At 38.6% G+C, this 66,316-nt stretch overlaps 1 protein-coding gene across 1 annotated transcript; it reads left to right on the forward strand.

Moving 5' to 3' along the window:
* The first annotated feature begins 11,159 nt into the window (after positions 1-11,159).
* DAZL (deleted in azoospermia like) lies at positions 11,160-36,153 on the forward strand. Its single transcript, XM_030328420.1, has 13 exons — positions 11,160-11,407; positions 18,852-18,974; positions 19,533-19,740; positions 25,663-25,809; positions 26,084-26,175; positions 26,755-26,806; positions 27,218-27,281; positions 27,372-27,511; positions 28,882-28,953; positions 29,681-29,731; positions 30,780-30,893; positions 32,040-32,138; positions 36,100-36,153. The coding sequence occupies exons 1-13, from the start codon at positions 11,160-11,162 to the stop codon at positions 36,151-36,153; spliced, it is 1,464 nt and encodes a 487-aa protein (XP_030184280.1).
* Positions 36,154-66,316: the final 30,163 nt, after the last annotated feature.

Genomic DNA, 66,316 nt, shown 5'->3' on the forward strand with positions numbered 1-66,316 from the left:
GCATTCATGTACCAGCTTTTATGTGATAATATGTTTTCAGTTCTCCTGGATCAAATTAAGATTTTAAGACAAAAAATATGTTTTAAGACAAAATACAGAACACAGACCTGCGTAAATTCTGCCCTTGTTACAAAGTGCAGATTAAACATTCTCATCTGTGCATCAGCAGGAAGTAACTTTCTGGGTAATAGGGACATGCTGGGAGATTTCCAGCTGGCCTTTTTGGGTCCCATCTTCATCCAAGCAGGAACTTTCTCTTCAAGCCCCCACACTACCCTACCCTCTACAAAGCGTCCACACCCCACTCTATAATCCAGGGGGTTCCTGAGCATCTGGGCTGTTACCTACTTGTGGTGAGTCAGAGAGGGGCCCTGAAAAAAATCTCAGAGCACAGATGGCCACCACTCCTGCTGGATGATTGGCAAGCACTATACTGATGACTGTCTATCAGTAGTTCTCTTTGGACCACAACAGGCAAAGATGAACCTGTGCTTGGCTTCTGGAGGACCTCAGGTTGTGCTGATTCTGGTGGGGACTTATGGTGTCTCGCTTGTATGCTGCATCCCTTTCAAACAATTCCTCCCAGTCCTTCCCAGTATATTTCTCCCCATCCCATGAGTTCTTTCTATCGAGTCTGCTTTTCACAACCTCTACAATTGTCTACTTTTCACCAGTATATTTTGAATTCAAGACTCAAATATGCCACCTTTATTTTCTTGTCTTTAGTGCCTCTGTCCATGCACAGAAGGTGACTGGTCATATCTGGCTGCCTGGGGTGGGGGGAGAGGCGAAAGGCTGAAGAGAAGGAATTTGATTTGAAAATACAACTTTGAAAAAAAAATTTTTTTAAGTACAACTTTGGAGTGGAAAGAGGGAAGTAAGGAGAGCACCAATAGATTATTCTCAATATTATCCCTCAATAGCAGTATTCTCAGGAATGCCATACCATTTCTTAATGATAAATTATCCCATGATGCTACAGGTTTGATTTTTTTCTTAGATATTTAAAAAGAAAAAAAAATCCACTAGTATCAATTCCTCCCCACCCCCAACACTGAATCCTACTGATGCTTGCTACAACTTTAGCCCTCTGTGGGACCCAGTTTTGGAAATGAGGCACCCCAAAGCATGTAACCACAAAGCATCTATTTTGAGCTTAATATCATTAAAAGCACTCAATTAGTCCTAGTTGAGGAGTCAGGATAGCTAGGCTATGTTCAAGAAACAAATGACTCCAAACTTAATTGGATCATAACAAGGGCTTATTTCTTACATAGAAATAGATAATAGAAATAGACCCGTATGGGTCTGCTATGGGTATTCTGCATCATCTTCACTCCAGGATCCCCATGGACAGAGCAGCCACTATTTGGAACATTGCCAGCTGGAGGAAAGAGAGCAGTATAAACCTCACACTGCCTCTTTGCCTTGCCTAGAAGTGACACACATTACTTCCCCCTACATCTCACTGACAGAAGTAAATCACATGGTCATGCCCAAGTTCATACTGGGACCACACCTCCTGGTCAAAGCCATCTCATTCTACCCCACCATCTTTCTTTCACTTTGAATTTCAGAAAGTAGGGATTGAGGTGTCAGACTCTTCCCTCTGAGAAGGCCCTTGGTCCTTATGCAAATTGGATTCCCTCCTCTTTAGCAATGGGTACAGCATTCTATTGACTGACTATTGTACTCCCTACTCAGAGGCAATGTCAAGGTCAGGAGAGCCATTTCAGCAATGGGCTACATAGCTAGGTCCGATCCCAGGCCAGGTCCTGGAGGACTCTAGAAGTCTGAGCCACCATCTTCCCCCTATTCATGATTTCATCCATATAGTGATGTTGACTAGTTATAAGATAAAATAAGTGCCATATCTTGGATATAAAACCATATGATCAGTTAACTCATTTCAGCAGGAGAAGTAATAAGTTGACAACATTCAAGAAGTTCTCTCAAACATACACGCTTGTGTTTATGTATTTATCCTAAATTTAAAACCCTTCCTTTCTTTGATCACTGTGTCAATTAAGATTATATTCATCTGCAAATAACAGAAAAGGCCCAAAATGACTTAAATAACTAGTATTTAAGGGAGTATGTTCTTTTTCACATAACATGACATTCTTAAGTTAAGCAAAGCTGGTACTGAAGCCCAGTGATGCTATCAAAGACCCAGGCTCTTTCTTTTTTTTTCTACTACTCCATCTTTAATGTAATGACTTTCACATCCATGTCTGTCAGTTCATTGTTCTCCAATGGTTGCTGCCCCTCCAAGCCTCATGACCATGTCCCAAAAGGAAAAGAACAAGGGACAATGGGCAAGGGGCTTTCTCTTCAGGAGGCTTGGCCTTTTTATTCAGGAAGTGACACACTAGGGGCTTCCCTTTAAGGACTTCTGCCTGTATCTCATTGACCTGAAGTATGTTTTTTGGTGCCCTAGCTATACCAGAGGCTGGAAAAGAAGGGAGATAAGGGAAAAGGTTGGAGATTGAGGTTGGGTCAGCCAGCCTACAACATCTGCCACAATCCCTCCTTTGTGAAGTTTTGCCCACTATCTCAGTCTGGTTTGTATGACCCCCACAATGCCACCTATTTCTGTGCCCAAAGTAAGCATTTATATTCACTATATTATTATATTTTGGGGAGTGGTTGGTATCCTAAGCTTCCTTGTTTGATGCCTCTGCAATCCTTCCTTGGTGAATACCCTAATACCAGTCAGTTTTCATCCAAGTGTGTGTAAGCCATATTACTCTTGGATGATCAAAATTATGCAAATAACTACATGTTTGCTTTCTGTTAGATCTCAGAGACACCAGTTGGTATTAATCTGACCTGTCTGATTTTTCACCATCCTTGTATTTTTAATTCTATTCTTGGTTCAAGTCCCATTTTCTTCATATGGGGATAAACTTCTAAAATACTAACTGAACCTGATCACACTTAAATATTCTCAATTTTGCTCTTCACTATTTTGACTTTCTAATATGAACCATATAGCCCATGTGAAGGGCTTGATATTAACGAGGCAGAGAAAATGTCTATTGTACTCATTCTTCAGAGAAGTGGGTGTCTTTAATTAGGTAAACAAGGAAGACTATAAGTATTTCTTCCCTAAATAAAAAATGTTTCAAAGTAATTTGCTGTGTCTTACTTAGTATGGTCTACAAGTAGTCCAGTCAAAAGTAGTGTAATAATTAGTTGCAAAAACAGTAGCACACTTTCAAAAGGGGGTGAACAAATAAACACCTATGAATTCAAATAGTCTCTGTGCTGAAGCCCATAGTAAACAAAGGTTGGGAGGAAAAGGCAAAGACAAATGTAATTACTGTTAAAGTACCAATGGCCAATATTCTTTGAATTTAGTAAGATGCAGGAAATCATAGAGAAAGAAGGAATTCATACTCAGTCTCAAACAAAAATATACATACATATTTAAATGTGAATGTTACAACTATTCAATGTAACAAGAGTTATCTGCAATATGTCCCCACCTGATTCTTACAGCACCATCGTTTCCTTTCCCAACCTTGAGTGGCTTCCAACAGATACATCGAAGGTTGTGTTGAAAACAGTAAAGAGAGAGCATTTTAGGATGTCTATCTCTCTATCATCTGCTGGCCTTCAAAGGAGGATATGGCTTAGCAGCTTCTGTCCTTAGAGCCTCTATCTATTACTCAAGGGAGAAAAGAAATGCCAGAAATAGACAGGAGACAAAAGTGGCCATGTAATTTTGAGTTGAGAAGCTCCAGAAGATTCTGAACATTGGTAGCTAAGCATGATTTCCAGAGAGGTTGCAAACACCAACTGAGGTTTTATTCCTGTCATCTTCTCTGCCATTTCTTCCTCCTCACCAAAAATACACAGTAAAAAGAAGGAAAATAGATTTTTGAATTTAGATTCTTAGAAAAACCACCTAAGGTAGGAAATATTCTACATAGAGAATTTGAAGATAAAACAGATATGGAATCAATATGCAACCCCACATACACTTTATGAGGAGGGCACTTAGGCAGTGAGCAAAACTCTGCCCATGCCAAAGGACACAGTCTTCTAAAATTTCCAAGCTATGCCCAAGCTTTATTTGTAGGTCTAATTCATAAGAACATTAAAAAATGACATTCAGGAGCAAAACAACGGTTCAACTAGCCAATTGTTTTCTCCCTGATGATACGCAGTCTTTTTCTAGGGGAGTCTACTTACGCTACATGACCTCAATCTCAGAGACTAGGAATATATTTGTAACTAATATCTCCATCTTTTCTTTAGTAAATATTTTTATAAACTTAACATCCATAATGCATTCATATCATAATGAATACATATTCACATTCCATAGAATATACATATAAAATTCATATTATATAATATATAACTGTCAGTAAAATAATCACATCACATGAACATTATTCATAACATATTCATATATATTATTTGAACCAATACCAATAGATAATATGTTCCATAGCTATCAATACATATATCCATCTTGTTATGAACACCTAGGTTAATATGTTCTGTATCTGCCACCAGATAAGTAAGATTTAAATTTAAAAATCAGATCAAAGACAATCATTGGTGAGTGTTTAAGATAAAAAGTATGGGGGATATTGGGCAACTGCATTATATTAACACAGTTTTGTAATGCACATACAATCAAGGGATTTATGCATCCATCGTTGCCCACCATGATAAGTTCTCATACTTATACAAAGTGAAAGTAGGAATTATAAAACATAGATCCTTAAAATTAAGGTTGGATTTGTAGACACAGGTACAATCAGAGCTTCAAGGAACCTTCTGAAGCCTCTAGTACACCTCCTTATTTTATAGAAAAGGAAATCAAAATCAGAGAGGCACTGACTTCCTCAAAGCCATACAATAAGCTAGTAGAAAAGCTAGAACTAAAAAGTAAGGATTTTTGGTTTGGGGGTTTTGTTTTGTTTTGTTTTTTGCTATTTGTTTTCACTTTTAGTCAAATGCTCTTTCTACATTACCATAAATTTAGAAACTCAAGAACGTATTCCTGTAACTTGTTTCAAGATGGAATAATGAAAACTTTTCAAGTCAGAGACTTCTGGCTGTCCCCCAATAACCATGTTCCCCTCCTTCCATTGCGAAGGAATCCTCATTTTAGGTGGGCACGTGCTTGCCCACTATGCAACCTCATTTCACAGCATTCCTTACAGCTGGATGTGGCCATATTACCAAGTGAGACAAGCATCCTGTAGCAGCTTCTGGAAGCTTCCTTAAAATTCACTCGTTGCTCTTCTCTTCCTCCTTTGTTTCTGGTGAGAATGCAGACAAGATGGATGGAATTGGAGCCTCCATCTTGGACCACAAGGTACCATCAAACTAAATGTCACACATAGTAGACTTACCAGTCCCAAGCAGCCCTGAGTCAGGGGTACTTCCTTGGGCCATACCTGCCCTGGACTGCCCACCTCCAGACTTTATATGAGAAAAAAATCATCTTCAATCTTATTTATGCCACTATTGTTTTGAGGTAGTACTCCAGACAAATCTAACCCTGATACACAGTTGAAATATACAAACAATTCCTCCATATTTTCATGTTTTCTTTCTGGGTAATCTGGCTTTTCCCCATTTCTATCACAGCCCCAGGAAAGGGAGGCAAAGTCCCTGGAAGGAGGAGGAAGTTGGTAAGACAAAGGAAAAAAAAAAGGCAGCCCTTTTTGCAAAAGGGAACACAAGCTATGAGAGCGGTGTGCCCTGATATCCCCACTCCAGGTCAAAGCCCCAGAGGGCCAGGATGTGTCAGAGGAAGGGAGGCAAAGCCCAAAACCAAGGGGTCCTGAAAGGAGTGGCCTCACAGGTGGGCTGGCGGGCATAGGGTGGCAGAGCCAGGCTGGGCAGGGGGAAAGAATGGGTCAGCCCTGAGCCCTCCCTGAGCCAGCCTGCCCCTTCTCCCCTTGCTGTGCTTTGTAGTGTGGACTGCAGTGGGGCTCGCAGAGCCATGTTGGGGTGGTGCTGCCCAGACCGGCCACTGCGTGAATCTTGGGCCCAGAATCACAGGCCAGGAAGGGCTCACATGGGGCTAGGTAACTGGGGAGTCATACCTGCCTGAGGACCCAGACAGAGCAGCCTCCACCGGCCTCCAGAGTAAAGAGTCCTGGCTGGCCACGCTGCAGGCACCGCTCTGGAGGGGCCGGCATGGATTGGAGGGCCTTCCCCTCCAATAGGAGGCCTTATAAAATCTCCATCTATCAGCTGCCATTTTTTATTCCAACTGGAAGAAGCTTTAGTCTGATCCTGACATACAAATCGAATGAATTCACCCCAAAGGGGTCCATTAACACCAGAAGATATTTAAGTGTTACTGACAGGCCAGATTGGAGTTTGTCTCCCCCTTATTCACAGCCTCCTCTACCCACCACAGCCTTTGACCCCACGCAGGCCTGTTGAAATGAGTTAAACTTAAGGAAGCTACCTTTTCTGTGCACATCTGAATATTGCATAGGTTAATATTAGACCCTGATAACCCTAATATCAACAGCACTGGATTTTTAAAGATGAGAAATCTGTGTGTAGGCTGCCAATCCTAGATAGGAAGGTGTGGTACTTATACAACATCATGTCCTAAAGCACTCTGCTAAAACAATCATGTTTATTTGCTGGGTACAAGAGTACAATTTTTTGTGGCCTCAACGTGAATTCTTAAGTGGCGATTGTTTCTGCTTGGCATCAAAACAAAAAATGTATTTCCCTTATTGTTATTTTGGATACATCTGCGGTCCAGTTGCAACATCTGGAATGTGTTGAATCTAGCTCTTTTTACAAACAAAAAGAATTCTAATATTAATTTTGTTTTTTAAAGAAATGGGTATTTACTTAAACTGGAGCTGTTTGATATAAAATGTTCAGAGTGTTAGGAAAAAAACAGATTTGTCTAATTTGTGGCCTGAAACAAAAGCTTTTGTGATACTGGATTCTGGGGGAATTTTGTTTTTACTTGTCAGACTTTGTACAAATGCCCATTAAACATCTGAATGATCTGCTAACAAAGTAGCATTCCTTTTAAACAATGAGCAGAGATGCAAGAAAACCCAAATGATTTTAGACTAAAAACATAGCCAAGCAGTCTTTTGTTCATTTTAAAGTCATGTTTTAAATTAAATAGGAAAAAAAGAAAAATAAATAAATGAAATAGGAATGTTTTTAAGTTCTTTAAAGGAAAATTTATAATTTAGTATCGTGAATTAAAAATTGTGCTAAACCTTCCTATGAGATTAATATTATCCTAAGTTAAAAAGAGATTAAAATCTGAATTTTATATTATACAATGAAGGCCAAAGTTATGCTGTTAGACAAAAGAAGGAAATTAAGAAACATGTACTAAGTGGCCAAATATATTTTTTCCCTTATTGCCTCATCTGAAATGAACTTATTTCTTTTTAGATTCTGAAAGTAATTCATGTCCTACATGGAAAATTTGAAATGATGAAGATAGAGTCACAGTGTTACCTCTTACAGGTAACACAACTACTGTTTTTATATTGAAGTACATCTCTTTATTCTTCTACCAATTTGCTATATTTTAAAAGATCTTAAATTTATCAAACTAGAAATCTGGAACTGCATTTTACTAATCTGAGGGATAATACATTTCTCTTTTAATCTACTTCTGGAACAGTTAAAAATATTAACTAAAAAGAATAGCAACCAATCAACCAATCATTCCACAGGTATTAAGGGAGCTCATCATACCTTATAGTTAATGGTAGTTTAAGAACTATGGAAAACAAAGTACACAGTTGATTTCTGCCTTAAGGAATTTATAGGTTATGTGCAAGAGAAGACTAACATGTGTGAAACCATTAAAAAACAAAACAGGCCAGTAAATATTATGACAGTTTTTATTTTAGTGATTATTAATTGAGATCATTTAAATGAGCCTGTGGCTTGAAACAGAAACCCACTAAAAGGAGACTTTACTGGAAAAATACAAGGTATACCTTAGAATTTAAAGCACTGGAATCAGGAATTACTGGTCCTTGATTCAGTTTAGCTCACTGTTCATTTCCAATCAGTTGTAGCCAAAAGAAAGAGGTCAATGTGCCATCTTGCGTTGCCCAAAGGGCAGACATGGTTGACACTTACATTACAGCCATCCCCTCTTCTTTGATAATAGAACCCACTTGCACTTTCAGGCAGTAATGTGCCCAAGCCCAGAGGATGAATCATACCTAGTCCAGGTTAGTTATTATAAATGCATTTCCCTTTTGCCAGATATGCATTAATCCAGACTCCCTTTGAGCTGGAAGTGGATACATCACAAATGATATCTCTGTCCAGTGAGATCTAAAAAGAAGTCTATTAGGAAATATTTTCCTCTCAAATAAAAGAGAGATGTTAGAAGAGAATCCCTTTCTTCCTTCCATATTCTTGATAAGTCATTCTTTATGGAACAAAGCAAAGAATTCCAGAGGTGCCAATTCAGAGCTCTGATATCACTGAGCCTCAAAACCAATTGCTGGAACTGCTTACATCTAGAATTCATTTTAATACATATACATATGTACATATATATAATATATATATAATTTTTAAATATCAGTATTATTTAGTCACTTTTAATCAGGCATTCAGTTACCTATATCCAAAAAGCATCCAAGATGTTAGGTATCTCTTCTGGGGCTGTGGCAGAAGTAGTTTAAAAAAAAGTAGTAGTTTAAAGAAAGTAGTTTCTTTTCGAAAGGGGTATGATGACAGGAAGGAAATTACTGGTATATCTGCTATAGTTTTTTTTTATGGGCCAGGCATGGTGTTAAGCACTACATACCTATCCTTTCACCTACTTTATCCTTCCACTGATCCTCTAAGGTAACAGTATTATCTCCTTTCATGGACAAAAAAATGGAGCTTCAGAGAGGGTAAGTAGCTTGTCCAGTGTCATTAAGTGCTAGAGACAATGAAAAACTAATGCAAATCCAAGGACTTGCTATACTCTTTTAAGTTTCACAGGTGTGGCCATCTAAAATTGCACATGACATGGGGCGCCTGGGTGGCGCAGTCGGTTAAGCGTCCGACTTCAGCCAGGTCACGATCTCGCGGTCTGTGAGTTCGAGCCCCGCGTCAGGCTCTGGGCTGATGGCTCAGAGCCTGGAGCCTGTTTCCGATTCTGTGTCTCCCTCTCTCTCTGCCCCTCCCCCGTTCATGCTCTGTCTCTCTCTGTCCCAAAAATAAATAAACGTTGAAAAAAAATTTAAAAAAAAAAAAATAAATAAAAAAATAAAATTGCACATGACATACTATGGACACTGAAATAGCTATGAGAGAAGAAGATAAAAGTGGAGTGGACAGAAAATTTCACAGAAGGAGAAATCTGACTAGACCTTCAAGAATAGGTCGAATTCAGAGAGGAAAATCAAGGGCATTCCAAATGGAAGGAATACAGAGAAGGCAGAATGAGAAGGAAATGTTGATGAGACAATCTGATCAGAGATATGTGGGATGAGGTCATATATTAAAGGGTCCTAAGAGCCAGGCTGAAAAGGTTAAATTTAATATGATAAAGCTGGAACTTACAGACACTGGAAAGATTGTGAACAGAACAAAAAAAGCAAAATATTGACAGTAGTCAATGGAGACTGAGTTGGCATGGATTCTAGTCATACAGGGATTGGAATCATCCAGGCACAAAACAAAGAGAATACGATCCGATTTTTTTTTTCTTAACCAGATTATGTCCTATGGTCTGACTGACCAGATGTGGGAAATGACAAAAGAGTGTTTCCTTCCACTATTTTTTTTTTTTTAAGTATAGGTCTATTTTCTTCATTTCATGTGCCTTTTCTTCCTTTCCTCTCTGATTTTCTTTCAAGTTATGTTCTATTCTTCTGTCTTCTCGCTTCCTTTCCCTTGTCCGGGTTGGCTGAAATGCTTGCTGCATCTAAACAAAACAAAGCTCTTGCCAAAAGGAAGTCAGAGTGATCCTGGAATTATAGCTTTTTTTTTTTTTTTTTTTTTTTTTTTTTTTTTTCAGTCAATTCCACATAGGACACAGGAAAAATTCTTGGTGGGGAAAAGGAAACAGCTTCTCCTTTTTAGGGTGATCACAGATTTTATTATTGTTTTTTTTTAACTTATTTTCAAGTTAGTTAACTACGGTGTGGTCTTGGCTTTAGAAGTAGAACCCAGTGATTCATCTCTTACATATGACACCCAGTGCTCATTCTGAAAAGGGCCTTCCTTAATGCCCATCACCTATTAGATCCACCCCCTCCCTCCCAGAAAGCCTGTTTTTCTCTGTATTTAAGAGTCTTTTATGGTTTGCCTCCCTTTCTGTTTTTATCTTATTTCTCCTTCCTTTCCCCTATGTTCATCTGTTGAGTTTCTCAAATTCCACATATGAGTGAAATCATATGATATCTTTCTCTGACTTATTTCACTTAGCATTATATAGGGTGATCAAAAATTAATTTGTTAATTATTTTCAGAGCCTTACCTGCTAAGTTCTACATGCTAACCCTGTGAATGTTGTATTTATTCAACTAATGTCTTATTTCTTTTTTTATTTCTTTTTTTAATGTTTATTTATTTTTGAGAGAGACAGAGACAGAATGTGAATGGGTTAGGGGCAGAGAGAGAGGGAGACACAGAAGCAGAAGCAGGCTCCAGGCTCTGAGCTGTCAGCACAGAGCCCGATGCAGGGCCCGAACTCACGAGCTGTGAGATCATGACCTGAGCCAAAGTTAACGCTCAACCAACTGAGCCACCCAGGCGCCCCTTATTTCTTTTCTCTACAGACATTCTCACTGTAAACTAAGGGGACCAGGGGCAAGAATAGAGCTTCAAAAGTTGTTGGACCTCAGTACGTTGCTGCTCTCAGCAGATTTCTTTCAAATTGTCACATTGCCTAACAAAAACGCAATATACAGAAAAGCTCAGTAGAAATCACACCCCTAACAGTTCTTCCTCTTTGGCAATTCCTTGAGATCCTAAAGAAATGTTCTTTGAAAATACGGGAATGACTGATTTAAGTAGAATCTCTATCTGGTTTGTTTAGGAGGATGTCCAGGAAAGAGGGGATGTGCAAAGGCACTGAAAGGGTCAATAGTTGGGTGTTTACAGCAGAGATTTCCTTTTCTCTCTTGTTTGTGGCTTACATCTCTTTAGTTTGGGGAAAGACATTCTTGGAAATGGATGTAACTCTGGTTCGTTACACTGGACTGGAACTTCAAGGAGGCACCAACACTGTTGCACCCTTTGCCCAAGAGGCCAACAAGGAAAATAAAGAGGCAAGCCTCCCACAAAACAACAAGAGAAACATAAATATCCCAAAAGAAAATTGGCCCAAGGCTAGAAATAGGCCATCCACGGAAGAGAAACCTGAACAGTCAACAAATAGAAAGAGGCTCAACTCCATGAGCAATCTGGGAAATGCAAAGTAAAATGAAAACAGATGTCATTTCTTGCCCATCAGGGTGGCAATTAAAGTGTGATAATATCAATATTGGCAGGTGAATAGGCAAATGGGACTCTTACTCACAGCTGTAAATTGGTATATATTGGTACAGCACTTCAAAGGGCAGTTTCATGCTATCTATTAAAATTCGAAATGTGCATATCCCATAACCCAGCAGTCATACTTCTTGGTATTCACTGCAGAAAAATACTCATGTGGCTCCAATTAGACAGGTTTTTTGCATATTATTCATAACAATGAAAAAGTGAAAATAACCTAAATGTCCACTGACCAGGGAATGGCTATATAACTATGATATATCCACATTATGCAAAATTATGCCAGAGTTAAAAGGAATTAGGTGCCTCTATACAGATATTAGAAGTCTGTTATTAAAGGAAAAAAATCAAGTTATAAGATGCATACAACATGACACTATTTGTGTTAAAAACACACAAACTATTATATATTGTAAATATACTTACATATTGAGTATAAATATATAACCTAACTGTATATTTTCTACAAGTCTACTGAAAGAACTACATATTTTCTACTAGTACAAGTACCTTCAGTAAGTACAAACATCAAATATTCTACATAAGCATACAAAAGGGAATGCCTATTAAAATGTTTGAGAGGATTCATATCAAACTACTAGCAGTGGTTACCTCTGGGAAGGGATCTGGGATGCAGAGTTGGTGGTTCAAAGGGAACTTAAACCTTACCTTTAGTGCATTTATTTATTTATTTATTTATAAGAAAGAGAAACAGATTTGTGTATTCTCAAAAATGGGTGAGCAAAAGAAAAAAATCTAAACACAGAAAGAATAAAACTATGGAAATGGAGGTGAGAGTGACTAGAGGAGAGTAAAGGAAGATGGGTAAGTTTTACCAGCTTTCTTTCCCTGCTCCTCCAAGTGTCAAACAGCTTCTGCTTCTCTGATTTATGAAAGCCTGCTCAGTGATGCCTCTGGACTCAGAAAATCAGTTTCAAAGTGATGGGGAGGAATTTATGTGTGAGTTGGAAGCCAGTGGTACAGGCCAGGGCTGGAGATGAGGTTGTCAGACACTTTAGATTTAATTTCAACACTTGAGAAAAGGACTAAGAGATTCTCTTACAGGAAAAATTCAGAGGAAAATTTCTTTTCTGTGAAGTGGATAGCCAAGGGCCAACTGTGTTGGAGCAATTCATTGGTATAGGTTGGTGTGGGTGTTGATTCGGAGGTTTTGCTTCATTTTGATGGAACATCTGAAGTTCTGATCCTGATCCTACTTATTAATGTAGATATATCAGAAATAACAAAAAAAAATATTTTTAATGGGAAAAGACCCACAGCCTCCTTCTTTATTTGGCCACTCTCATGGAAACCAGGGTTGTAATATACAACTTTGTCTCACTATATTAGCTTTCTTCTACCATGTGGTTTGCTAATATAGCATAATGGTTAAGAAATCACATTCAGAAGCCTAACTGGGTTGAAACCATCACTCTGATATTTACCACCTCTGTGATCCTGGGAAAATTATTGGACTTCTTTGTCCCTTTGCTTCATTCTCTATAAAATTAGAATAATAACAAGTACCTATTATTGTCATAAACATTAGATGAATTAATAAAAATAAAATGGCTAGAATGGTACCTGGTGCATAGAAAACACTACATCAGTTTCAGAAATTATTATTATCGTCACTTTTAACAAGTTAATCACTTTCACAGTCATATATTGAAGCAGGTCTTATGAAGCCATTGTGAAGATTAGGGCAGCTTGATTCAGACAAACCCCAAAATTCAGGCAACCTGCCTCAGAAATTAAGTGTGGAATGAATAAACTATTATGCAGGCACTAGGGTTAAAGGCGAACAAGCAGGGCTTAAGCAACATTGTTCAGTGGACAGATAGCTCTGCAAGTATGCACAAGTGAACTGGAGATGTATGCTGCTACGCTAGGCCATGTGAACGCAGACCCAATAGAAGCTGAGGCACCCCCATTTAAATGGAATTGGCTCAAACTCAGCCTACATGCAGTGGGAACAGCACACATCTCTTCCTATCTGAGAATTCTGAGAGTATGATTTATGCTTTTCCAGGTCACTTCTGGCACCTAGCTTCTGTTCTGCTAAATTACTTCATCTGTGGATTGCCCGACTGCCCAGCAGGCATTTCCTGGTTATACCATGTTGCTATAGAAGGGGAAAACAGACCAGTTCCTTGATATCCCTCACAAAACACCACTGGCACAAAGCTTTTGTGTATGTAGTAGAACCTTACTCAAGATTACAAACAATAGCAGGGCATTATGTTACTGAGTCACAGAGCAAAGAGGCATAAATCTTTTAGCTGTTAACCCTTTTCTTAAAAGCGCTGGGGCGCCTGGGTGGCTCAGTCAGTTAAGCATCTGACTTTGGCTCAGGTCAGGATCTCGCCATCTGTGAGCTCCAGCCCCACATTAGGCTCTGTGCTAAGAGCTCAGAGCCTGGAGCCTGCTTCAGATTCTGTGTCTCGGTCTTTTTCTCTCTACTTCTCTCTCTCTCTCAAAAATAAATAAACATTAAAAAAAAATGTTTTTTTAAAGTGCTTTGGCTGACTTCATTCATCACCTATTTCAGGCAATATTCTTTGTTACAAGTAATAGCCACAGAAGTTTTGGCTGATTTAAGCATGAAAGGAATCTCAAAAAGGACTGAAGAACCAGGTTGGAAGTTTGTGCCTTAAGAAATGACACACAAAATCCCGTGGCAGAACTGGTCTAGTAAAGAAGCCTCAGCTGCCACTGCCGGGCAGTGAATTACAGAGCAGTTTGCACAACTGACAAGACTAGACAGTGCAGTTCTAACTGATGCCACAGCTGCTGCTGTTGCCACCCTTCTCCAAATGTATTCTCGGTACTCACTGCTTTGTGGCATCATCAGTCCCCTATTCAAAACGGAGGACATGTGTATTTCATTGATGTTGTCACATGCCCAGGTCTAGCTGCAAGAGAGGCTGGGAAAGCAGTCTCTCCTCCAAAATGTGAAGGATTCTCAAGTCCACAGATGCGAGTTGTTTACTGCAGATGTTCTCTATGTCAGTGCTTCCTGAACTTTCATGTGCTTGTGAGTCATCTGGAGATCTTATTGAAATGCAGGTTCTGATTGAGTAAATCTAAGGTGAGGCCTGAGATTCCACAGCACCCAAGTGATACAAAGCCACTGGTCTGAGGACCACACTTTGAGTGGCAAAGTTCTATAGCAAAGATTTTCAAATTTAGTTGCATATTGGAGTAACTTGAGAAACACTTTTTAAAAAAAATATTGATGTCTGGGTCTCATCCTCAGCTGATTTAATTGGTGTGGGGTAAAGCCTGGCACTATAAACTTTTAAAAGCCTTCAGATGATTAGAATGACTCAGATTGCATCTTTCACTTTAGGCATCAACTTTTTGCTGCTTTTGAAGCTTATCTCTTTTCTCCAAATTCCCAGATTTCCACTTTTAGCCTTGCTTGGTTTCCTTTTCAAATTCAATTACATTCACTCATTATGCAGAACAATTTGACACTCTACCTCTTAGTTCCTTGGACCTAATTTTGCATATCCAAAGCTTAAAAGAGTTCTCCTAATCCAAAAGTATGTAACCTGTTGCCCTGGGAAAGTATGATTTGAAGTGATCCATGGACAAACACTGTTTTAAATTTTAATGTGCATAACTAAAAAAAAGTAACTAACACAATAAATGTGATTTCATAAATACTGCTTAGGACAATGAGTCTTTCTTTTTTAATTAGGTAAATAATAATATAGAGATTCAGAGCAGACACAACAAAAAATCATAAAAATGGTTTGTAAATGAATGAAGTTTGAGATTGCTTATACTAATTATAAGCTTTCTAATCAAAATCCCAGGCTTTAGGAACACAAAAGAACTGGCAGAAGAGTTAAAAAAAATATCAGACATTTTTCTTCTCCCTTCCCTCTCAGTCTTTGGAGGATAAGGAAGCAATATATAAATTGTGCTACCATTCTTAACACATTGAAATGGCTACTGATTTCAATAATGGCCACTGAGGGGCGCCTAGGTGGCTCAGTGAGTTAAGCATCTGATTGTTGGTGTCTGCTCAGGTCCTGATCTCACAGTTCCTGAGATAGATCCCTCTGTAGGGCTCTGAGCTGACTGTGTGGAGGCTGCCTGGGATTCTCTCTCCCTCTCTCTCTCTGCCCCTCTCCCACTCATTCTTTCTTTCTTTCTCTCTCTCTAAAAAAATAAAATAACAGCTACTGATTTTAAATGGCAATTCTTTTTCTATTAAGTGAAGATTTCATAAAGTTTCAGGTAAATACCACCAACATTTGAAAAAAATCATAACCTAGACAAAAATAACTATAAGAATTAAAAATAGATTAAATTCCAGGGGCGCCTGGGTGGCTCAGTTGGTTAAGCATCCGACATTGGCTCAGGTCATGATCTCACGGTTTGTGAGGTGGAGCCCCCTCATCAGGCTCTGTGCTGATAGCCTGGAGCCTAGAGCCTGCTTCAGATTGTGTGTCTCCCTCTTTCTCTGCCCCCCCCCCCATGGTCTGTCTCTCTCTCTCTCAAAAATAAACATTAAAAAATAATTAAAAAAAAGAATATAGGTTAAATTCTTTAACCAGTTAATTTTTTTGAGAGAGAGAGCATGCATGAGCAGGGAAGAGGGGCAGAGGGGCAGAGGGAGGGAGGAGGGAGAGAGAGAGACAGAGAGAGAGAGAGAGAGAGAGAGAGAGAGAGAGAGAGAGAGAGAGAGAATCTAAAGCAGGCTGCACACTCAGTGCAGAGCCTGACTTGGGGCTCAATCCCATGACCCTGGGATCATTACTTAAGCTGAAATCAAGAGTTGGATGCTCAACTGACCGAGCCACCCAGGCACCCCTAACCAGTTAATTTTTTGAAAGAAAACATGTGAAATTTTTTAGAAGTGCTGAGAGCTAATCCACAAATCCATAGAGCCAAAAAACTCCTAAGCAGAAGAAATTTTTAAAACTGCCCCAGTCACATCATTGACACTAAAGAAAAATAGATCTTAACCAGGATTAGATTAATAGCAGATTTCTCAGTAGCAACAGAAACAAGAAGATAATAGAATAGCATGTTCAATATTCTGAGGGGAAAAAAGACCACTATAAACTTAGAATTATATATCCAGTAGAATGATCTTTAATGATCAAGAGCAAAATAAAAGTATGTCAGGTGGGGAAAAATCTGAGCACTTATCACATCACACTCTCATTAAAGGAAATTCCACAGAATTTACCTTAGGCACAAGGAAAAGTATCCAGAAAGAAGAGCTGAGATATGCAAGGAAATGGTAAGCAAAATGTTTTTACAGATGTCAGTGGGCCTAAAAAATATGTCTAATTTATAGAAGGAAAACAAGACAGAACTAAAGTAGTGAATAATAATTGTTTATAAATATGGAGGAGTTGTACAGAGTTAAAATATCTCAAGGTATCAGTTTTCTACTTTAAGTTTACATGTTAAAATAGTGGAATCACCATACACCTATGTAAAATATACACAGAGTGTATTGCTCTGAATAAGTAATGTTTTAAAATTTTTCATTGTGAGTGTTATCTCCAAGGGTCCTTTTCTTATGACCATCCTGTTGAGCCTTTTTTGGAAACATCCCTCTAGGGTGGTTTTATGTTTGTTTCTGCAAGGCATTCCAGATTCCTTTTCTAGATCTTTCTGGGGAAGAGGATGGGGTTGAAGAATCAATTTCTAGGTTTTGAGATTCCAATAACATGCAAGTGCTAAAAACTAAACTTCAAATTCTCTGTGAAATGCAGACATAGGGTTTCAAAATTTCATCACAGTTAAATAATTTTTTTTTCTTTTCACGCAGAAATGGGACAAACTTCTTCATCTGCTTATCTACTGGGGGGGGGGGAGGTTTATATCTTCCTTAACCTACCCATTTCCTGAGGATGATGTCTTTCAGGGACAATAGCTTTTTGTACTCAGTTCTAGCTCCACCTTGAGCTACTTCAAACCCTTACCTCCTGCCTATATACTTCCAGGCCTCAAGTCAGAGACTAACAATATCTTGCACGCCCGCCTGCCCTTAGCATATAACTATCCCGGTTTGCCTCAGACCTGGTTTCATGAAGTGTGGGAGGTTTTCAGTACTAAAACCAGGAAAGTCCAGGGCAAACTAGTTGACTGGTCATCTTACACCCCAGCCCTCATAGGACTAGAGAAGAATTAGTTCAAGAAGTCACTGCTTTGGTTTTCAGGTAAATTTCTGATATCTTGAGATTTCCCTTCATTCCTTATGAGTTCAGCTGAATATTAAAAATAAGGTTAGTTATTATTTTATCCAGTAATGCTAGGTGTTGGTAGTGAAGGTTTTCAGGTTACAGAAGTCCACCACTATTCCAGCTCACAAAGTAACATTTTAATGCTTTTCATCAGTACAAGAGTGAAGTTTGAGGATAAAAGTCATAGCCGGTTATCCCCTATGCATAGAGAATGCTAGAGTAGTTTCCAAAGGGGTGTGATTTGCTCCACCAACTGCCCTATGGCTCACCCTTGCTCTAGGCCTGGTTTCTCAGACCTTGAGAATGTTCTAGAATTCTCTAAGCAGGCCTAGTTTCTTCCTGTAAGGCCTACAAAATACACCCGCCCCCTTACAATTTAAACTCCCTGAAGGAAGAAATGTTTGCCTGTTTCGTTCTATCCTGTATCTGCGGTACCGTGCTATCGCCAGTCGATACCATCAACACGTTTCTTGAAATAATAAACGCCCTGAACGCCAACCAACCTGGCCCGCCCTATCTGTCCAAACCAACCCCATCTACCTCAAACTTGACAGAAAAGCGCCCATGTTTCTGGACTTTCGGGGGTCTCCTTCCCCGTACTCTACAGACTTGGTTCTATTTTCTATTTCTGTAGTCATTTAATCGATTTGGGGGGGCGACAACAGGGATAACCCAGAACGGGTTAATCCTGGGCGTTCGGGCGCCATTTTGAAACTAGAGCGTAGATGCATTAAAATTTTTTTTTAATTTTCATATACATTTAAGGATGCACGCTTATTTCAAGTGTGCTTCAAAGGCATTTTCGGGGTGACGTGTGGGTCCAGGGGAAAGGGGGTCTGTCAGCCCATAAGTCTCAGGTCGGCGCCTCCCTGGCTACGGAGTGCCGACCCACGCGCACCCCCTCCATACCCCCGGTGGGGGAGCCGGTACCCCCCCCAAGCGCCCCCCGCAGGGGGCGGGGGGCTGTCACCCATTGGCTGAGGCGGCTACCACGAGCTCCACTACCCGGCGCAGGAGCTACCTCTGGGAGCCCCGCAGGCCACGCCTCAGTTCGCCTGCGCCCCTCAGCATCGCCACTTGGTTGTTAGGGCTCCTGGATCTCGCCGCTCGCTTTCGATTTCCCTCTAGTCCTCTTTTATCCCTTTGCCCAAGTCGAACCCGGGCAGCGGCAAGAGCAGAGCGAACGGCAGCCCTAAGAGTGGTGCCAGAAGCCCAGCCTCCGCTCCTCCTCGAGCCCATTCAGCGGGAACAGCTAGCTGCCGCCATCATGGTGAGGTGGGGAGGAGGAGGCCTGAGGGGCGCACGCCCGGGTGGGGATCTCCCGGGTGGCGGAAACTCTGCTTTTCTGGCGCCGCGCAGGAGGGGGGCTGAAATCGGGGCCACCCCGCTTCCTTGTTCTGGGGCGCCGGCCCGGGTGCACCACAGATGGCCTGAGAGAGGAGGGCGAGGCGGCCTAGAGGCGTGGGGGAGGGGAGGAATTCCCCGTGGCTGTCGCTGAGGGGAATGGCCCCGGGGCTCGCTGTCCCTCCGGCCGACCACGTGCAGGGCCACGACCTTCACGCCGCCCCGCCTGCCTCCCGCAGGCGCCCACTAGGCTGTGAGGGCGGCCTGCGGTGTGGACCGCGGGGACTTGGGGGGGGGGGAGGTGAATACCGCGCGGCCGCCCCACCCCCACCCCGCCCAGCGGGCCTCTCTTCCCGCGCTTACCCTGAGGAGAGGAGGCCGCGCGTCTGGTGCGAGATGGCGTCGGGCTGCCGTCCCCGGAAGCCAGCTGGCGCCGGCTCTCTGGGAACTGGGCTGTCGACTTTGAGGGCCGGCGTTTTCCTCGGCAAGTGGTTTCTTTCCGGCCTTCGCATGTGGTGGCGGCGGGCTCTTGAGGGGGGGCGGGGCGCGGGGTGCTCACGTCGGGGGAAACCGGGCGGCCGGCGGGGACAAACGAGAGCTTCGGTGGCGGCACCTCGTGCCTGGCCTGGCGCCGGGGGCTCCCTCGTGCGGCGGCCTCAGGCGGAAAACTCGCCCGACGCCATCCTTGCCGCACGAGGCCGGGCTTGCCTGTGCTGCTGCGGGACCGCAGACCCGAGAGGCCCGAGTTCTGTGCTCGGGAAACGCTTTCTCTCTCGAGATGCGGCAGGAGTTTAAACCAAACGTCCGCACAGTAGTAATACTTGCTCTTGGCGGGGGACGTTTCGGTGAGTTTTGGTAAATGCTTGGCGGTGACCCCCCACGAGGTGCAACTCTGAAACTTTGGACCCATACCCTTAAGTTACAGACGTGTTCTAGACGCTGTGGATTTGCAGTGTAATCTTTCGTATTCTCCATTTTTAGAAGTAAACGGAGGACATTTATAGACAGTTTATATTACTACCTATAAAGGTTAAAATAAAAATCTGCAATTATATGTATTATCCTGTATATAAAAATCTGCAATTATACGTATTATTATTTGTTATGTCGTTATCTAATCACTGAGTTGCTCTTAAAAAAGTACAGTATTTTTTTCCTCTCCGTTTTTAGAGAAAAAGGGGAATGCTAATAGCGTTTTTCCCCCTGATTATAACAGTAGCATATTAACTCATTTGAAAGTAATCAGTGTAAGAAAACCGGTCTGTCCCAAACCCTTTAACAAAGTTTTGCTATATGTATGCCCTTCCAGATTGTTTTATGCATGTATTGCACGTAGATAGGTTAAGTTTTATTCTATAAAAGTTGTACCATGCTACATAATACTTTTTTATATCTTGCACCCTTCACTTAATATAATGGATATTATTTTTCAAAGATATATTTAAAGTGATTTCAAGTGGGGTGCCTGGGTGGCTCTGTCGGTTAAGCGCCCGACTTCGGCTCAGGTCATGATCTCGTGGTTTGTGAGTTCGAGCCCCGCTTCAGGCTCTCTGCTGAAACTCAGAGCCTGGAGCCTGCCTCGGATTCTGTGCCTCTCCCTCTCTCTCTGCCCCTCCCCCACTCACGCTCTGTCTCTATCAAAAATAAATGTAAAAAAAATTTTTTTAATGATTTCAAGTATGTAATGTTAAGATGTAAGATTATATACCATTACTTGTTTTACCAAGTTTAAATAATGAATAATAATGTATAATGAATTATAATGAATAATTTTTCTGTATTAAAACAGTACTATAGTAAATATCTTTGTGTGAATCGTTTGGAATACTTATTTTATTAATTCCTTGAAATTAATTGCCAGGAATGGAAACAACTGAGTGAAAGGGTTATGCCCATTTTATAACAATTTTAAATTACAGTACATCTTTCTGAGTTATTCTTGATGGAGCATGTACCAGTACGTGTTCTGTGTGCAGAATGATCTCCACACTCTTTCCAGTGAGAGGTGTTAACACTTTTTAAAGTTGCCAATAATAGGTGGAAAATACATTCTGATGTGCTTTTTTTTTTACTCATTAATGAAGTTGAAGTTTGTCATTAGCTTTCAAAATTTATTTTTTATAAATTCTTCATCCATCTATTTGGATGTTTATCTTTTTTAAGGATTTATAAGAACTCCATTAATATTCTTTGTCATTTATAGTGGTAAGGAGTTGCCTTTATTTTCTAATTTCAGTGGAAATTGCTGTTTCTTTTTAAGCCTGATGTTAGCTTAGAGCTACATCAACAGAGTAAGATTTCTGTTTTACTTGGGTTTTTAAAAATTCAATGATGGATGTATTTTATAAAATGCTTTCCTTTGGTGAATGACAGTAACAGATTTCCTAAGAATGAACCATCTTGGAGTTTTCAATATAAATTGTTCTTAATTGTATGTTTTTTATATACTGCTGGAATTTTGCATCTTTGTGTTGGGGCAGAGGTGGACCATTTTGATTAGGTTTTGTTATTTAGGTGTTAGTTTTGTAAAATGAATTGAGAAATACCCTTTTTTCTTCTCTTTTCTCTGGAATGTTTTTCAGTTAAAGTATCTGAATCTTTCTCATACACACTGTCTTCTGTGTACAGTTGTTTCTGTCTTGGTGCCCTCTACACACACACCTACACACACACACAAATTATCTGTTTCTTCACAATTTGAAAAAAACTCACAGTGAAACTAGCTAGGAATCAAGTATTTTTTCTTAAGATTGTTTTCAAGATTGACATTTTTCTAGAAAGTTGGCCATTTCATCAAGATTCTGTTATAATCTGTGGTCATACCACCTTTTTTCAACACAAATGTAAATTTTTGCTTTCTTGCCTTTTTCTTGGTTTTCTCAGGATTGTTTGTCTATTATTTGGATTGTTTCTAAGAGTCCAGTCTTGGATTTACTTACAAGGTTTTATTCTGATTTTCATTTCCTATTTCCTATTATGCTTTTTTTTTTTTTTTTAGTGTCGTCTTCTGTGGATATAACTCTAGTGACTACAAATTATAGATTGTTTTTGTGGTCAATTACAGATTGCAGTTGCCTTGCATGTAGCTATAAAAGTTGAATGAAATAATGTTAAAGAGCTGATATCCCAGGAGCTTTAGTAATGATAAGGTTTTTTTTCAGCTTTTAGGTATTTTTGTCATTTCGTTATCCAAGTACACCAGGGAATGTATTACTGTAAATACCAGTGATGAGAATTCTGTATATGAAGGCCTCCAAGTTTCCTGCTACTTAATATCCTAGCATTACTTTTCTCAAAACCCGCCAACTCACCTGAAGATATAATTAAGAAAAATAATTACTCCCTATAATTTATATGAAATTTATTTCTGTATGCTATTGATGGTTAATATTAATACTTTAATAATACCAAACTTTTTGCTTTAGCCTAAGCATTTATTTGTGGAGTATTTTTAGCAGTAGTTTAAAAGTATTAAAGGTTGTTTATTGGTTTTGGATGTTGTGTATATAAATTATAATTGTATACAAGTACACACACAGAAGTTTAAAAAAAACCCTGCTGATGTCTTATTAAAATGGACTAACTACTTTGCTTACTTTGTTAGCTTTGAGCACCACCTGCTGGTTAAAGATTAAGACATGGTAGTGTCTTAATTTAAGATGTAAAGAAAATGATTTGCTGAATATAATGTTTAATATCTCAATTAACGAGACCATGAATTTGAATAACTCAATCCCAAACCAAATTTCCTATAATATACAATGGCCTTTTTTCCCAAATTGTTGCCTAATGTCTCAAGTATCCATTTTACTTTTGTTAAATAGAATATGAGAATTCGAAATTTCATCTTCAGTTCTGGGGATACTATCATGGGTTTCTCAACTGTGACCCTGTTCACATTTTAGAACAGATAGTTTTTTGTTGTAGGAAGCTGTTTTTTGCATCATAGGATATGTACTGTATCCTTGGCCTCTGCTACCAGATACAAGGAGTACCCCTCAGTTGTGACAACCAAAAATGCCCCTGCATCACAAAATCTCCCCTGGTTGAGACTCAGTACATTCTCATAACCCCTTATAATGTGGTACAGTTTTCTGGCCTGACCTTACACCTTCAAATTAAAACATTCATCCGTGGTCATTCACAGCAGATAATACTAGCTTGTCAAATAGAAAGGTATCCAAAGTTCATCCACAAATGAAGGGGAAATTGAGAAGGAGAAAAGAAAGTCTGTTAGAATTTCAGAGCCACTTTTGGATTTGTTTTGAACTTATGAAATAACTAACTGAAAGAGATTGGTAAGTTGTTTATAGTGAAGAGAAATCTAGTCAAGTTTTAATAGTTAAAGATACGTGGAGTATGTAGTAGAGTCAGTCCCATGTAGGAAAAAAACTAAAATTAGAAAACAAAAAAATGGGAAAACTTCAGAAGGTTTTTACTCTATTTCATTATTATGAAATATTAGTATACTATAGTTAAGAGGAAAGAATTAGGAAGCACCCAAATAGAAACACGAAATAGCAAGTACAGTTGATTCTTGAACAATGCAGGAGTTAGGGACACCAACCCACCGTTCCTCCACGTATTTACAGTACTGTACTGTATTTCTTTGAAAAATATTTGTGAATGAGTGGACCTGGACAGTTCAAATCCATGTTCAAGAATCAGTTGTATGTGTACAAACTAATAGAAACTAAAACATGTTTGGTGATTTGAGTTTTGATTTCATCTCTAATCAGTATAGAAGTTTATAGAATCTTAAATTTACTAGTAACTTCTAGCATCTAAAAAAAATAGGAATTATACCTACTTTATTATTGTCACTGATTTCTATAGAAATTACTGTGCTTGCTTTTTAAAAATATATGTATCAGTTGGTTTATTTTGTCCCTGTTTTTCTCCGTAAGCAGAGATGTAATGGGTTTATTTCTCTTGCAGCCTTTTGTACTTCCCTCTTAATCAATAGCTACTTCTTTTTTTTTTAAATTTTTTAATGTTTATTCATTCTGGGGAGGGGGAAGGGCAGAGAGAGAGGGAGACATAGAATTCAAGCAGGCTCCAGGCTCCACGCTGTCAGCACAGAGCCTGAAGTAGGGCTCAGGCTCATGAACTTTGAGATCATGACCTGAGCCAAAGTCAGACACTTAACCAACAGAGCCACCCAGACACCCCTCAATAGGTACTTCATAAATGAATTTCAAATATATGGATGTGCCAATAATTGGTTCTTTGAAGTTCCAATTGAAATTGGTTGTTAATTAATAAAGTATGTACAAAATAAATAAATAAATAGTAAAACCAAGAAAGAAGCTTTTTAAACTATTGAAAATAAATGCAGATAATAGAACACTAACTTATATTGGTGTACCACATTATACTTTACAAAATGAATTTGCAGATGTTATCTCACTTTATTCTCAAAGCAATTTTCCAGATATAAATAGCTACCAAATAAGGGGTTATAACCTGGTAAAGGACATGAACCCAGATCTCCTGACTAAATCAATTTTGTTTCACTATGTTAGACTGCTTTTCCGACATACATATTACCAGTAAATTTTGCTTCAGAAAAATTTATATTAATCTTATGTGGAAAAACTAAAGATAGAGTTCTGACCAGAATCCAGAAAAATGAGTTTCATGTGTGGGTCTCTTAATTTGAAAATAAAGATAGTATCATTTATATCTATCAGCCCACTGTGAAAATTAGAATTATCAGTGGGGACTGATTTGGTGTTAGTGAAGAGGAAAAATGTTATTTCAAAAGATGCTTTGAACACCCTAGCACTAAGGGAAAGGATTGTAAGCCCTTTTTTTAGCAGGAGGTATTACAATATGTGAGCAAATAATCTTTTCATGATCCATTTCCAAAGTAAATGCATACTAACGCAAAGAGTATTTCATTACAAAATGCGTGTTAATTTTGGTGACTAGAAAGAGGAGGCAAAAGAAATTTGTTTACAGCTTTGTGGTAGGGGTGTCTGGGTGGCTCAGTGGGTTGAGTGTCTGGCTCTTGATCTTGGCTCAGGTCATGATCTCAGGGTTGTGGGATCAAGCCCCTTGTCAGGTTCTGTGCTGAGCATGGAACCAACTTAAGGTTCTCTCTCCCTCCCTCTACCCCTGTCCTCTGCTTGTGCCATGGGCATGTGCTCATTGTCTCTTGCACTCTCTTTAAAATAAAAAATAAGTGAAAACAAAGCTTTGATGTATGTTTTTGATGCAGATTTTTAAAAATTATCTTTTTTTAAAGATTTACCATGCTTTTTAATAAGGTACTCAGTAAAGTGAAAATTTGCTTACCTGGCATACAATAGAATGAGTTTAATAACTGTTTTTACAAATCTCAACTTTCCAGTTCACAAAGTCAGTATAAAGTCAGTATTCTACTTTAGTGTAAGAGATGATGATAAGCAACACTGGGCTTAAGAATGTACTGTACTCTTTTGTTAAAATTTCATACTGATCTACTCTGATTACCTTAAATCCTAAACCTGAACTAAGCTGTATTACTGGTCAATTTACTATGAAAGTAATTCATATGAAAATACTCTGTATTTTAAATACAAAGATTGTGTTTCACATCATGGTTTAGTGATGATATCTGCTTTCCAAATTACAGTCTGCTGCAAATCCTGAGACTCCAAACTCTACCATCTCCAGAGAGGCCAGCACTCAGTCCTCATCAGCTACAACCAGCCAAGGCTATGTTTTACCAGAAGGCAAAATCATGCCAAACACCGTTTTTGTTGGTGGAATTGATGTTAGGGTATTGTATTCCTATTTCATTTATTTAAGAAAATATTTAGTGAACACTGGGGTTTGGGTCCTGATGCAAACATAAGGTTTTTTTGTACTTCATGCAGGTTTGGAATTGGGTTCATGTTTAACCTATAGAGACTAAAAGTATCTTTGACAAAGAGCTACAGGTGGTTTGGGGATCCTTAGGAGAGATACCTCCACATTTTCAAATCTTTTTTATAGTATAATTGAAATTTTTGAATGCTGAATTTTTACTCTTGAAGTCAAATTCTTCTCCATAGATGGATGAAACCGAAATTAGAAGTTTCTTTGCTAGATACGGTTCAGTAAAAGAAGTGAAGATAATCACGGATCGAACTGGTGTGTCCAAAGGGTGAGTAAAACATAATGTTCAGTATAAAGTATAAAAAATATGTGAGCTATAGTCTCTATATAGAGTAGCATAGAAGAATTCAAAACGCGTGTTCTTACACTTGTATAAATTTTTTGCTTTGTTTCTTACATATAAAAGATAAGTTTGCTGCCAACTCTTCTATGTAGTCATTTTCATAGCGTTTGTATGTAAATATTTCCTACCTTCATTTATTTTACATAAGTGGATTAATCAGTTCTATCAGAGCTGTTTTTTTCATGTATCTTACGGTATCTTAAGTTTTAACCATCTTGCAGTAGATAGTAAGTTAAATTCAGGTTCATAGATGTGAATTTTCTGTTAATGAATGATGTCCCACACTACGTTAACCTTCACGCATTTCTTCCCCCTAGATCAGGGGAAGAAGACAAAAGGTAGTATTTATAGATGACTGATCATGTACATCTAAAACTTTATTTCAGTATATTCTTCATCCTTCATCAGTATAATTTCAGTCAGTTACTTCATAGAATGCTGGACGTTTTAGACCATATACTGTTCTGGTGGTGATTTTTACACTTCATTTATCTTTCTTTGTAGCTATGGATTTGTTTCATTTTATAATGATGTGGATGTGCAGAAGATAGTAGAAGTAAGTAATCTTATGGAAAAATCTCAGTTTATGGATGCAGTGTTTAGTGTTGAGTCCTGAATATATAGCCTTGTATGAAATATAGAAATAAACTTCCTGTTTGAAATCCAAACCTAGAGTAATCTTACATAACTAGTCAGAACCTGTTTATTTGTAACTGGACATCTAGCTTCATGAGCTAGACACAGGAAAGGTTAGAGACAGAGTGTAAAGGTTTTTGATCAAATTCCAAGACTTCTCTCAACACTTGGGTAGTGAGGGTAAGGTCGCTTCGTGCTGATAAATTTTGATTTGGTATGTTCTTACCAGTGATGATCTCCGATGGTAGAAATTTTAGAAGATTTGGGGTATTTACCAAAGTCTTAGAAGTCTTTGAAATTGATTTTAGCTTTATTATGGTTTTATTTTCAGTCACAGATAAATTTCCATGGTAAAAAGCTGAAACTGGGACCTGCAATCAGGAAACAAAATTTATGTGAGTAAGGAGAAGAATTGTTCTTATTAACATATGTAGCTTTTCAGGAAACTAAAAGTAGTCTTTGTTTTCATATTATTCTTTAAAAAGGTGCTTATCATGTGCAGCCGCGTCCTTTGGTTTTTAATCCTCCTCCTCCACCGCAGTTTCAGAGTGTCTGGAGTAATCCAAACACTGAAACTTACATGCAGCCTCCAACCATGATGAATCCTATAACTCAGTATGTTCAGGTAAAAATTATTTAACATTCCTTTTTCTTTTTTTTAAATAGTATTGCAGATCTTATAGATGGGGGCACCTTAAAAGTAAGCCAGTCTCACTTTTTACCCTCAAATCAGATGCATATTTTCCATAATAAGTGGTAATACTGTCTCTGAGTGATGAGAAGGAAATCTATTACTTTTGTTAGAAATCTGTTGTTCTTAGTATTGTTTCTAACACCAAGCTAAAATATGCTTCTATATAGTTTGTAAGTTTTTAAGAACTGACCTCTGTAGCCATGAAGAATATATATATCTCATTCATTTCCCTTCCCCCCATAGGATAATTCCTAAAATATTTGAAGGCAGCTTTCCTCATGTGTTTGCCTGATTTATTCTTCTTTAAGTTTGGCAGTTCTATTTATTCATTATTTTCAGTGATTTTCAGATGTCTTCTATAGATTACTGACTTCCGGATGTATTCTGGTTCTAGAATGGATAGGTTTCTGATGAGTTAACTGTATTTGTAAATTCTGTGAGTTTTCTGGCATATAATTTGTTTGGATACTTGAATATTTGAAATGGGATTTGAAATATTTACTATCTCCTATTGATGATGAATAACATTGATTTTCTTCATTTTATTTTCTTCAGTTTAAAAGACATTTTATTTTCAAGAAAAGAAAAATTGTAGAGAAGTGTTTCTGTAGTGTCTTTCATTTGTTTACATTTTCCATCTACCCTAAACACAGGGTATACCTTTTGTTATTTTTCTTGCTCTAAACATGGTTAGAAGAAGAGCCCTACTCATTCCTAACGTTTGCTGTGAGCTATTACTTAACTTGGGTGTATTCATGTATGATATTACATAGATGCTTTTAATAAATATTTATTGAAAGATGAAAGGCATTCTACTGTTCATTTCAGTTTTGGGGTTATATACTGCCCTTAACTTGTAGAAATGAAATACAGAAAGAGCCATAAACTGTGTAGGAGGACTACACATTACTCCATGATATTGTCAAGGAATACAAAACTGCTTAAAAATATTTTTACAAAGAAATAACAGATGTATTGATATAACTTTAATATGGAAATCTATCTTAATTAGAGCCTTATCACCAGTATAAGGAAGAACTCAGTGGGGATAAATACACAAATAAGATAAACGTAAATGGGCAAAATCAGTCTCTTCCCTCATTCATCCCTTCTCCTCTCCCAAAAGACTAACATTTGACAGAGAATTTTTCTTAATGTAGCCAATCACTCCAATAGAATTCTGCATTCGTATATAGAAAAATATGATTTATATTCATATTTTTGTTGTATTGGAAGTTTTACTTTATTATTTTCAAGAATTTTCCATGTTAATCCATTCTTTCTGTAAACTTTATTTGCAGGCATATCCTCCTTATCCTAGTTCACCAGTTCAGGTTATCACTGGATATCAGCTGCCTGTATATAATTATCAGGTAATTTAAAAGGGAACAAAATGATTTACTTTGGAATATTATTCAGGCATTTATATGAATTTCTCCAATAGTTTGTCATTTAAACTAGTAGAACATGCTTAAGATAAGAAAGTTCGAATTTGTCTAGAATTAGGACCTTTAATTATTTAAAAATAAGGGAAAAAGATTTGACGGGAATATACTTAGCATAAAGATTTCTTACACTGTTTTATAAGATTTTGTGTCCTCTTCTGTATTTCAGCATGTTTTCTTCCATTTTTGCTAGCAAATAGCTGAACCATCCAAACTAACTTTTATAAGCTTTTTTAGGGGGATAGATGAAATAAAATAACTCAGGTTTTAGAGCATTGAATTCCAATTATATTTAGTAGTGTTTATTTTAGCTGACTACTACAAAGTAGTAGTTCTCTGAATTTCTGACCATAGATATGACCATATCTATGGCCCATGACCATTAGCTATGGGAATAAATCCAGAGAACTACTATCTTTGAGTTTTTCTGAAAGCTAACACCAGAAAATTGAGAAAAATTAGGGTTTATGTATAAAGTAACAGTAATTCCCTCAGGTATTAGAAACCTAAAGTATTTCATTCTTCCATTCTGTTTCTTTTACTGCAAGTTCAAGGAACCAGCATGACAAATACCTCAACATTGTCTATCTTTGTGAAAATGTGTAAGAATGGTTAACTAATTGTTACTTCCTTTTGTTTTGTTTGTTTTTTTAAGATGCCACCACAGTGGCCTGCTGGGGAACAAAGGAGTTATGTTATACCCCCGGTAAGGAGAATTACTCTCTTTTCTTTATTTAAAACGTATACTCCCTTTTCTTTATTTAAAATATTTTCTTGTTTTAACTTTTAACTATTATATTTTTCTTGACTTTCTGTTATTTTGTATATGCCTAAAAATATTTTTAAATTCCCTTTCACATTATGTGCTATGTTTTATTAATGTCAGCCCAAGTATATTCTTCCATGGGAGAAACCACTTTTCATTTCTCATGTGGTTTTTGTGTGCTTTCAGGCAATGGCTGCTCTGCATACAATAGGTGCTAAATTATATATAATCTAAGGAAGGTAGTATTAATACCTGTTAATTCTAATTCAGTGAATTTAGAATTTGTATTGAATCTGTCTAGTTTTCTCTCCATAAAAAAAAAATCTGCTGAAGAGAAGCAAATGTTTTGCTGTTAATACTGTTAGATGTTATATATAAGAACACAAAAGAGGGTGTTAGCTTTAAAACACTTTAGTATTTGTTACTTTGTATCCTTCATCAAGATCGGACCTTTGAATGATATGACATTAATTCAAATTCTCAGGCACTGGGAAATTCTCATTCTGTAACTAGATGTTGGAGGTTTTTGTTTTTTGGTTTTTTTTTTTAATTTTTTAACATGTTTGTTTATTTTTGAAAGAGCATGAGAAGGGGAGGGGTAGAGAGAGGGAGACACAGAATCCAAAGCAGGCTCTAGGCTCTGAGGTGTTAGCACAGAGCCTGTCGTGGGGCTTGAACCCACAGACCACGAGATCATGACCTGAGCCAAAGTCGACACTTTACCAGCTGAGCCACTCAGGCATCCTTGGAGCTTCTTTTTCTTAGAGCTCTTCTAATCTGATTATGTTGAAGTTTAGAAGACTTTTCAAAATAAAATACTGCCTTATTGCAATTCAGTTATTCAGTTCAAAATAAAGTTTCTGAAATAACATTAATTCAGCTTCAACACAACCCACATTTAAATGCTCAATATCCGCTAATTTTGAAGAATAGATTGTTCAGAAATGTATCTAATGTACATCTTTTTAATTATACTTTTATAATGTAGACTTATACCACTGTTAACTACCACTGTAATGAAGTTGATCCAGGAGCTGAAGTTTTGCAAAGTGAATGTTCAGTTCATGAAGCTACTCCATCCTCTGGAAATGGCCCACAAAAGGCAAACATCTAATTTTATATTTTGTTTATATTCTCATAATTATTTTTTGAAGTTTTTATAATGGCCCTTGGAGATGCAAGTATCTTTTTTCAAATTTAAATATGGAAGCCAAAAATAATAGCTTAAGTAATTGACTAATAATTTGGCATTTTATGTGAAAGTTCATGAAACTTGAGGCACCCCAAACTTTCAGTGTTTACATATAGTTTCTGATTCAGTAGTCCTTTTCTCTCTTGTATTTTCATTGTTTTTTAAAACATACTTTAATGCGTACAAACGTACTTTGGTGGAATGTAGTAGATCGCTTCCTCAAGAATCCTCTCTTCAAAAGAGATTAATATGAATTTTACCTCTTTTTTTTAACCAGTTTAAACGTTTACTTAGCTGAATAATAATATACAAATATTTATGGCATTCTCTTCATAACATTATATATGGCAGCAGCTCTCAAGAGTGGTAGAGTCACTAGTAATAATCGAAATACCGAAATAGGTACAATTTCTTCTTTTTTTATCGTTGGAACAAATTCGTATAACAGTGCTCTCACTCTTGAATTGTCCTGTTTTTGTTGAATGGGTCGGAATGTGGAAGTAGTTGATGTGATGGGAATGTGCATAATAACATTGAAGGATTCCCATTGGAGTTTGTGTGCACATTCCCATCACATCAGCTACTTTGTCCATGTGTTTCTTAGTGGAAATTAAAAATAATTGAGAACTACTGAACTGCAGAGTAAAAAAATTCCTTGATTTGATTCATGATTAGAATTTGAAAAAATATTAAAATGGTTATAATTATCAGGTTTTATCCTAGATATATTTTCTTCAAATGCTGAAGTTTACTGTTTCTTATCTTAACAGGGAAAATTAAAGAACCTTAAGGAAATATTTGAGGGTTTTACTAAATTGAGCTTTATAACCAGTACTCTTATCACTAAGATTCTAAAATATCTTTAAAATTTGATAGAAAAGTTACATATTAAGTGATATGTAATGAATTACATGAAAATGTAATGTGTAACACATTTAATATGTAGTATGAATTACATAAGAATTCTTTAGAAGTACATGTATTCAACTTTCTTTGAAAAACCTGTTAAGTAAAAGGAATAGTCCTTAGATTGTTGGAAAAACTTCTTTTTTTCAGAAATCTGTGGACAGAAGCATACAGACTGTGGTATCTTGTCTGTTTAATCCAGAGAACAGACTGAGAAACTCTCTTGTTACTCAAGAGGACTACTTCAAGGTATAAAAGGAATAGTATTATATAGGATAAAAAGCATATTTGTCAGATATGAAGTATCTTTGTTTCTGTAGAATATATATTTTGAGATTGCATAGAGCATTTATTTAATTGAACTCTTGGCATTTGATGTTAGTAACTCAGAAAACCTCTCTGAGTGAATTTTACCTGGCCATTACGCTGCTCAAATCTTGATATAGTGTAGTTTGTCCACAGAAGAAATCTTTAGCAGAAGCTTGTAATTGAAAAGGTTTGTGAAAGAAGGGAGTTGAAAGAGAATATTGGCTTGACCAAATGGAAAAAGAGGAAATGTTAGGTACACAAAGCAGAATATAACTCAGATATCATGTGGGTTCAGTTTCATACTGCTGCAATAGGGAGAATATGCAATAAAGTGAGTCAAGTTAATGTTTTTTGTTTTCTAGTACATATAAAAGTTTTCTTTACACTATACTGTAGTCTATTAAGTGTCCAATAGTATTATATCTAAAAAAATGATATATGTATCTAAATTAAAACATGCTTTATTGCTGGGGCGCCTGGGTGCTTAGTCCGTTAAGTGTCTGCCTCCTCACAATACATGAGATCAAGCCCCACATTGGGTTCTGGGCTCAGTGGACCCTGCTTGAGATTCTCTCTCATCTCTCCCTCTGCCCTTCCCCTGCTCACACTGTCTCTCAAAATAAACATTTTAAAAATACATCTATACTCTATTGCTAAAAAATGTTCATCATCATCTAAGCTTTCAGCAGCTCAGAATCACTGATCACAGATTACCATAACAAATATAATAGTAATAATTGTGCAGTATTAGAATTATCAAAATGTAACACAGGGACACAAAGCGAGCAAATTGCTGTGGGAAAAATGGTGCCAATAGACTCTTTCAATGCAGGGTTGACACAAACCTTTAATTTGCAAAAAATGACACATGAGATTGGAGTAAAATGAGGTATGGCTGTGTGGGGCATCTGGGTGGCTTAGCTGAGCATCCAACTCTTGATTTTGGCTCAGGTCATGGTCTCACATTTCCTGAGTTCAAGCCCCACATCAGGTGGTGTGAGGCTTGCTTAGGATTCTGTCTCCCTCTCTGTCCATCTCCAGCTTGTATGTTGTATGAGCACGCATGTGTGTGTTCTCTCTCTCTCTCTCTCTCTCTCTCTCTCAAAATAAATAAACTTTAAAAAATATTTTTTGAAAGAGAAGAAATTGATCGTTCAAATTACATACCTGAACAATGTGGGGGGAGAAGAGATAAAGTGAAGCAGTGAAAAGAGCTGAGTAGAAAGAAATGGAAGTTGATTAAGAGTTGATGACATGGAAGAGAATGTGAGTGTTTGAATTTAAGAAAGTTCTGGTTTCTAATCCTGGTTATGTTACATTAGATAGATTACTTGATAATCTTAACTAAGGTTCCAGATTTTACAAGTTTAAAATGAGAAGACACAGGACTAAAGGTCTTTTAAGATCCCTTAGGTCTGAGTCTGTGAATATGGAAAGGAACCAACTACTCACTTTAATGAGGGAGGAATATTGTGCTTATTAAAAGGGAAGGTTTTTTGTGTTTTTTTTTAACAACAGATTTATTGAGATATAATCCACATACTATACAGTAAACCCTTATAAAACACACAATTCCATTTTTTAGTGTATTTGCAGAGTTGTGCCATCATGACCACAATCATTTTTAGGGTATTTTAACCAGCCCCAAAATGAACCCTTTCACCATTTGCAGTTATTCTTTATCCCCCCCCCCCAAAAAAACTCCTCTATCCCTAGGGAACCACTAACCTACTTTTTTTTTTTTTTTATTTATTTAAAAAAAATTTTTTTTTTCAACGTTTATTTATTTTTGGGACAGAGAGAGACAGAGCATGAACGGGGGAGGGGCAGAGAGAGAGGGAGACACAGAATCGGAAACAGGCTCCAGGCTCTGAGCCATCAGCCCAGAGCCCGACGTGGGGCTCGAACTCCCGGACCGCGAGATCGTGACCTGGCTGAAGTCGGACGCTTAACCGACTGCGCCACCCAGGCGCCCCCTACTTTTTTTTTTTTTAAGTATTTTCGTGTTCTGGACATTTCATATAAATAGAATAGTACAATATGTGGCCTTTTATGACTGACTTTTTTCACGTAGCATAATGGTTTTAAGGTTCATCAATGTTACAGTGTGTATGAGTGGTTCATTTCTTTTTATTTATGGATATACCACTCTGTTTATTCATCACTTGATAGACATTTGGGTTGTTTCCACTTTTCTGGCTGTGATGAGTAATGCTATGAACATTCATGGACAAGTTACTGTGTGGACATAGACTTTTATCTTTCTTGGGTATATACCTGGGAATGTAATTGCTACGTTGTGTAACTATGTTTAACCTTTCAAGGAATTGTGAGAATTTTTCCAAAACGACTACACCATTTTATATTCAAAGGGAAAATTTTAACCATTGCTTTGTGTCTTAAAACAGGGAAAGGAGAATAGCTTTTTTTTTTTTTTTAATCTATGAATGGATGTAGGATAAAGCTTCCAACCTTTTTAATGGGGATATACTAAGGACTTTGTATAATGCACAAGAGTAGAGCCATAGTAGGATTAAGTTCTTAACATATCTTCTCAACAGGAAGTAAACATGTTCATTTAAAGTTGACATTCGTTTTCTTATTATTTCATTCTACATAGTATAATTTAAAAGGAAAGAACTAGGATTGTTTAACAGCCTACCTTGCCCAAAGTTCTGAAAGTTAAATAGGTAGTACTTATAAATGATTTGTTTACAAGGCAGAAAGTAGTCTTTAAACTTGGCGTTAACCAAAAACCCTACTTTGAACTTTCCGGTTTTCTGTTCTCTGGGCTAGGAGTCAGAAGTTGGTAGTCTGAAGTCTGGTATCTAGACCTATTTTGATTAGCTAAATATTGTTGTTTTAGTTGAATTTGAATGCATTGAGGCAGGGTATGTACTGTTTCTATCTTGTCTTTATAATCTTTCATGTCCTACCTGACCTCTGAAGATACTTGAATTTATGACCACTTTTCTGGGCTTAAAACTAAACAGGATATTAGCCTGTTATATAAAAGAGTATATTAAAGGTTACATAATTTCCAGAAGTTACTCTTCTTTATATGCCAACTGATTTTTAATCTCTAGGAAAAGGGCACACAGTTAAGCTCTTACAGAAAAGAAAATAGTTCCATTCCTTTTTGTAAGGCTTTACTCCACCCCCACCCCCACCCTCCCCACCCCCCTGCCAAGAGAGGGCACCAAGTGAGTGAGAGGCAGAGAGAGAAATGGGTCTCACCTGAAGTGGGGCTTGAATTCACAAACTGTGAGATCATGACCTGAGCCGAAGTCCAATGCTTAACTGACTGAGCCAACCAAGCACCCCAGCCTCACTTCCTTCTGTCTGCACATCTGCAGGCAACATAAAGTGAAAGGAAAATTTTGCATGTATTTTTCTTTGTCTCTTCATTTCCTGAAGAGTGATATATCTTCATCACAGTTTAAGGATATACCTTTAAATATGCCAAAACTTTTAGCTTTTAACCTAAAAGTATAAAATTTTAGTTTGAATTGTAGTATTCTCAAGCTGTGATTTCCACCAGATGCACTTCTTTTAGTAAAAACAGTACTTCTAAAAATTAAATATGCTTTATGCCAGCTGTCTTTGGGGCATCACTGCCAAATCATTAATTAATAATCTTTGTAAAATGGTATTGACTCCCAGTCTTCTGTTTCTGTTTCCTGAGATTTCTTTTTAAATTAGTGAATAAAACTACTCACTGGTACATTTGTTACACTTGTTACATTTGTTCAGGAATGCTTCCCCAAAAGGACTACTTTTCTCTTAACAGTTTTTAAACCCAAAATGAATGCTTAACTATTTTGCAACTATCTTAGGTCATAGCGATAATACGAAAGTTTTCAGTGAAGTAATAAAAAGGACTTACTTCTGTCTTTTCTAGGATAAAAGAGTACATCACTTTAGAAGAAGTCGGGCAGTGCTTAAATCTGTTTGATCCCTTCTGCTAACTTTCTAGTCCCATGGGAAGTTGCTGATTTTGAATATTAAGAAGAGACTGAAAGTGTTTCACTATTCTAGAAATTTAATTCTGAATTTTGATAAATCACACTGAGACTTTCTTATACAAGTTGTGTTAGATTGCCTAGCTTTATTTGACATTCAGATTGTTCTTCATTAGATGTTTAGAAACTGGTTCTGTGTTCAATATATAGTTGAAGTAAAAAATAATTGAGACTGAGAGGAATAACTTTTAAGATTTATCTGTAAGGATATTTTTTATTGAAATTGATATTTTAAGAGTTTAAAGCAGTTGCTGATTTTCAGGAAATTGTTTTATAAAACCTATTCTGAAAGGTCAGAATTTTGATAGTTTGAATACAAGCATTTCACTTCTCCAACAACTACCTGCAAACAGTACAACATTTACAATATTGTTCTTTACGCTTATGATTTCTCTCAAAATTTACCACAAAAGCAGAGTGTTTAAAACTGCATTTTTAATCAGTGGAACTCAATATATAGTTAGCTTTATTGAAGTCTTCTTTGTCCAAACCCAGTAAAAAAGATTCTAAACAAACAGTCCAATCAGTGGGTCTTGTGTTTATTAGTTCAAAATATTTTACCTGTATCTAGAATCCACACATAGATACCCTATTTGATTGGGATGGTAATTAGGATAACTAAAATTCTGGGCCAGATTTTTTTAAAGAATCCAAGACAAACTAAACTTTACTAGGTATATAAACTTCTCAGTGAGTTACCATTCTCCTTTTTTCTTTTTTTTCCCCATTGAAATGCTACACTCAATAGCTGTATTTTAAATTGTGCAAAATACTGATGTTAAAGAATGCTGAAACTTTTTTTTATGTCACTTAAAGGTTAATCAGAGTATCTGAAAGGAATTGTTTTTACAAAAACATTAAAATATTATTTGTTGAAGAGCAAATACATTTTTATTTTTGCTTGTTAGCCTAGTATATTTCCTTTTTTAAAAGTAAAATATTCTTAGAAGAGTCCAAGTAATTTTGATGTTTACCACTAAAGTTGTAAGCATATCTCGAGAATATACTAGAGTCAGAGTTAACAGTCCATTTCTAGATTAGCTAGTCTCCTTGTTAGATGCTGTGTATTTTGGCCCCTAGAGCCCCTTTCGTGTCCCCACAGTCTTGATTTTCCAGTCTGTAGCACCATTCTTCCAGGAGTTTTGCTCCTAGAACAGGTGGTGTAAAGAAGAGAAGTAGCAACAAGAACAGTTTGAGGGCTAAGCTTTAGAAAGGTGGCAGTGGGATAAAATCTTTCTAAAGGAAACATGTATCCGCATCATTTGACCTGCCATGGAAATGAGTTTAAGGTGGCTTCCTGGACTTTCTTTTGTTGGTCCCTTCACTAAAACATGGAGATTCCATTTATCCCTAACTTAAGGCAGCTGCCATGGGCCCTATTATCAGTCCCCATGGGTGCTTTATAATTCCTAATAATTTTCACTCTGTATCAAAGGGAAGAATCTTTTAACTTAAGGATCCCTAAGAGGGCTTTCTTATGCCTTAGAATTTGAAAGTGCCCTGAAATTTGTCTTTTAAAAAATTGTTTTGTTTTTTTGGTTGTGCTTTAACATTCTTACATGTATCATTCTGTGAATAAATTTCCAGGTTACTCTAAATGATAGCTAAATTCAAAAGAGCCGATTCTAATTATCCCAATCTGACCTTAAGAAAAGTAAGAGAATAAACTTTTTATTTTTCTGCTTTTTTGTTGGACTGAAGTATTTAAAGGAGTAAGATAGAAAAAAGAGACAAAGTCCTGAACCTTTCAAAATAGAAAATTAATTTTAAAACTTAAAAGTATGTTCCTATTACCTATTGTTGATACTGTCTTTGTGTAAATGAATAAATAGAAATAAAGAAATTTTTTTTTCCCAAGTGCATTTTTGACCTACTTATTCATGTCATATCATCCAAAGAAATGCTGGAGAGTTGGGTGGGTAGTATGTGACAAGGTGTAGATCCTTGAAATTCAGAAGCATAAATACTGTTTAGTTTATTAATCTGGTAGAGTTTATACAAACAAATTTTGGTACATTGTATTGTACTGCGTTCTCTTAATGAAATTAAGAGATAGGTTTTCATGAGAAAATAATCCCTCTTAGATTGAATGGGAAATGGTTAACAGTTCCAATGCCATGCATCAACAGAACAGTGCCTAGTGAGAATGCTTGGTAAGTCCTATGTGATTATAGTTTCAGAGCCAAGGTCCCTATCATTTTGGACTCTCTCAATATTTTACTACGTACTTTGCACTTATCCTCAGTGATCCTTTTATTTGGGGATATCGCAGTTGTCAATGATAGAGCTTAAATTTTCATACTGTATTTATTGCATGAGGATGTGTCCAAAAGGTCATTACTCACCACCTCTTCCAGCTCAAACTCCGGTACTCCTAGTTCCATCAGCTGAGGCCAGAGGAGAGGAAATTCTCCCTTTGGAGGTTCCTATGTTGTATTTCTTAATGGACTCATTACCAGAAAACTGGGTATTATCAAGGTTGTGTAAGATAAAACAGTGCCTTCTGAATCACTAGAGATGAAGTTTTGATGTTTAAAGTAATCATTTGCTAAAGGTTAGTAATCCTTAAATGTACATGTGTGTGTATGTATGGACACATAAATATATATTGGCCATTTTCCAGAATATTTCATTAGCCTTGACTAAACTAAATAACAGTTTGTAACATTTTTGAGATCCTAAAACTAGATTACATATATCTTAAACAATGGTTTTAAACCTGCATGATATTTTAGGCATATTTGCAAGTTGAGGGTTACTACAAAATTCTCAAAACAAAACCCAAGTCTTTGAGTTTAAAGAAGAAATTTCATACACTTTTTTTTTGTAACATGTTGCAAGTTATGACAAAATCAGGTGATGCCAAAAGCATTGGGCACCCTTGTAAGAAGGGTATTCTGTGTGCTTTTTTCCCCTTAAGAACATGTAACCTTTGTATTGTTGAAAATAAGTAATATCAGTTAGCACACTTAGACTTCAAGGAAGTTGTTGACTTCCAAAAATACGTATTCCACAGCAGTTCCCTGTAGCTGTAAAGCCTTCTATCCACTTCTCTAAAATTCTCTGGTTGTCTTTAAAGGTAAACTCATAAAAATGAGCTGCCACATTGCTTAATCGTCTTGCCTGTTTTCATTGCTGTGCTTTGAGAGTAATAAGGAGCAGCCGCGATAAGGCAGTGTGCCACTCTGCTTTCGCAAAGATGGCAATAGAGAGTGTGGGGACCATAAGGGGGAGAAAAGTGGCAGTGTTTTCCATTGACCAAGTCTTGCAAATAGGCCCAGCTGTTGAGTATGATCATTTGGAATCCCTGAAACACTTCTTCTAGATGAGGATTGCTCTTGTACATATTTTGATAATTGTATAATCTAGCTCTTCCCAACATTACGTGTAATACGTCTCTCAGTGTGTAACTGAATCTTTTTGAGCAATTCCTCACCACCCATCATCAAAGACTCTGAGTTTTCCATCTGTAGAAAGTACATTTGGTAGTAGAAAACAATAAACATAAGAAGTTCAAACTATAAACATACGTTTTTGAGTGCTCATGCAAAATATTCAATCTGCGTAACGAAATGAGAGGTAATTCTGCCTTGCATTTAGAGTTAAAAACATCTGTCCAATATGGCTGTAGCTGTGGGCCAATCCCACGAAAATGCAAAAAATTGTCTCTTGATACAGAAATTGAAACTAGCACTGTACAATTAAGCTCTATGGTAGCTATATTTTATGTTTTTAACTGGTCTGAAACAAAGTTTTCCAGTTGAGTCTCTAGTTCATTTTCCCAAGGCACATGGAGGCTTTGTATCTTATGTGCACCTCCATTAAGGCTGTGTGCCAGGAATATGCCTTTTCCCACATAAAAAATTCCCAGATACCAGTTCAGTAGGTCTTTAACAATAGAACAAATGCTTGCATAACTGGGATATTGAGGTCATGAAAGCTCTTTATAAATTTGAAGCAATGGTAACATTTCAAGCAGTTCAGAAAGTTGGAGGTTTTATAATCCTTTATCAGTTCTTTTTTACAGAAAACAAGTCTAGCAAAAAAAAGTACGTTAAGGTTCTAATCGCATCTATTGTCGTTTCCCCAAAATAGAATGAATAGAAACATACTCTGTTCTGGTTCAATCTTGGGCAAAACTATTTACTGTAGAAGAAAGGTAGGGTTGAGAAGTCAACTGATGTGCACTGGTATAGCCAGATCACCTGCTTGCAGTGGGCTGGTACCTCTGCCCTCGCATACTTGTTAAAAGCCTAGTATTACCAACCCACCACCACCTCCCCAGAATAAATGGCTGGACTAATGAGAATGGAGAGAATTTAAAATGCTGAGACCATTTTCTCTTAGTTTTTGTCTAAGCTGATCCCCTACCTAGTGTTTTGAGTTCTTTACATTGTAGGTAAAATCTGAATGGTGTTTAAATCTGCTAAATGAGAAAAGTTTAACTGCACTTTTTTTCCTGAACGTAGCTTGGTTCTGGTTGGTTGTATGTCAGTCTTTGACAAAATGAAAACACTTACATTCATCTAACAAGGTTATATCCATGATTAGATCAGCCCTATATATGATGGGGCAAGTTTCCTCAGTATCAATCAGGAAAGTCAAAAGAACATCAGAGTCATCATCTGGGGTGCTTTTCAGAGATTGTGACACCTGAACCTTAATCTCAGATGCTCTTATTCTGAAGGCCTGGGCTGGTGGACTCCGTAATCTGTATTTTTAACATGTCCCTTATGGGATTCCAATCTCTGCAGTACTCACTTTGAGGAATGCTACCCCAGAGGAAGATCTCTCAGTATATCATCTCTGGCTACCCCTAGTTTGGGGATAGTTGGATTTGGAGAACAATTCTGTGGTCCATTTATACTACATAAAGGATTTTGTTGGCATGATTCATCTTTTCCTGCCAAGCTTGTACTCAGGAATGTTAGTTGTCGAAGGCAAGGGAGACTCATGAACAGGCTGAAAAGTGGATTGAACAAGATCTGAAAGCCAAGACGTAGCCAAAAATGAATGGGAAGAAGGAAGAGGGAGTGACTGCAGAAGAAAAGGTGGATTCTGAGGCCAAGTGCAGGCAAGCCAAGGGTAATAATGAACTAGGCTCAGCGGGGAAGGTGCTGAGTGGACATTATGGAGGCAGAGATACCATACTTGCCTCTTGGAGGGAGGAACTCTACCTTAAGCCCTCTTGGAAAAATTTAGTATACTACTCACGGACTTCAGAGAAGTATGGCCTGTCATTGCTTCTTTTCCCACCTTGGAATTAATATGTCTCCTCCTTAACAAGAATGTTAATGGCATATGAATACTATTACTGATACGTTTTAAAAACTCAAGTTCCAGAGACAATCTTGGGCATATTGAGATTCATATTGTGCATGTATTTAAAATTTTTACATATAACTCATATAAGTATAAAAATAAGTATACCTTTATTTTTTTAAATTTTTAAGTAAGTATACCTTTAGAGAATGATAATAAATACCCAAATTAGCTTAAGAAAGAGAACATGGCATTAATTTAGACCAGGTCTTCTCTGACCACACCCTCCTTCTCCTCAACAAGAGGTAACCACTAAATTGAATTTTGGTTTAAACCACTAAATAATTTGTTGTTTCTTTTCTTTTTGTATGTGTGTATGGTTTTACTTAAAAAAAAAAACTTAAAGATTTATTATTTTTTTAAGAACAGTTTTAAGTTCACAGCAAAACAGAGAAAGATGCAGAGGTTTCCCATATACCCTCTGCCCCCATCTACACATAGCCTCTGCCATTATTGATATCCCCCAACAGAGCAGTTTGTTAAAATAGATGCACCTACGTTGCATAATTGCCTAAGATCCATAGTTTTCTTTAGGATTCACTTTTGGTGTACATTCAATGGGTTTGGATGAATGTATAATGACATGAATCCATCATTATAATATGCAGAGTATTTTCAATGCTGTATAAATCCTCTGTGTTCTACCTATTTGTGTCTCGAACCCCACCCTCACCTTCAACCCCTGGCAACCACTGATCTTCTGGGTGTCTCCATAGTTACACCTTTTCCAGAATGTCATATGGTTGGAATAATCAGTATGTAGCCTTTTCATATTGACTTCTTGCACCAGTAATACACATTTAAGTTTCTTCTGTGTCTTTTTGTGCCTTGATAGCTCATTTCTTTTTTGTGGTGAATGGTATTCCATTGTCTGAATGTACCACAGTTCATCCACTCACCTACGGAAGGATGTTTGGTTGCTTCCAAGTTTTGATAATTATAAATAAAGCTGCTAGAAATATCTATGTGCAGGTTTTGATATGGACAGAAGTTTTTATTCATTTGCATAAATATCAGAGTACAGTTGCCGGATCGTAAGTTAGTTACTGTTAGTTTTGTAAAAAAAAAAAAAAAAAACGCCAAACTGTCTTTTAAAGTGGCTGTACTACTTTGCATTCCCACCAGCAATGAATGAGAGCTCCTGCTGCTCCACATCTTTGTCAGCATTTGGTGTTGTCAGTGTTCCAGATTTTGGCCATTCTAATACATGTGTAGTGATATCTTGTTCTAGTTTGCATTTCTCTGATGACATAGGGTTTGGTGGAACATCTTTTTTATATGCTTATTTGCCATCTGTATATCTTCTTTGGAGAGGTGTCTGTTAGGTCTTTGACCCATTTCTTTCTTTCTTTCTTTCTTTCTTTCTTTCTTTCTTTCTTTCTTTCTTTTTTAATTTAAATTCAAGTTAGTTAACATACAGTGTAGTATTGGTTTCAGGAATAGAACCCAGTGATTTCATCATTTCATTTAACACCCAGTGCTCATCCAAACAGGTGTCTTCCTTAATGCCCATCACCCTTTTATCCCATTCCTCCACCCACCTCCCCTCCAGCAACCCTCAGTTTGTTCTTTGTATGTAAGAGTGTCTTATGATTTGCCTCCTCTGTTTTTATCTTATTTTTCTTCCTCTTCCCCTATGTTCATCTGTTGTGTTTCTTAAATTCCACATACGAGTGAAATCATATTTGTCTTTCTCTGATTAATTGTAGTGCAATTGCTAGGTCATAGGTAGCTCTGTTTTTATTTTTTTTGAGGAACCTCCATACTGTTCTCCAGAGTGGCTACACCAGTTTGCACTCCCACCAACAATGCGGAAGTGTTCCCCTTTCTCCACAACTTCACCGATACCTGTTGTTTCCTGGGTTGTTCATTTTAGCCATTCTGAGGTGTGAGGTGGTATCTCATCGTGGTTGTGATTTGTATTTGATGATGAGTGATGTTGAGCATCTTTCATGTGTCTATTAGCCATCTGGATGTCTTCTCTGGAAAAGTGCTTTGACCCATTTCTTAACGGATTTTTTTTCTTGTTGAGTTTTAAGAGTTCTTTATATATTTTGGATAATAGTTTATCAGATGTGTAATGATACTGAGTATCTTTTCATGTGCTTGTTGGCCATTTTCATTTATTTGTAGGACTATCTATGCAGTCCTTTACCCCATTTTTGAATTCGGCTATTTGTACTTTTACTGTTGAGTTGTTAAAAATTTCTCTTTCGGGGCACGTAGGTGGTTCAGTTGGTTGAGTATCCGACTCTTGATTTTGGCTCAGGTCATGATCCCAGGGTCGTGGGATCAAGCCCACATCGGGCTCTGTGCTGAGCGTGGAGCCTGCTTGAGATTCTCTATCTGCCACTCTCCCCAGTTCATGCTCTCTCTCAAATAAAAAAGAAATTTTTTTAAATCTCTCTCTGTCTCTCTGTCTCTCAATATATAGATAGATATAGGTATAGATGTATTAATACATAAGTACACATACATGTTTTTCTGGATAGTCTCTTACCAGAGATGATTTGCAAGAGGTGATATTTTTTCCCATTCTGTAGGTTGGATTTTTCACTTTCTTAATAATGTCCTTTGATACATGAAAATTTTAATTTTGATGAAATTAATTTATCAATATTGCTTTTTGTGCTTATATCTAAGCTTATATCTTTGTGCTTATATCTAAGAATCCATTGCTAATCAAGCTTTCTTGAAGTATAATTGACAAATAAAAATTATATCTCTTTCGGTTATACAATGTGATTTTTTAAGGTGTACAACTGATGATTTAATTAATATACATATATGTGTAAAAGGACTACCACAATCCAGTTCGTTAATATGTCTATCTCATACTTTTATTGTGTGTGGTCAGGACACTTAAGATCTACTGTCTTAGCGAATTTCAAATATACAATCCAGTATTATTAATGATGGTCATCATATTATACATTAGAACTCTAGAATTTACTCTTCCTATGATAGAAAGTTTGTACCCTTTGACCAGCATTTTCCCATTTCTTTCACCTTAAAACCCCTGGCAACCACCAGTCTTTCTGGTTCTGAGTCTGAGTTTGTTAGATTCCATATATAAGTGAGATCATGTAGTATTGGTCTTTCTGTGTCTGGCTCATTTCACTTAGCATAACATCCTCCAGGTTTATCCATGTCACAAATGGTAAGATTGCCTTCTTATTTAAGGTCAAGTAATATATATATATATATATATATATATATATATATATATATATTTGATATATATATCCCACAGTTTTTCATCTGTTCATTCATTGATGGGACACTTTGACTATTTCCGTATCTTGGCTGTTGAGAATAATGGCTGCAGTGAACATGGGAGTGTGGATGATATTTTTAAGATACTTATTTCATTTTCTTTGGATATATACCCAGAAGTGGGATTGCTGGACATAAGGTAGTTCTATTTTAATTTTTTGAGGAACCTCTGTTTTGTAATTTCCTTTTTTTTCTCTGTTTTTTACTGGCCTGTAGAATCCTGAAGGTTAAAGGATGGTTTGTTGTTTCCTCTGTTCCTAGCACACTTTTGTGAGAAGGAATAGCTAGCCGAAGGCACTGAGGCTTTTTGACTGAATGAAAAAAGGTAGGTAGAATAAACACCACTCTTGTTTTACAGAAGAGAAAAGTTAAAGCTTATTGGAGTTTTAAATGATGGCCCAGGGTCAAAAGTGGGTCAGCACAAGAACCAAGACCTTTCAATTCCAAGATCAGAGTTCCTTCCACCCTGGAACAAAAGACAGATATTACTTACACGATAAGTTGGAGGTGCAGGCTTTTATGACAGGCCAAGGCATTTTGACTTCAAGTAGTGAATGATTATAGCTAACATCATATTAAAAAAAGATGTACACAAACATGTCAGGAGATCTACTACACATTGCTGCTTAGAAGAGCCATACTGAAAAATAGCATTTGGAGTATGATTCCCATGTATTGAATGCATGAATGTGTAAGTGGAAGGGTGTTTTACCAGTGTCATTGATGTTTATTTCTTGATGCTAGGATTTTAGGGAGTTTTAAATTTTTTTCTTTTCTGGATTGTTTGAATTTTCTACAATAAGAATGTAAAAACAGAAGAAATAAAATAAAAAAGTGTTTGACATTAAAAAGATCACATTAAGCTATATACGCTAGCATTTATATGCACTTTGCAGTTTCACACCACCTGTAGTACCCCTATTTCTTTGTAAATTCTTCTAGGGCAGCAACTGTGTGTTACTCGTGGTTATAAGCCCAGCATGCAAAGCCTGGCACAACTAGATGTTTGGGAAGGCTTGTGGAATGAATGCAAATTGCCTCTGTGAACTGTAGTTTTTATCATCTTCAGTGGACACCTAGGGAGCCCCAGGAATGACATAAACAAAGGTTCGAGCTGAGGGGAGTTTTATCTCCTTCCTGATTGGTGTTGCCATGGCACTCAGGAGACCAGGAGTCCTAGTGCAAAAGTTTTAAAAAGCCTAAAGTGGTAAATTTACAGATTTGTCTCAAGTCCTACCTTAGCACTCTACAAAAATTGGGCTTTTCAATGGAAGAGGCTTAATAAAAATCAGTGGTGGTGCCAACCTTTTTGCTCTGAATAATATTTCAATCTAGCCTTTTGGTTTTAACGACAGTTGTCATTACTGTTGGGTTTCATCATTCCCAGGAAAGCCTTCCTTTATTTATTTATTTATTTTTTTTAACCTTTATTTTTGAGACAGAGAGAGACAGAGCATGAACGGGGGAGGGTCAGAGAGAGAGGGAGACACAGAATCCGAAACAGGCTCCAGGCTCTGAGGCATCAGCACAGAGCCCGACGCAGGGCTTGAACTCACGAACCGCGAGATCATGACCTGAGCCGAAGTCGGACGCTTAACCGACTGAGCCACCCAGGCACCCCAGGAAAGCCTTCCTTTAAAATCAATACCTAGGGATTCATTTGTGGATGCAATCAATTCCCTGATTATCTGAACTCCTCAAAAAGTGTTGGTTTTGCTCCCTAGACCATCTGTTTGGTTTTTAGTCATTGTAGAAAGATAATTAGGAATAAACAGCCTTAGGCCATTGATTTAAAATTAATAGCTTTAAAAATACTTCACTCCCGTTTTTTACTAGTTATATTACTTATTGTTTACATAGATTTAATAAGAAGAAAGTCGTCACCCATAGTCCCATCACCTCAACACAAACTCTTTTTATTTTTCCATGTATTTTTCCAGTTCTTGACTAAAATGCACACATAGTCAAAGGGTTAGGCACAATTTTCAATCTTCTCAGTTTATTTAGGATTAATTTTTTTTTTTAACGTTTATTTATTTTTGGGACAGAGAGAGACCGAGCATGAACGGGGGAGGGGCAGAGAGAGAGGGAGACACAGAATCGGAAGCAGGCTCCAGGCTCTGAGCCATCAGCCCAGAGCCCGACGTGGGGCTCGAACTCACGAACCGCGAGATCGTGACCTGAGCTGAAGTCGGACCCTTAACCGACTGAGCCACCCAGGCGCCCCTCAATCTACTTAGGATTAAACAAATGTTTTCACGATGATTTTTTAAATACCTGCATGGTACTTTAACTTGTAGATTCACACTGTACAAAACCATTGCACAAATGGCAATTTCCAGTTTTTCACTGACATTTAATTGGGTTGAACAGCAAATTTTTACCCATTTGGCTCTATTTATTTTCCAACTACAAGCAAAATCTTAATTGATTTTTCCTTCTGTCAGACTCTTAATTATTGAATTAATCTGAGCTTATTTTTTTAAGCAACATTTGGAGGTATAATTGACATAAAATAAACACATGTTTAGGGTACGGTTTGGTAAGTTTTGATATATGCATTTACCTGTGAAGCTATCACCATAATCAACATAGTGAACATATCCATCACCCCGAAGAGTTTCCTTGTGCACTTTGGCAATCTTTCCCTCCCTGTACCCTCCCTCCTCAGGCAACTGTTGAACTGCTTTCTGTCCTATAGATTAGTTTGCATTTTCTAGAGGTTTATATTAATGGAATAATACAGGACATACTCTTTTATTTCCTGGTTTCTTGCATTCCACATAAATACTTTGACATGCATCCATGTTTTTGACTGTTCCTTTTTATTGTTGAATAAAAGGTATTTTTTAAATACCTTTGTCAATACTTGATGTTGATACCACACTGTTTTGATTACTTTGGCTTTGTAATAAGTCTTGAAATGAGGTAGTATTAACCCTCTAACTTAGTTCTTTTCCCAAATCATTTTGTCTAGTATAGATCTTTTGCATTTCCATATTAATCTTAGAATCAGCTTGTCAATTTCTAGAAAATTTCTGCTGGGGTTTTGATTGAGATTATCTTGAATATATAATTATTTTGGAGATAATTAACATCTTAACAATGTTGAGTCTCTTAATCTATAAATGAGGTATATTTCTCCACTTATTTAGGTCTTTAATGTCTTTCAGCAATATGTACAAATTTTTCACATATTTTGTCAGATTTAGCCCTAAGTATTTCATATTTTTTATGCTATTTTAAATGCTGTTTTTAAAATTAAAATTTTAATGAATTGTTTACTGATTGTTATTTGCTTACTGAAATACACTTGATATTTATATTGATCTTTTATCCTGCAACCTTAGCTAAGTCTTTTATCCTGCAACCTTAACTAACTTAGCTTAGTTATTCTTCTAACTTTTTTGTGGATTCCATTGGGTTTTCTACATAGGTGATGATGTCTGCTATATATAAAGGTAGTTTTTACTTCTTTGCCACATTGAATACCTTTTTATTTCTTTTTCTTTGTCTGATTGCATGCTCCAGGACCTCCAATGCAATGTTAAATACAAGTGTCTTTATCTTATTCCTGATCATAGGGGGAAAGCATTCAGTATTGACCATTAAGTATGATGTGTCCAGTATAGGTTTTGTATAGATGTCCTTTATCAATTTGAGGAAATTCCCTCCTATACTTAGTTTTCTAGGAGTTTTTATTAGTAATGGGTATTAGATTTTTGCCAAATGCTTTTTCTATGTCTGTTGAGATGATCATATGGTTTTGCTACACCACCACCCCCTTTTTAATACAGATGCTCTCCCCACCACACTTGGGCTCTGACATCCTGTACCAGGACACTAGGACACCCTTCTGGGAGATAAATTCTTACCTTGCTTGAGCTCTGAATCCACATTCTGGGCCACATTCCCTCCAACATAGAGGCCTGCCTTACCCACTTGGGCTTTAAAACCCATGCCATGCTGCTTCTCTGAATGGGCATCTCTTTACCCAGCTCACAGTCTGTCACCTTGTTGCAGGCCACACCCACGCATCAACATCATGCTTACCCTGCTCAGGCACTTCTCTGTGGATATCCTCCTTTCCCTGTTTGGGCCCTGTCACCTGCTCTGAGTACCATGCCATCTAGACTTTCCCTCCTTGTACTCTTAGCTGCTGGTGCAGATGCCTGTCTTGCTCTGTTCTAGCTAATCATTTTAGCAGAATTGTTTGTTAAGGGAAAGAAAGAAGAGAGGAAAGAATATTTGTAATTTTAGAAAGTTCCCCAAATGATTTTTATGATTATGTTACAGTTGACCAATAGACTTCACTTTGATAAAAACTGGATGACAGTGGGGCACTTGGGTGGCTCAGTCAGTTAAGTGTCCAACTTCGGCTCAGGTCATGATCTCACGGTTTGTGAGTTCAAGCCCCGCGTCGGGCTCTGTGCTGACAGCTTGGAGCCTGGAGCCTGCTTCGGATTCTGTGTCTCCTCCTCTCTCTGCCCTTCCCATGCTCATGTTCTGTCTATCTCTGTCTCTTAATAATAAATAAACGTTTTAAAAAAATAAATTATTTAAAAAAAACTGGATTACAGCAATGGAACCCAAATACTTTGATATTAAAAATAATTTTTAATTAACCAACAGGGTTTTGTCAGTTTAATATCCAACTCTTGATTTCGGCTCAGGTCATGATCTCAGGGTTGTGAGATCGAGCCCTGCATCAGGTTCCACAGTGGGTGAGGAACCTGCTTAAGATTCTCTCTCTCTCTCTCTCTCTCTCTCTCTCTCTCTCTCTCTCTCTCTCCCTCTCCTTCTACAGCTCGTGTGCACACTCTCTCTCTCTCTCTCTCTCAAATAAAGTTAAACCAATAAATATAAAAATAATTTGGAAATGTGATTTAGAATGTGCATTGACACATAGGTGGGAAATAGCTCATTGTTTTCTTCCAAAAAATTTTTTTAATGTTTATTTATTTTTTTGAGAGACAGAGAGACAGAATGTGAGCAGGGGAGGGGCAGAGAGGGAGTCACAGAATCCAAAACAGACTTCAGGCTCTGAGCTGTCAGCACAGAGCCTGATGTGGCACTCAAACCCATGAACTGAGATTATGACCTGAGCCAAAGTTGGATGCTTAACTAACTGAGCCACCCAGGCTCCCCAGTTTTCTTTAAAAGTTTTACCAGAGAAAGAAAAATAGGCTATATGAGACTAATAGAATATCCCAGATGTCAGTAAAGCAAATGATTATGTAAAAGCACTTTAATTACTGTCAGTCTCCTGAAAACTCCATAGATGAGTTTTGCATGGATAATGATAAGGAAGGATTATGGTGAAATATATTCTGTGCTTTTATTAGGAGTATCTATCTACAAAGTCACATGTTCAAGGTAGTCCGTACAGGAAGGGTAGAAAGATAGAATCTACCATCAGCCCTAAAGAAACTCATCATCTGTCTCCTTCAAGGCTCTCCTCTTTAGTACACCTGCTGTCTTCCAAATCTTTCTCTTTCCCAAGCTGTCTATCAGATAGTTTATTCATACCAGCAGTCTTGTCTTTTTGGCCCTCTTGCCATACTCCTGGCTTGTTCTCTCAGATTTCCCATTCTCACTTTCATCTCTACCACTTCTCTCATTATGCCAGCAGCTCACAGGAGTGATAAATGCAAAGCTCAGGAGGGTAGGGAGGCAGCTGGTGAATGCTCACATGGTACTGATTTCTCCTTGCTACAGCTCATCTCTGTCTTTCTCCCCCAGCCAATCCATTAACAAATGCTGTGCACCCTGCTCCAGTACCTATCTGAATCCATTCACACTTTGCTGCTCTACCATTGGCCTGATCTGAGCCCCTCCATCACCAGCCTAGATTACTGCCATGACCTTCAAGGCCGGTCCTGCTGCCACTGTGTCCGGTTACAGTTTATTCTCCACATGGTGGAAGACTGATCTTTGACAAATGTATAGCGAATCATCTTTCTGCTGTGCTCAGAATCCCTCCGTGGCTCCTCACTGTAGAGATCTAGCCCTCTGGTTCAGTGGTTGATGGTAAATGTTTAATAGTCAGCCTTGGAAAGGACCCTGATTTGTAGTCTGTCAATGTTAGTGGTGTAAATAATTTTATCATGGCCTGTTTCAAGCTTCTTTCTTTCTTTTCTTCCTCCTTTTTTTCCTCCTCCCTCATTCCCTTTTTTCCTTTCCCTTCTTCCTTCATCTCTTTTCTTGTTCTCTGCCTCCTCCTCCTTCAGAATGTACATTCTGGGACAGGAAGATCCGTGTTTGTCTTAGTCACTGCTCAGTAAGTATTTGTTGAATGAATGATTGACCAAATAAATGGATGATCCATTCTTAATGCTGTATTTCCAGCATTTAAGAATTGTTCAAGGGTAGATGGCCTAGTTTTCAAATAACCAAATAATGTTCGGCACTTTAAAGTTCAAAAGCACTGCCTCACACGTAATCTCATTCGACCCAGACCCAGGCACCATCCTGAGAAGAAGCCAGGGAAGGTGTTTGTCTCCCCACTTTGCAAATGAGGAAACAAAGACTCAGAGGTGTAGAGGTGTCCGGCCCCAGGTCACACCCCAAGTGACAGTATCTGCAGGGTCTGACTCCCGGTCTGGCACTCTTCCCTTTGGCCAGTGATTGTCTGGCTCTTGGGAGGGGCTCAGCAGGGGAGCCTGGCGCTTCAGGGAGACAGGTCCCAAGAAACAGGAGAGAAGGGGAGGGAGAGCAGGAAGAGGCAACTGATAACAGAGGAGAGGCTTCCTTAGCTGTGTCTTTCACCTCAGGGCCGGCACAGTGGTGATTTCAGACCAGCTCCCATTCCTGTCACTAGATTCACGCCCCCAGAAATGGAGGGTTGTGCTCCCCTCCCCCAGACCCAGCAGCCCTCAGGGAGCAGGCTCATTTCCAGGAGCCCTGTCTTCTTACACTTCGTAGAACAGCAGTAGAGCTTGGAGACCTACAGGCTGAATTCATTTCCCACGTATAGCTTATTTAGGTCCTGTAGAGTTTCAAAAATTGAACCAATTTACAAAGCAGGAGATTCCACCTGGGTAAGTGGGGTTGTTTTTGGCAAACAAGAAACTGACCATTATCGACTGGGCTGACGGTGGCCATCCCCTGAAACCAGACAAGTGTTGTCCAGTTCATTACAGTCCCCACACTTTCCTGTCACCTCCAACCTTGAGGACTGCTGCCTACTGCCATTTATTTTTCATGCTTGCGCTGTTGTTTTCCTTATTGTTGGGAAACATACTTCTGAACCTGCATCTCTACCAAAAGGAGGAAGACAAAATATGCAGGGCCTCATGATGTTATGACATCATGACCCGCAGTATCTGAGTCCCTGAGCCTTGGATTATATCCCGCTTTCAAACACACCCTCTCTGAGTCCTCTGGGCAATTCCACAAAGAAGACTTCAAGAACCTCCATTTAGGTGAGGACCCTGGAGCTCAGGGAGATTGAGAGGCTTGCACAGCCTCTTCATAATTAATTAGAAGCAGACCTAGAATTTGAAGACAAAATCTCACTGGGCATGGGAATCCGCATAAATTGCATTCACAGCCACACACATTGCCTTTGTGCCCACAGCACGAGTGACTTGAAACAGCCCTTGTGTAATCCGCCACAGGACCCAGTAGGTGGCGCCCTAAGCCAACAAAGCTTTCCAGAACAATGCCTTTGTGGAAATTGGTTTTCTTCCATTAGCACAGCATTTTAAGTCCAAATGGTTTATCCTTTCTTTTTCTCTCTCTTTTAAAATAATGGTCTTTCAACACACACTATAGCATGGCTTTCGTGCCAGGCCTAAAATGAAATTTGCTTTAATCCATCACCTAGGGAGAAAGTGTTTGTGTCACAACTGACATCTGTTAAATTTTAAATGAAGTAAGCAAGCAGTAAGAAGGCCTGAAATACGTTCATTGTTCAAGAAGTCATGCAGACACTGATCAGCTGCTCTGTACAATTAGGAATAAAACAACCACCTTTTCTTCCCCTTGTTGGGGGGAGACTTTTCAGGCACTGCTGAAAGCCTCAGTGAGGAAAAAGGCAGAGGATGGATGGACTTGCACTCCATAAAGTTAACACTTCCCTTTCAAGTTCAGGCAAATTGGCTGGGCACAGCGGGGATGACTACTCTGACAGCTCCATTGTCCCGGCTTCTGCCCAAAGTGCTGAATGGAAAAAAGCCCAGGACTTCCCCTCCTTACCTGCTACTTTTTTTTTTTTTTTTTGCAAAGTGTTAGAAAGTGAGAGAAGCTTCATCCAGATTGGCCCACTCAGTTTTAAACATCCGCATACTATTATGGTGAATTTATACATTTGTTCTTTTGTATTTCACACTATCAAGGAATTTGGAGCCAGTCTCTCCAATGCTAGCGCTTGCCATCTATTCTTCAAGCTTCATTATTAAAAAGAAATGACAGCAGATGTAATTCTGATATGCAGCTTAAGTATGAGTCAATTTGTTCCTTACAAAGATGTACTAAGATTATCAAATGAGAAAGTGAAGACTTGCCTATAAGATAAAATATTATAATTGTGGGTTGGGGTATTTTGGATGTTGGAATTTTTTGATAAATGTGAGGATTGGCAGAAAGGCTTTCAACTTCAACCCTTTGTTTCATCTTCCCCCACCCCCCACCCCTGTAATTAGGTTAGTGTCTATGGCAGTAACAAGTAGTGCTTCCCAAATAGCCACACACATTTCCCAACCCCCCCTACAGTCCTGTGGATGAGCTCTGGCCAATGGAAATGTGATTGGAAGGGATGGGTGTGAGGGTGTGAGGCACCTAGGAACCAGTTTGGCTCTTTCATATTCTCTTCCCCTGTCTTGAAATCATGGAGGCCATATGCTCCAAAAGGTGTTCCTCCAAGATGGCAGATAGACTGTGGGAAGCAAAAAACCCTTTGCTGACCTGCACTGGACCTGTAACCCAAATGAGAAATACTATTTTGTTGTGTTAAGCCATTGAGATTTGGCCTTAACTTGTATAGCAGCAGAACCTATCCTATCCAAGAAGGCAGGGCTGCTGCCTTATTTCATTGAAGCCTGACTACCACTCATGCTGACAGTCTTTCCTTTGATTATATAAAATATTTAAGTAAAGTTTCAGTGAAGTTAAGATTTGAACCTAGGAAGTCTCAGTCTATGGTCTCATCTCTAAATGACTCCATAAATAAGAAAAAGACCTATTTTCTTACATGATAATAAGTCCGTAGGGAGGCAGTACCAGCATTGATTGCTTCAGCAGCAAAACATAGTGCAGGATTCAAGATTTTTCCATCTTCCTAACATGAAAAAGATTCTCCTAAGCATGTTGCCTTTGTCTCAGGTTTGTCCCCTCATGGTCATTAGATGGCTACAAGAGCTCTAAGCATCACAATCTTTCCCAGCGATATCCAAATGCCAGAATCAGAAAGTCTGATTTGGTTTCACCTTTTTAAGAGTGAGGAAAACTTTCCTAGAAGTCCTTCTTGCAGACCTCTCATTAGCCAGAATTGTGTCAAATGCCTCATCTTAAAACAATCACTGACAATGGAAACAATTATAATTTTGGACCTAGACTAATCAAGATTTACACCTTGAGACTTGAGTGGGACCTAGCTTCCAGAACTATCTGCTGCATTTCTGAACAGATTTAGTTTTCCATTAACAAAGAAGGAGGAGATAATCACTACTGAGTTGATGACTAATATTTTCAGCCAAAATTGTCCTTTACTTTGTGAGGCTGAAGGTCAATGGCATCCCTCTGGGCTGATGATTCCTCACTCTTGAATCTCTATGATTCCTTTTAGATCACTGATGCAATACATGCATGTGAACTTGAACCTCTGTGGCACAACTTTTTGCAAAACCCTGTCTGCCAACTTCTGTCCTTACGTTTCCATCTACAGATCACAGGTGCGTGCGTCTCCGTAGGCTGACCTTTGCATGTTCATACTAATTGCAGATTTAAACTATAAGCCCTAACACTCCTAAAATCCTAGCTCCCCTCTGTAAAAATTCCCCAAAGTAGTACTTAATTTCACATGCTTGCCAAATCTTAAATCCAAAAGCAAAACCAATTTTCCTTTGTGCTGCAACTAAAGCTAAAGAAAGTTCTAGGCTTTGGAAGGCACATACTGGTGTCCTCAATAGCATCTCACAGCAGAGATTTAAGTTAGGAATCTCTCTGATATGTTTGTTTCATTGAACTCTTTGGGCTAAAAAGAAATGGACAAAGCTTTCTTCCCCATTTCTACCAGTCACAGGAGTCCTCTCTAAATAGCCAAAGTGGGGGTGCCTGGGTGGCTCAGTTGGTTGAGAGTCCAACTTCGGCTCAGATCACGATCTCATGGTTCATGAGTTTGAGACCCCTGTCGGGCTCTGTGCTGACAGGTCAGAGCCTGGAGTCTGCTTCTGATTCTGTGTCTCCCTCTCTCTCTCCCCTCCCCCACTCACGCTCTGTCTCTCTCTCTCTCTCTCTCTCTCTCTCTCTCTCTCTGTCTCTCTCAAAACTAAATAAATATTTAAAAAAAGATTAAATAGCCAAAGTGAAGTAGTCCTAGGGCCACTTTTTACTCCTTGTTCATACAGCGGATACACTGCCTTGAACATCTGTGAATTTACCTTTCCTTTCATTTTTCTGAACATTGTCCCTAAGCTGGTTTTAATGTGTTTCTGATAATGAAAACAAAACAAACGCACTTAACCTTCAAAAAAGGGAGATGAATATGATCACTTCAGAATTGGAAAAAAATGTCTGTAAACATCTGGTCAACTGAATCTACATGATGATCCTTCTGCAATTACTAGAGGAGTAAAACCCACTCTTCCCGTTTACTCTGGAGCTTATGCGAGGTGGCTGTGATTTAAAAGAAGCAAACTCAAGTCATAAAGTGTTGTGGTAGTTGTAATTTCTCATCAAAGAAGGGTAGCAAGTTTCCCATCATTAGAAAGGATTCAAGCAGAGGGTAGGTGACCTTTTGTCCAGGATTCCTGAATTAGTAGAGGTTGAGGGTAAAGGATTTATTTAAGCTCTCTTCCAAAAGATTCTAAGTCAGGAAAAACTATCTTTATATTCATATGGTGCTTTATAAAACCCTTAGACACATATTTTTTTCTGATTAAGCTTCAAAACAACCCTGTCAGGTAGGTGGGTTTACTACTATCATTTATATATGAAGAAATCGAGCTTCAGACAGAAGTTAAGCAATTTATCCGGGGTCCTACATTTAGAAAGTGGAAGGTCCTAACAACTTCTGAGTCAAAGATATCTCCACGCTCAGGACAAGGGCAGGCGCAAGGCCAGGCCCATCACCGTGTGGCTGAGGTGGTGGCAAGGGCGACCATACTGTTCAGCACAGAAAAATAGCTGCCCTGGACTTTGCCCTTTCTCCTATGCCTGAAAGCTGGTCCTTGGCGAAGCTGTGTGTCTTCAGGGCCCCCTTTTGTACTTTTGGTTAATGTAGATCCGGGCTGTCCTGTCTCCTCAAAAGTGAAATTTGTGAAGCCTGTGCTTCAAACTTGCCTGGTGTTTCAGCCCATTCCTGGAGTATTTCTTCTTTAAAAGGACCATAGGCAGAGGCACCCCAAACAACGGTGTGCCCTCCGGCCCTTGGCTTCAGCATTGGAGAAAGGGGCACTTCTGTCGTGGGGTCTTTCCAGTCGTGCCACACTGGCTACTCCACCTCGTCTGAATTGTGTGACAGCACAAAAGGCAATACTGCTGCTTGGTGAGGGAAAGAATGCTGATGGAGGGGACAGGATGTCCCGTTTCAGTTTCCCCACGGCCCCCAGGCTGGATGGGAGGACGAATCCCCTGGTGGAAGGGCCTGGGAACAGGGCTTTCTTCCACACACTTCTTCCTATCAGATTCTGCCCTATTCTGGTAATTCAATGGGAAATGAATCCACCCAGGAGTCTGGGCTGGCCCCCGAAAGGAAGGTAAATCTAACAAAGAGAAAGTCATTGCCAATTTTAGAGACCATGTGTTAACAGGAATAAACAGGAATACAGCTGAGTGGGAAAATGGGTGTTTCACCATGGGTTGTATCTAAACAGGCAATAGTCAAGCCAGAAATGTGCTTTGTACCTTTTTTCATTTGGGTTGGCCAGTGGGGGTAGATGAGACGGAATAAAGTATACACAGATTGCTTCAAATATACTATCTCTAGGTGTTTTTTGTTTTTTGTTTTTTTTAAAGCATTTGGTCTTGCTGCTCCTAATGCAACCGGAGGCAGTTACACTTTGATTGAATCTGGAAGATGTTTTTCTCCCTTGCCTAAATATCTCTGACCACACAGCATGAGCTTTGCGCCTATTGGTGATACATTTTCTGACTCTGAGGGCCTGAGGAAATTGATGTGCAGAGAGAGGGTAAGTGACTTGTCCATGGTTGTACCGCTTGGAAATGTGAAGTCAGGACTCTCACACAGTCTCCTGACTCCCTGCCCAATGTCTTTCTGGACACCTGGATAAGACATAGGCACGAGGAAGGGTCAGGCACCCCACTACACAGCAGGATGATATGTTGATACTAATTTTTGTAATCATTTTTACCCCAAAGGCTTTCTCCCTCAAGCTACACCGGAGGCATCTGCTATGTCAGAGGAGGGACATTAAGGCATAAAAGTAGAAGCACATGTTTTTTGTTTCCTGCAACAAGGCTTTAAAGATATGCAGGAGCTTGGGGGCACCTGGGTGGCTCAGTCAGTTAAGCGTTGAACTTCAGTTCAGGTCATGATCTCACCGTTCGTGGGCTCATGCCCCGCATCGGGCTCTGTGCTGACAGCTGAGAGCCCAGGAGCCTGCTTCAGATTCTGTGTCTCCCTCTCGCTCCGCCTCTTTTGCACTAGCACTCTGTCTCTCTCAAAAATGAATGAACATTAAAAAAAAAATTTTAGAGATGCGGAGCTTAAAAATCTGAGCCCTAATGAATTAAGGCCCAAAGTTTATGCCAGAAACAACAGATTTGGAAGAATAAATGAGATTGCAAGAGAGTGGGGAAGAGACGTGAGGAGTAGGGAACAGAACTTGGATATTAGTAAGTCTTACTGAGAAAGGAGACTATGCCTTGCTCCCACCACACACATCTCACATGCACCCAAAGGGGCTGTGGGAATTACTGAGAGGGATGCAGCCTCATGGAGGCCTTGGAAATGGATCAAGGACAGAGAAAAGATCTTCATGGACCAGTCCCAGGGGCGTTACAGAGCGGGCAGTGATTGAGGGGGCCCAGTGGCCCCGACCGCATCACCACATAAGCCCCATAGAATGTAGACACAAACCTGGGAGCAATGGAGCTGAATTATACTTTGACTGCTATACATTTGCCATTTTTGTTGTTTAGAAATGATCAAACAGCAGCAATTTCCCATTGTTCAGCGTAATGTCGTAGGAAACCCAGAACTGCCTGCAATTTCGTTTCTATCACCAAGCAGAACAGAGGTTTGAAACAGAAATCAAATTCAGTCCAAACAAAGACACTTGGACTTCTTACCCACCCCCACCCCCACCCCCCACCTCCGCCTGAAGTCTGTGTGTTGTGCTGTCTACATAGAATTGCCTCAACACCAATCAATTCTTGAGACGCTCAGTGGTTCAGATCAGAGCCGGTGGGCTCCAAGACAATTGGCTCCCATTACAGTGCATTGTCCTGCACGCCCTGCCCTTTCAGACTCACACAGTTCCCAGTGTTTGGATGGAGCATTCATGGAAGCAGGGACATCTCATTCCTCACAATTCAACCCAGTGTAGAGTCTGGTCTATGTCAAACAGGAATATAGGAGCCTACAAATCATCACCTTTATTTTTTAAGTGAGTCGAGTTTTGTTTTGGGCTTCTCACTGGGGTAAGGCAAGCAGGGGTGGGGAAGCTTGCTTCCCACCCGACTGAGGCATGGTAGCAAGGAAATTGCTGGTAAACTCACTAGCATTCATTCTTCCTGCATAACCCATGGGTACTACGTAATGATAGTAGTCTGGGGAGAGCTTAGGAAGTGATTACCTGAGAGGTCAAAAGGTATAGCTCCCGCAGAAGAAGCCATATCTAACTTTAGCACAATGACTGCACAGCCAGGGAGACAAAGATAACACTATGGTAGAGTGGTTCTCCTAGATGTGTGCGAAGACACCCTGGGGAACCTCAGTGAACACACAGGAATGCTACAGGATAGTTTAGATTTTTGAGGGAAACTCATTAACCTCTGCCAGATACTAAATAAAATGACTAGTTCAAGATAGTTCACAGTTTCAACATTAGATCACGACATCATGTCTCGTAAAGCTGGGGTTCAGGTGGTTGTTATGATAAAAAGCATGCTGTACTCATAAATCAGTGTGGGATAAGAAATGACGATGATGATATCCGATCTGAGTCCAAGGTTTGAGAAGTTGTGCAGTGCCCAAAAGGCACACTCATCCCATTATTAAGACATTGTGGTTATTTATATTTGTTTGTATTTATATATAAAAACAAAACAAAACACCATCTCTCATTTCAATCTGTATGTATTATTTTTTCAAGTAGTTGCTAGGTTCTTCAGGATTAGTGTACATTTCTCAAAATCAAGTATAATTAACATACCAGTGTTATATTAGTTTCACAAGTATGATATAATGGTTCGACAGTTCTATACATTACCCAGTGTTCATCGAGATAAATGTACTCTTAATCCCCTTCACCTATTTCACCCACCACCCGCCTACCTTCCCTCTGGTAACCACCAGTTTGTTCGCTATAGTTAAGAGTCTGTTTTTTAGTTTGTCTCTCCCTTTCTTTCTTCCTTTCTGTGAGAAGTAAGTGAGATGATTCATTTTCAGAAGTGCCAAATAAAAGCTGTGCTGTCTTGTTAACAATAGGTTTACAACTTACTGGAAATATGTAGGATCCCCCTGCCCCACAATGGAGCCCCAAACCCTTAGACACTTCACTTCCTAGTTCTTCTTTCCCTCTCTATTTTGCAGGCTTATTTTTTGTGGGCTTTGCAGTGAGCATGCACCAAAGAACTGAAGTCTCTGAGTCACCTCAAGGAATGTACATTTATTCCAATCAGACTACTCTTTGGTCTTACATGAGCATAGGCAAAGTCGGGTAAGGCTGTAACCTCTGTAGTATTCAGCCAATGAGGATTCAGGGGAGGGACTTCCTGCTAGGAGATAAATTGCCTGCTGTAACTTCCCTGAGTGTGCCTGTCCATCAGACACCTGCTCTTGCAAGAACGTTGATTAAAGTCTCACTTCCACTGTGCTCTGAGTCTCCACATCCCTCCTTTGATTGGAGTGGTGGTCTTATTTCTCACACTTTATTTTTTTTTTAATATTTTTTAATGTTTATTTATTTTTGAGAGAGACCAAGCATGAGTGGGGGAAGGCAGAGAGAGAGGGAGACACAGAATCTGAAGCAGGTTCCAGGCTGTGAGCTGTCAACGCAGAGCCTGATGCAGGGCTTGAACCCATGAACTGTTAGATCATGACCCGAGCCAAAGTTGGACGCTTAACTGACTGAGCCACCCAGGTGCTCCTCTCACACTTTATTTCTTCCTTCCTTCTTTCCTTCCTTCCTTCCTTTGTTCCTTCCTTCCTCCCTCCTTCTCTTTCTTTCTTTCTTTCTTTCTTTCTTGATCCATCTATGTTGTTGCAAAGGGGTAGATCATATATATATATATATGTATATATATATATATCTCACATCTTTATATTTTTATCCATTCATCTGTAGATGGGTACTTGGGCTGCTTCCATATCTTGGCTATTCATTATAAATAATGCTGCAATAAACATAGGGATGCATGTCTTCTCAAATTACTGTTTTCACTTCCTTTGGGTAAATACCCAATAGTGGAATTACTGGATTGTAGGGTAGTTCTATTTTTAATTTTTTGAGGAAGGCCCACACTGTTTTCCACAGTGGCTGCACCAGTATGCATTCTCACCAGCAGTGCATCAGGTTTCCTTTTTCTCTGCATCCTTGCCTGAGTAATGTATAGAATTGTTGAATCATTATGCTGTACACCTGAAACCAATATAACACTGTATGTTGACTATACTTCGATTAAAACATTTTTAATAAAAAATAGTCATAGGTTGTTAAGATACAATTATTAAATTATTTGGACCTGACTAATTAATATACGTTTTCTGAGCATTTCTTTTGACCTATGGGTGCTGTGAAAAAACGACTGAGATGCTGAGGGGGCTGTGAACCAAGAAAATTTGGGAACCTCTGCCCTAGAGGATGGGCAGGCTAAAATAAACTTGGGTCCTTGGATGAACCACCCTGAAATGCCACTGCCCTAGAAGGTTATGTGAGAGAGAAACAAACTTCTATTCTTTTTGAGCTACTGCTCTTGTGTACTTGGGGTCTCTTTGTTACAGCAGCTCGGCCCGTTTCCTTGCCAGTACTAGCCCTCAGTAAACATTTGTTGTTAAATAGGCTTGGCATTGATTTCCTCCATTATTTCAGATTTGGAGTTTGCCTTTGGAACAATAATAAAGAGGTGAGTTATGATGAAAAAGTAAAACCATAATAACAAGGGGCCATGTAATAGAAGAGTAATCACTGGACACTTCCTAGTTATTTGACCTGGGATAAGTTATGTGAGTATCATTGAGTGTCAAGTTCCTCATCTGGAAAATGAAAATAATTTATCTATCTCATATACGTTATGGTGGTGGAGATGAGATAAGGTAATAATCGTGAAAATATTTTGGGAAGTTTTTATATATTATATTATATTATATTATATTATATTATATTATATTATTATATATTATATATAGTCTTCATTACTGAAACATTTATTACAATATCAGTGATGTCAGGAACCATCTTAAAAGGGGCTTGTTGGTAGGAAGGAAAGCCTGAATTAGTGCAGAGTCTGAATAATCAAGTTTCTCCTTTAAAAAAAAAAAATCAAACTTTACTTGTTCAAAAGCAGTTCAGAAACACATTTAAGCATTACAATTTAAAGACTAAGTTTTACCAAGTAAAGACTTGCCTTGAAAATCAAATTCCAGCCCCAGGAGCTTACCTACTTTAAGTGGTTTGACTACCAATAAATTCATCAGGGTTCCAAAGCATTTAATTCTCTCTTAAGTAGTTAAACAACCTTCCTTTCATTTATTAGAAACCTTTTTTTTTTGTCTTTGTCAATGCCACTGTTAAACTCTCTTCCACGCCCTGTATGAGTTCTTGTCATATCGAATTTGTAGGCTCTGAATTGATAACTGTTTTGTATAAGTTAGCCAAATCCAAGGAACCCAGTGAAGGACAATTGCAGGGTCCTGGAGTAGAGAGGAGTGCCTGGAGTGGACATTAGTCATTCGAAAGCTGTCTCGCATCCCCACCGCTCTTGGATTTTTCCATCATGTGAGGCTTTGGGAGGAACACAGTCAGGGAAAAAGGCTCTGGCACTTGGGTTCACCTTCCCCTCCAGGCTCTGAAATCTGGAAACCATGGTGCATCTCAGGACAAGGTGTTTGCACCAGGTACTTCCTGGGACATGGTCCTTTTCAGAACCCCTTTGGTTCTGGGACCACAGCCTACCATCAAGTCAGCAAGCCCCAGATATCCTTCCAGTTACTCCCCTCTTTTTCTAAGAGAGCAGGAATCAGTTTCGGTTATTTGTAGGCAGATAGTTTAACTAATACAATGCCTTCTTCTGAACAGTTTTTCATCCACAAATACTTTTCTTGAGCTAATCTATAGTGTTAGTGGTGCAAAATGTTTAACAAGAAGGAGATCAGAGTGCTTTTAGAAGCAAGAAAATTCATTCCTGTCTCCATCTAGAATTCCTGTGTTGAAGATTTAAGATATATTTGGAAAAAAATCTGAGTTCTTTTAAAATGTAGCTGTTTCCATAATTGATATATTATGCCTTTTTCATATTTTTCATCTGTGTGTGGCTAGAGAAAATATAAAGAAAAGTGTCTGTTCCCAAAGGAGAACTCCTCTATGGAAATTTTTTTTTTAACCCACAATCATGCTTCTGAGAATGTTTATCTCACTTTACCAAAACATCAGACAGTCCAACCTCCTGGACATTCTTATAGCTCTGAATAAGAATACCATCCATCTTGGGAGGAAAAACATAAAGAGATTGTTTCTTTCCTAAATAAGTATGCTTACTGTTCAATTTAAAGGGTGTCTGTTGTGGAGAAGGGGAAGAATGGATTTTTTCTTGAAACGTTCAAGAGGTTAGTTTTTCAACATGTCTAGTTTTTTTAAGTTAATTTATTTGAGAGAGAGAGAGAGAGAGAGAGAGAGAGAGAGAGAGAGAGAGCAGGGGAGGGGCAGAGAGAGAGGGAGAGAGAATCCCAAGTAGGCTCTGCACTGTGAGCGCAGAGACCAACTCAGGGCTCGATTTCATGAACCTTGAGATCATGACCTGAGCCGAAATTAAGAGTTGGATGTTTAACCGACTGAGCTGCCCAGGTGCCCCTCAATATGTATGTTTTAAATGAACTTTATCATTTAAAAATCATTAAGAATTTAGGTCTATGGATGTCGACTTTCTTGACTCTGGAAGTAAATCCAAAGGAAATGGATGGAACACCAATGGCTATATCTTAGCTATAATATTTGCTCTGAGGAAGAACTGTAATTCGGAATGCAATTCTGTCTGTGTGTGGAATTATTTAGTTTAGCTCCTTAATTTTTGATTCATCTTTGTCTGTGCTGATCACCAAATTCAGACAGCTCCCTTCAGTTATCTTTTTCCTTCTAACTCTCCTGCCGCCCTGTTGATCCAGGTCACCATCATCTCCTGCCCGTATTAATACAAACTTTATCTATTTTGTTGCCTTCATTCTCAATCCTGAGCCCCATCCCCCAATCCATTTTCAATAGCTAGAGAAATTTGCTAAAAACACAAATTTGGTCACTTTATTCTCTGTGAAATACCATTCAATATTCAGTGTCTTTTCATCGTTTTTAGGATGAAAACCAAAATCCTTAACAGGATGAGAAGTCCAGCATTATCACTTTATTTTTAACATTAAAAAAAAAACCTGAAAGGGGAAAGGGTCTAATAGTTCATTATTTCAAACAAATTCGCCAGAGCTAGATTTTGAAACTCATAATTTGAAATGGCCTCATCTTTCAATAGCTCATTATCAGTAAATGATCTGTCAAATTTCATACTTTTGACAAAGGAAAAAACACTAAAATAGTGAAGCAACAGAAATGTCTGGCTTAATGGAAAGAAGATGTTGAAACTAAGCAAAAATGTTCAAACTGGCAAAAAATAGAGCCAAAAAGAATGGAGAAAAAACCAAGGCCATCCATCAGGCAGTGCCTGGGACATGCCTACACCCAGATGGGGACAAACAATCCTCAAATTTGAAAAATGTGAGGTTAAAATGTAACTGACCTATGGTCACTTTTTTTTTTTTTTAAGGGAAAGAGATTGTGTGTGTGTGTGTGTGTGTGTGTGTGTGTCTCAGTGGGAAATAAAAACAAAATGATATGATTTTGGAATAAAATTGTTCAGGCTGTAGTAGCTTCCACAGTGGGCAGTTGGCCATGCATCATAAAGAACACCGTATGCCAGAGGGAGATCTTTAATATCAAAAACAAGTAATAGCTCTATTATAGCCTCTGACTTCAGATGAATTGGCCTTTGGGTTGACTGCCTCCAGAGCCCCGGCCTGCCTATAAGAAAGGACTCATGCAAAAATCAGTTTATTTTTTATTCCCCTAGCAGGAAGTGATGGATCAAACATGCAGAGATCCACTGTTTGCCCTAGGGTGAGGTTCAGGAGACCTGTAAAATGGCGTGGCTGGACACGCAGGTTCTTCAATCTATGTCGCGGATGCATTCTTTACAGAGCCTACAACAGCATTTTCATTCTCTGAAGGAAAGTTTGGAGACTTACATATTAGGCACTTCTCATGTGCCACACTATGTTCTGTGTTATCTTTTATCACAACGTAGCTTATATGTAATCCCATTTTACAGAGGGAGAGATGGAGTCCTAGAAAGAGAAGAGACATCTGTTGTTTCCTCCATGCTCAACATCTTTCCCCCTCTCTCTAGTGCCAGCACCCTGGTTTTCTTCGAGGGGCGTGCCTTCTTCAGTCTTGGTGGGGGTAGAGAGGAGGCTCCCTCGTGGTTTTCTCACTCGTGGTCTTCTACCTAATCCTATGCTTTTTCCAAAGAATCCCAATCTTGGTGAAGTACCACATGGATGGAAAATGGTTGGAGCTCTCCTAAAGTGTCTGTTGCCATCAGCCCTCATCTGTCCTTCCTAAGGTCTTGTTCTTCAGCTTTAATTCTAGTACATACTTTCTGGCCCGAGTTGTCCAGAGTCCATTTCTGTTGCTTATAATCAGATAGTCCTGACTGAAACAAGAGAGCTTGCCTGCAGACGTTACCGCTGCTCGTTCCTTCGCTATTTCCGCATCCTGTCCTTTCTGCCCTGGTTATGATTGCCATGTGCCTGCTTCTTGATGCACATGGGACCTGGCCCTCGTTTCCACGTGAGAAGAGGGAAGGGAGCATGCATGCTGTGCTCCCTGGGCACAGCAGCTCCAGTTCAAGGCTCTAGGTTTGTGTTTCTCAGTACAGCCTCACTACACAGCAGGTGAGCTCTAGCTCAGTGTGATTTGAAGGGGACCAAATAGTCTGGAGGCCTCCACGTATCCATTCTCTGGACTGTTTCTGTGTCTGAAACTCTACCATAAGAATCACTACCTGTGGGACTGTTTCTCAAAGTTTTTGCTGAGTAGCATTAACCCAAGGTTTAATTCCTACATGATAGTGGTTATACGTTTTGTATCTGTTGATTATCTAATGCTTATCTAATGCTGTGAGAGAGACAGAGAGAGCACTAGTAGGGGAGGGGCAGAGAGGGGGAGAGATAGAATCCCAAGCAGGCTCCGCACTGTCAGCGCAGAGCCCAAGCAGGGCTCAAACCCAGAAACCATGAGATCATGGTCTGAGCCAAGATCAAGAGCCAGATGCTTAACCAACTGAGCCACCCAAGTGCCTGCTTATATAATGCTTTTAATGAAATATTATTCATCACAACAGCACATACATACATTTGAAAATCAGTGGTATAACCCTGTGGAAGAGACATAAGAAAGTGAGTCCGTGGACAGTAAGACATTTGAGGATCTCCTTGCAAAAACTGTGTGCCCTCCCTGTACCCAAATGCCTCATAGCCTACAGGTGGGGAACCACTGCCTTAATCCATGTGGTATTCGTTATCAAATCGGGATGTTTCATTCATTCATTCATTCATTCATTCATTCCATGGGGAGTAGCAGCCAGAGAAGTTGTGCTGGAATCTCCTCTGCTACACAGAACCATAGAGGATGTGGGTTCTGCAGGAATATCCCCTATTTGACTTAGAGGGTGGCTTTAAAGACAGATTTTGCTTCCTTACAGTTTTCTTGAAGGTTTTTTTTTTTTTTTTTGAGCCAATTCATTTTAAGAATGAGCAGTGGAAATGATAAGTAAGTCCTGATTTTAGGAATATCAAACTTCTTGTTAAAACATCCTTGTGTTTGAAAATTTAGG

The sequence above is a fragment of the Lynx canadensis genome, chromosome C2 (genome assembly GCF_007474595.2).
Source record: "Lynx canadensis isolate LIC74 chromosome C2, mLynCan4.pri.v2, whole genome shotgun sequence".
In the NCBI taxonomy this organism is placed as follows: Eukaryota; Metazoa; Chordata; class Mammalia; order Carnivora; family Felidae; genus Lynx; species Lynx canadensis.

What these genes read in the sequence shown, in the direction of transcription:
- DAZL (XM_030328420.1), top strand. Translation starts at nt 11,160, where the DNA reads ATGGATGTAACTCTGGTTCGTTACACTGGACTGGAACTTCAAGGAGGC. An exon ending in TTGGTGGAATTGATGTTAGG is followed by an intron (nt 25,810 to 26,083) that starts GTATTGTATTCC and finishes TCTTCTCCATAG; the next exon opens with ATGGATGAAACCGAAATTAG. An exon ending in CTCAAGAGGACTACTTCAAG is followed by an intron (nt 32,139 to 36,099) that starts GTATAAAAGGAA and finishes TGTCTTTTCTAG; the next exon opens with GATAAAAGAGTACATCACTT.